Source organism: Nicotiana tabacum, chromosome 17 (genome assembly GCF_000715075.1).
Source record: "Nicotiana tabacum cultivar K326 chromosome 17, ASM71507v2, whole genome shotgun sequence".
Classification (NCBI taxonomy): Eukaryota; Viridiplantae; Streptophyta; class Magnoliopsida; order Solanales; family Solanaceae; genus Nicotiana; species Nicotiana tabacum.
The window spans coordinates 101649780-101721868 of NC_134096.1; the positions used below are offsets into that span (position 1 = coordinate 101649780).

General features: G+C 38.0%; 5 protein-coding genes across 5 annotated transcripts; 3 read left to right on the forward strand and 2 right to left on the reverse strand.

The window, feature by feature from the left end:
- Window positions 1–19906: 19906 nt before the first annotated feature.
- On the reverse strand, window positions 19907–22902 carry LOC107788272 (protein trichome birefringence-like 19). Its single transcript, XM_016609947.2, has 2 exons — window positions 21901–22902; window positions 19907–20869 (listed from the first exon to the last, which is right to left on the reverse strand). Exons 1-2 carry the CDS (start codon window positions 22837–22839, stop codon window positions 20105–20107), a joined length of 1704 nt encoding a protein of 567 aa, XP_016465433.2. The 5' UTR covers window positions 22840–22902; the 3' UTR covers window positions 19907–20104.
- An 11746-nt stretch (window positions 22903–34648) lies between these two features.
- LOC142172008 (uncharacterized) lies at window positions 34649–35236 on the reverse strand. Its single transcript, XM_075235757.1, has one exon. It carries the CDS (start codon window positions 35234–35236, stop codon window positions 34649–34651), a length of 588 nt encoding a protein of 195 aa, XP_075091858.1.
- Window positions 35237–36530: 1294 nt separating this feature from the next.
- LOC107788274 (protein trichome birefringence-like 19) lies at window positions 36531–39924 on the forward strand. The gene is made up of 2 exons (XM_016609948.2): window positions 36531–37712; window positions 38928–39924. The coding sequence occupies exons 1-2, from the start codon at window positions 37227–37229 to the stop codon at window positions 39720–39722; spliced, it is 1281 nt and encodes a 426-aa protein (XP_016465434.1). The 5' UTR covers window positions 36531–37226; the 3' UTR covers window positions 39723–39924.
- Window positions 39925–39954: 30 nt separating this feature from the next.
- Window positions 39955–44819, forward strand: LOC107788275 (protein trichome birefringence-like 19). The gene is made up of 2 exons (XM_016609949.2): window positions 39955–41058; window positions 43951–44819. Exons 1-2 carry the CDS (start codon window positions 40573–40575, stop codon window positions 44737–44739), a joined length of 1275 nt encoding a protein of 424 aa, XP_016465435.1. The 5' UTR covers window positions 39955–40572; the 3' UTR covers window positions 44740–44819.
- Window positions 44820–46495: 1676 nt separating this feature from the next.
- LOC107788276 (protein trichome birefringence-like 19) lies at window positions 46496–48959 on the forward strand. Its single transcript, XM_016609950.2, has 3 exons — window positions 46496–46705; window positions 46952–47509; window positions 48033–48959. The coding sequence occupies exons 2-3, from the start codon at window positions 46952–46954 to the stop codon at window positions 48798–48800; spliced, it is 1326 nt and encodes a 441-aa protein (XP_016465436.1). The 5' UTR covers window positions 46496–46705; the 3' UTR covers window positions 48801–48959.
- Window positions 48960–72089: the final 23130 nt, after the last annotated feature.

Here is a 72089-nt window from a genome sequence, read left to right on the forward strand (position 1 = left end):
TGACGACTCCTGATCCTGTCGACCCGCTAATGTATAAATGCGGTTCTGAGGACTGCTCGAGCTAAATGCTCCACTTCTGCCTCTACCACGACCGGCTGGTGCCTGTGATCCTTGCCTAGGGGGCGTACTGATGATGACGAACCAGTTATAGATCCCGCTGGCTGAACTATACCTGCACTACCTCTCGTCAGATAATTTCGCATAACGTGGCCTAGATAACCCCAAGTATAACAAACACCCAACCCCATGAGACACTGCCCGACATGATGCTTACCACGCCGAGCACATCATGGCAAGGGTGGCCTCATCTGACTTGACTCACCCCTATACTGAGAACGAGAGGCCTTGGAACTCTGACTGGGCCCTGAATATGTGGAACGATCAAATCTCTTACCGGAAAACTAAGGGGGTGCACTAGCTGACGGCTGAACTGGATACCTCGGGTACTGTTGTCTCTGACAACCTCAAAACTCACCAGAGGGACCTGAAGATCTCTCTCTCTTACTCTGGCCCCTATCATGCTCACGATCGGCCCTCTGCTTCTGCTTACGCTCCTCTACACCCTGAGTGTATGCCTGAATACGAAAAATATTAATGCCTGGATGAAGTGAGACCGACATACAGTCATTGAGCAGGTGCGGCTCCAACCCCATCACGAACCGGTGAACTCGATCATCCATCTTAGATACAATTGTGGGAGCATACCTAGCCAAAGAATCAAACTGAAGGTTGTACTCTCGAACACTTATATTACCCTGTCGAAGGGTCAAGAACCTATCAACTCTGGCCCGGCTAAGCTCTGGTGGCAAATAATGATGAAGAAAAGCCTCTGTAAAATCCTACCATACTGCTGGAAGGGCATCCTCACCTCTGGACAACTTCCAAGACTCGTACCAATTAATTGCAATATCCCGAAGTCTATAGCAAGCTAGCTCAACTGACTCAGTCGTAGTGGCCTTCATTACCCTCAAAGTCCTCTGTATCCTATCGATAAATACCTGAGGGTCCTCATTTGGATCTGCTCCAGTGAATATCGGAGGGTCCAAATTAATGAAATCACAAACCCTTGCACTAATGGCCCTATCTGCATGACCAATACCAACCTCCTGACGCTGAGCTTGTGCGGCCACTAACCGAGTCAATAAGTGAATAGCATCTCTCATCTCCTGACCCGGTGCATCTGGATGAGGAGCTGGGGGTATTGGAGCGAGTGCTGGAGCTGGTGCCCCTCGGATCTCCTCTGGAAAGGGCAGGGTATGTGAAGTCTGAGATGGAGTCTCACTATGCGACTCTCCCCGAGACCTGGTAACTCGTGGCGCTCTACTTGTAGTCTCATCATCCACGGACTTTCCCTTCTGGGAGGCTGTAGCCTTCTTGGGCATCGCTAAAAACATAACATGTTGTTAGGAAAATGAATTCTTATATCGTATGATCTAAGATAAGAAAGAAAAGTAACCATCCTAAATATCTTGTAGCCTCCTGTCTATAAGTGTGATGTACAACACACCCATAAACAAGTCTCTACTAGACATGGTCTGTAGACAATTCTAGGACAGAACTACTCTGATACCACTTTCGTCACGGCCCATCGATTTGGGTCGTGACAACTTTTTCCCCAAATTTCTATTAGTGAGGTAAAAAATCTATAATGGCATCAAAGTGTCATATTTCTATCATTCTTTCTTTACCAGATGTCACGTGTTATTGAAGGGAAGTATGGAACATGTGAAGATTGCTATGTATGGTCCAAATCCATATGGTTTTGGTAGGCAGGGAGTCGGGCTTGCTCGCAGCACCATCATTCATTTCATTCATATGCTTTATTGATCCTAGTGGTGTTTGACCAAAAAATATAGATCTAGGTCCAATCAATTAGATTTATGCAAAGAAGAGTTAATCTTAGTTAATAATAATATCCTAAAGACAAAATTATTGTTGTTGTGATAAATAGCTTGTATGTTTGTTCATATGGCAATAAATGTAAACAATAACAACAGTATTCAATGATCCAAAAAGATAGGGGCATTAAATAGTAATAAATAGCAATAGATGGCATTCAAGTAAATAAAACATGTAAGACACCTGAAAAGGAATGAGATCAATGGATATTCTTTTTGACAATGATGAATGATTGATAAGTCTTTGAATACTTAGGTTGCTCTTGGATCCAGTGGAAATGCTAGACAATCAAGAAACTATTCAGAAAGAATTAATTGGCCCAATGTTGTGATCCTTGATTAGTTCTACTGTTTCGATCTTCGTGCTAATCATGGCTTGCCGTTTCGATTCTGGTGCCCCCAAGTCTTATAAATAGGGGTGGTTTGCTGATTTTGAAACTTTTCCAAACTCTTTCTACTTCATAAGCATAGCTTCTTCTTCATCTTCTTCGTAGAACCCTTGCACTTCTCTGTTGTTTTCTTTGCTTCCCTATTTGTTTTCACAACAATATCTGACCTACCATCAGATGTCCATGTAGAAGACCACTCTATTCCTCTAGACGTAATTTTTCCCGACCAAGGGGGAAGATGGCGGAACTGCCGCCAAGGAGGAAAACCTACCTACTGTAGAGGAAATCGTACCTTTGTGTCCCGATGCTAAACCTAACTTCCAAAAAGCGCCGGAAGTGGTGACGGAGAGGTTTAAATCCATGATGATGGTTGAGCGATTAACCGAACTCAAGGCTAGACTCGACCTACCTGGTCACGTAGACTTGATCCCTACATGCGACAATGAGGTTAGGGTTCACCGTCCTAGCTTCTACGCCCTTTACGCATATATGTTCTTAATAGGATATTCGTTTCCTTAGTCGCCATTGATAGAAGAGTTATGCCTCTACTATAATGTATGCCCAGCACAGCTCACCCCTTATATTTTTAAGGTTGTTATGATGTTGACGAAGTTCGCTGAATTGGCCGATGTCGACATAACAGTACGCCACCTTATCCATCTCTTCGCCCCTCATTTCTATCGAGGGACTTTACTGAATCTTTGCCACCTCGGGGGAAATATTTGGTGGTGAGGATGGATGACAAGGCTAGTCATCATTTCTGGATTGACTATTTCTTTGTCAGGACTGAAGACGTAGTGTCCGCTGCCGCCGACTTCCATGAGGCTTGGAACCCTACTCGTAAGTGCTCGTATTAGTTTACATACCTTTTTGTTTCCAATGTTTTCCTTACTGCGGGTCGATTAATCGGCTTTCTCCTTTTTTAATCTACAGCTCGACCTCTCTAGATGGTGGCCCATATTGCCGATTCGGTTAGATATATTCTTCCTCATATGGGGGAATACGCGATTGGTCAAGCTTTTCCCAGAGATTTAGGTCGTCTCTTCCCTCGGTAGGTAACTTGCTCCCTACCGTTAACGTCGTGATTTCTTCGCCCATGTCTGTTACCTGATTTTTTTCTTTCCTATTTTTCTTTAGCTTTGGCCTAGAGGTCTACGAAGAGGTCGAGAGCTCCATGCCCTCATTTCGGAAGAGGAAGGCCACTATACCTTCGGTCTCCGTCCCTGCTTCGACTACGGTCAATCCTGTCTCTGTTCCCATTCTACCCGTTGCCGCTTTCGCCTTCGCATCCGCTTCTGCCATTGAGATTTTTGCTCCTCCCCTATACTCTCTCATCGATGAGGACGATGAGCCATCGCCCAGTGAAGGAGATCTCCAACCTCGAAAAATGAGGTATGTGGATGCGGGTGGCGGAGTTGCCCGAACCGCTAGTGCGGCGGAAGGGGATTTTTTCGCTGCATGAGACGACGATGATTTTTATGGGAGATGATGTTGAACCGAGTCTCAAGGCTTCGAGGCGGTGGAAGCTGATGTATACTTATCTCTTCATTCCGAGGGGATGTAGACTGAAGGTGACTACCGACGTTCTTGACCCTTCTTGGCGAGAGAAGGCTTCGACCTCTCGGACAGTTGCTGATACCTCTTTACTTGCTGATGGAAGGGGCAAAAGCATCGCTGAAGAGGGCGATGAATCAGGTTCCGATGTCGATGCGGATGACCTAATTATTATTGAAGAGAGTCTTACTCAGCTCGAGGTAAGGTTGGAGGGGTCTACAAGGACTATCCCGATCCCTAAGGATCGTGACTTATTAGTGAACACCGAGGAAGTAGTCTCTGCCCTTGGTCCTCTCTTTTCCGAAGTTGAGGGTAAGACCCTTAAGGAAATAGATGACAGTGCCTTGTCGAGGAGCATTGTTACCCTTGCTTTTAAGGTGAGTATTTGTGATTCGAACTTTTTTCTCTTTTTTAGGGCGTTTTTTGTTCTGACTATTTTCTTCTCAATTTTTTTTGGTTTGCAGACAGTGATTTTAGAGATTGAGAGCGCCCGGAGGGATAAGAGGCGTAAAGAGATCTTCATGAAACTGAAAGATAAATACCTTGAGTATCGCGGCAAGTATCGGGATCTCTGTAGTCGGTTTCGCGAGGGCGGCGAAATGCAGGCCCTGAGGGATGATCTGAAGAAGAGGGACAATTAGTTGGTGTAGGCCATCGAGAAGTGTAACGTCCTCGAGGGGACATTGAGGAGTAGGGAAGAGGAGCTTGAGGTTGGCAGGGGCATAGAGGACCAATGCAGTGATCTTCAAGCTCAAGTGGTTGAATTGCAAGGGCAACTACAAGAGTGCCGGTTTTAGTTGGAAGCCCTCAACGGTGAGATCGCTGAGAAACAAGAGGAACTTGAGAAGGCAGAGTCTTCTTGTTTGGACGCTCGAAGGAAGGCAGAGATATTTGAGTTCGCGAATAAGACTCTTCGAGCCAAGTGGGAAAATGATCAATCAATGGCGAGAGCTAAGGAAGACCGACTCGATTAGAGGATCAGGGAGCTAGAGAAAGACAACTCCATCCTTCATGATCGAGTGACCGCTTTAGAGGCCGAAAAGGCTCAACTACTTGCACGGCTGTCCTCTTCCAACACTTCTGATTTTCCCAATGTACCTCGGGAGTTATATGAAGAATGGATCCATGTCGAGGTCCAGTTAGATATGTTTCCGGACTTACATACTGTGAGGTCCGTTCCTGAGGCTGCCCTTGAGGATGCTCGGGTTAAGGCTCGTGAAGCTCGAGTCGCTTGTTGATATGATCCCGCTACGCCTCAGGCTGACGAGGAGGATGGGGAAGAGGGTGTGGATCGGCTCGAGGAGGGCGCCTGGTATGATACTTCTTATCCTCAGGGCAAAGGTGGCAAGGGTGACGGGGGCCGAGGTGGTGAGGTTTTAGAGGACCGTGATGGCTAGGGCCAGTAGTCTTTCCCTTAGACTTTTTTGTGTATTTTGTCTTCCTCTTTAAGAGCCCCTGTAATGAATTCCACAGATTTTTGTATGTGGATTCTTAAGTTTTTTTCTGCTCCTTCTTCCATGCTTGTTACTTGCTTCTGCACTCATGTACTTTGCTTTTGTTGTTTGCTTGTTTACGATTTCTGCTCTTTCTATTGTCATTGTCTTCTAGTTGGTCGTAGCCTTGTTGACTCCTATTTATGGGCCGTATCTGCCCTTTGTTTATATAGTTCAGGTGTGCCTCTTTATTTAGATAAGGCTAATAGGTATTGTTTGAACTTGGTTGATTTTGGTCTTTTGCCAAGTCGTGGGCGAGGGTCGAAAGGTATTGTTCGAACATGGTCGAACTTAACCTTTAATTAAATCGTGCTCGAGGGCCGATAGGTATTGTTCGAACATGGTCGAACTTATCCTTTTATAAAATCGTGGCCGAGGGCCGATAGGTATTGTTCAAGCGTGGTCGAACTTATCTTTTTATTAAATTGCGGCCGAGGGCCGATAGGTGTTGTTCTTGTGTGGTAGAACTTAACCTTTTATTAAATCGCGGTAAGGGGCCGATAGGTGTTGTTCGCACTCGCTCGAACTTTAACCTTTTATTAAATTATGACCGAGGGCCAATAGGTATTTTTTGCGCGTAGTCGAACTTAACCTTTTATTAAATCGTGGTCAAGGGCCGATAGGTGTTGTTCGCACTCGGTCGAACTTAACCTTAACACAAAAAGGTGTCCTGATAAATGTAAGTTTCTTATTGCTTTGATGTTGTTTCTCTGGTTATATGATTGGAGAGAGTTACAAATTTTGGGCGTTGGCTGGCGTTCCAGTCCCTGTCTACCTAGTCCCTTCATTGTTTGACTTGGAGAGTATTGAGGAGTCGGGCAATGAAAGAGAAAATAGTCCTTCCTTTGTGTACTTCAACTCGAAGTGTTCCCTTAGTTTCCTTATTAAAAACATCCTTGAGAAAACCCTAATGGGACAAAACTCAAGTGAGGGAAAAAGAGTACGACTTGGGGATACTTCTTCTCCTAGAAGTTAAAGTATTTGAGGTGGCTGATGTTTCAGTTGTTCGATAGTTGCTTTCCTTCCATTGTCTCTAATTGGAACGAACCTTTGTTTGCGTTGACTGTGATTTTGTATGGGCCATCCCAGTTGGTTCCCAGCTTGCCTTCCCGTGGATCTTTGCTCGCTTGAGTTTTGGCTTTAAGCACGTAGTCCCCAACTTTGAGCGGCCGGATCTTTTCTTTCTTGTTGTAATAGCATTCTGCTTGTTGTTTTTGGGTGACCATCCTTATGTACACCATATCTCTTCGTTCATCGATTTCATCAAGTTCCTTCCTTCTACTCTTATCATTACTAGTACCGCTTTCGTGGGAGTACCTTAGGCTGGGTTCTCCAACTTCGACTGATATGACTGCCTCGGTCCAATAGACCAAAGAATAGGGCGTCTCTCTTGTGCTCGTCTTCAGAGTAGTTCTATATGCTCATAATACTTCTGGCAGTATCTCCGGCCACAGTCCCTTGGCATCTTCGAGTTTTTTCTTCATGATGTTTAATATAGATTTGTTGGAGGATTCTGTCTGACCGTTACCCGTTGGGTGATACAGGGTTGAAAATCCTCTTAATATGCCATTTCTTGAAGAATTCAGCTATTTTCTTCTCCGTGAACTGGGGTCTGTTATCACAGCTGATCTCTTTGGATAGGCCGATCGATAGATGATGTTTCTCCATATAAAGGTGATTACCTCTTGTTCGCGTATTTGGGCGAACGCTCCTGCTTCCACCCATTTAGAGAAATAGTTAGTTAAAACTTAAAAAATCGTACGTTACCTCGCCCTGCTGGAAGGGGGACTACGATGTCCATTCCCCAGTTGATGAATGGACATGGAGAGGTGATTGAGTGGAGATGCTCGCCTGCTTGGTGAATAACTGTGGCATACTTCTGACATTGCTCGCATTTCTTCACGAGCTCTGAGGCATCCTTTTTCATGGTGAGCCAATAGTATCCTGCCCGTAAGAGACATCTAACGAGTGCTCGGTTTCCGGAGTGGGCACCACAATGGCCTTAATAGACCTCTTCGAGGACGCGCTGGGTTTGGTTTGGGCCCAAATATTTCGCCAGAGGGCCGCCATACGTCCTCTTGTACAGATTGTTGTGGAAGAGACTATATCCGGTTGCTTGCATTCTCAGCTTCTTGTCTTTCTTTTTGTCGTTTGGGAGTGTGTTGTCCTGCAAATAGGAGATTATAAGATTGCGTCAATCCCAAGTTAAACTTATAGCTCTTACCTCGATTTGGTCTAGCGATGAGTTGAGGAGGTGGACTACACTTTTATCCCCGGTCGTGAAGCTTTTGGTAGCTGCGGCCAAATTGGCGAGGTTGTCCGCTTAGGCATTCTGCGCACGCGGGATCTGATCGAGCTGGCATTCGTCGAAGTCGGGCAGCAGCTTACAGATATCGGTCTAATATTTTTGCAATCTTTGATTTGGAAAATCCCTGTGACTTGGTTGACTACGAGCTGAGAATCACAGCGGAGTTTCAACCGCTTCGCCCCACACTTGAGTGCTAGCCTTAATCCTCTAATTACAACCTCATACCGGCCTCGTTGTTAGTCATATTCGGGCATCTTATGGACTGGCGAATTACTTCGCATGTAAGGACCTCGTTGTTAGGTCTTGTGTTTGGAGGGAAGCTTGAACGACTTCCTTATCGACTTCAGGCATTATCTTTGTACTGAAGTCTGCGATGAAGTCAGCTAGCACTTACTACTTTATCGTCGTTCGCAGTTAATAAGTGATATCATGCTCGCTTAGCTCGATGTCCCACTTGGCCAGCCTCCCCGAACGCTCGGGTTTATGCAAAATGCCTCTTAGGGGAAAGGTGGTAACGACCAGGATAGGGTGGCACTGGAAAAAGGGTCTAAGCTTTCGTGAAGCTATGATCAGTTCCAGGGCCAGTTTCTCGAGGTACGGGTACCTCATCTCAGAGCTCTGAGTATTCCTTCGATAACTTTGATTTAGCCTGGGTTGACCTCGATCCCCCGTTGTGATAATAAGAAGCCCAAGAACTTCCCAGAGGCTACACCAAACACGTATTTTTCCAGGTTTAGTTTTATTCCACACTGTCTTAATATGTCGAAAGCTTCCTTCAAATGATCGATATCGTCCTCTGCCTTTACGGACTTGACCAGCATGTCGTCGATATATACTTCCATGGTCTTGCCGAGATAATCTTGAACATCCTCGTGACCAGTCTTTGATATGTAGCCCCCGCGTTCTTCAGCCCAAATGGCATGACCCTATAACAATATGTTCCTTGGTAGGTGATGAACGTGGTTTTCTCTTGGTTCTCTTCTTCCATAAGTATCTAGTTATAGCCTTAGTACGTGTCCTCGAAACTCAACAACTCGTGCTTGGCCGTTGCATCGATGAGTTGGTCGATGTGTGGTAACATGAACGAATCTTTCGGGCATGCTTTGTTCAAGTCTGTGAAATCCACGCACATTCGCCATTTCCTATTTTTCTTTTTGACCATCACTACGTCGGCAATCTATTTGGGGTACTTCGACTCCCTCATGGAGCCATTTTCTAATAGTTTCTCCACCTCTTCGTGAACAGCATCTTTGATGGCGAGATTGAATTTATGTCTGATCTGCCCTACTAGGGGTAGAACGGGTCGACGTTTAATTTGTGTGTGGTGATCTCTTTGGGGATGCCCGGTATATCTGCATGGCTGAAGGCAAACAAGCCTGCATTAGTTATTAAGAATTGATTAAATTTACCTGGTTCTCAGAGTTTGCAACCGATGTAGGCCTTTGTGCTGCAGTTTTTAGGATCTAATTGAACGGGGTCGAGGTCCTCCACACTCGAGTCCACGGCTTCAACTATTTCAGGATCCAGATGACGTCCCTGGTCTCTTTTTGTGTCGACCTCGACCCTATTGATTGCTATGCCTCTTTTTCCTTGTCTTTTTTTGTTGAGTTGTCGTTCCATCTAAGGCAATGCGGTAGCACTCGTGGGACGTGCGTTGTTCTCCGTGTATGCTGAATATCCCCCAAGGTGTTGGGAATTCGATTACTTGGTATAAGCTGGAGGGGGATGGCTCTCATAGGATGTATCCATGGTCATCATACTATGGCATTTTATGCGGTGGCCTAGTCCATGATATGGAATGTCGTCTCCAGCCTTACACCGCCGGCCAAGATAGGGAGTGTAATTTCTCTCGATGTCCGCACAACTGCATTATTAAAATCGGGCAGTGTGATATAGTGCCACACTATCTTGTCCTCGAGTCTCATCTGGGTGAGGACTCGGGGATGGATAATGCACGCTCCACTTCCATCATCCACCATGATACGTTTGACATCAGTATTTAAAATGCACAAAGTAATTACGAGAGCATCATTATGAGGTCAAACCGCCAGCATCTGACTCGTCGAAGATGATACTTTCTTCGAGTCTGTCGTACCGTTAGCAGGTGATAGATCGTTTGAGTTTGCGAGTGGTGGTGAATTTAACATCATTGATGGAGGCGTCATCGCTTCCGTCAATGATCATGTTGATAGTATGGGCTGGTGATGGCGGCTTTGGCAGGCCTTGGTGTTCACGTCCTCTGGCGAAGTTATTTCTTCCCTTCTCACTCAGCAGCTCTTTGAGATGTCCCTGCCGCAACATGTTTGCAACCTCTTGCCTGAGGGCAATGCAATCTTCTGTTTTGTATTCGTGCTCCTGGTGAAACTCACAGAGGGCGTCAGATTTTCTGGAGTTCGGATCGGACCTTATCTTTGGCGGCCACTTCACCTTCGTTCTGAGTTTCTCCAAAGCATAGACTATTTATTATGTGATACACAAAAATTGTGAGCAGATAATAAGGGGGCATACCTCTCTCCTTCCGGTTAGTCCCTGTTCTCGGCCTGGATGGGCCTTCTTCATAGCAGAGAGAAGGTGGGACTGGGGGCCTGACGTATGGCTGGTGTCATTCCATGATGGGTCGTGAGACCGGGTGATCCCTCCTGATGTTGTCTCTTTGTTCTTTTTTGGACTCGGCTTGTACCTAGATGAGCCGATGGGTTGGTCCATTGAGGTCGTCCCCATCTGCTTGGACTTCGGCACAATTAGAATTATAGATCTTGTCCCAAGTGGTTGGAGGATATTTTATCAATCGGCTCAGCATTTTTCTAGTTTCCCTCGAACTGTCTCTACTTAACCCATTCTAAAAAATCGCGACCGCCATCACCTCAAACACGTTCGGTAGGGTCATACTTACCCTGTTGAATTGGGCGAGGAAGTCCCTCTCCCAAGGACTGCTTGATGGTTAATATGTCGTTTACTCTTGCTTCGGCCTTCTTGGCTCCGACATGCGTCGTTACGAACTTGTCGGCCATTTCCTCGAAGGTTTCTATGCAGCGGGCTGGTAGCTGTGAGTACCATATTAATGCTCCTTCCATAAGGATTTCACCAAACTTCTTCAGTAAAATGGAGAACACTTGTTCCTTGGTGAGGTTGTTGACTTTCACGGCGGTGACATAATGAGTCATATGATCTTCGGGATCGGTCGTTCCATCCTAAATCCTTAGGTAGGGTGGCAGTTTAAAGGTCCCATGTATGGCATACGGGGCTGCTTCTTCGCTGTACGGCTTCTCTACGAACCTGCCGGCATTCATTTTTGGCAATAGTTTAGGAGCTCCCGGTATCTTGTCGACTCGTTCTTTGTTTTCTTTCATTTGATCCCTGAGTGCTTTGTTTTCATTCTCTATTTCTTCCATTCTCCTTAGAACATTGGCGAGGGCGTTGTCACCTGCATTGTTAGTAACATTGTGAGTTATACCTGGTGTTGGAGCGTCTGGTCGGTCACCCTATTCGTCTGCTCGTCTTACCGTGTAGGTTCTTGTAGTCTCTGTAGTTGTGCATGGAGTGGGCTTGTTGAATATGCTCACTAGCGTATCAGTTAGCCATGTTTCGAAGTTTTTTCACCGCTAATGGCGCCCCTTTTTCTGTGGACGTGGAGGCCCCTTTTCCGTTTGGTTTTCTTATGCTACAATGGGGGGAGGTGACCTCTCGTGCCTGGGGGAGGCAGTGGTCATCACGTCCTCGCCAAACGTCTCACAGCTCTCATTAATAACATTCGTGCGTTTGCTAGGGAAGTCACCGGCTGCTTTAGTCCTCTCTCCTTGGTTACCTGCCATGTAGGTTTTCACGTGCAAAGAAAGAGAAATATCTTGGGGTTTGTGAGGTTAGTGGCTCGCATTAGCTGTAGATCTAAAAGAAACTAAAAAATTAACTAAGAAGTCCCCACATGCGGCTCCAAACTATTTGACCAAAATATATAGATCTAGGTCCAACCAATTAGATTTAAGCAAAGAAGAGTTAATCTTAGTTAATAATAATATCCTAAAGACAAATCTGTGTGGCTGTGATAAATAACTTGTATGTTTTTTCGGATGGTAATAAATGTAAACAATAACAACAGTATTCAATGATCCAAAAAGATAAAATATAGCATAAATAGTAATAAATAACTATAGGTGGCATTCAAGTAAATAAAACATGTGAGTCACTTGAAAGGGATGAGATCAGTAGATATTCTTTCTGACAATGATAAATGATTGATGAGTCTTTGAATACTTCGGTTGCTCTTGGATCCAGTGGAAATGCTAGACAAGAATCTTGGTGAAAAAGGTTCATTTTATATCCTCGTGATAGAATCAGATCCTCTCTATAAAGTCAAAGTGTATTTTACAAATGAATGTCTCATGTCCCCCTATCATCGTATCTCTTTCTATTTATAGGGAACATATTCCTATAAACCCTAATAGAAAACTTATTTATAGGAAACATGTTAAAATATTATTTTCTATAGCTACCTTTTTTTTTATAGCAAAATAGGTATTTATGGTATACTCTACCGTTAAGGCATTAAATGCACTATTTATATTTTTCTCTCTCATTCTTTCAGTTATTCTCTCTCAAAATCTCAGCAAAATACTTCTTCTTTCTCCCTTCACGATCTCTCTCTCGCAGCAGGATTGTGCTGATTGTTAAAGCATGATTCTCTCACAACATGATTTTCTCTCACTTTCAACGTTTTTGCTCCAAAAATTCGTTGTAAGTGTTAAAGTTTTTGGGTTTTTGGCCGGTTCACGTTTCTTCTTCTTCTTTTTACTTTCTTTTTTAATTTTCACCATTGTTAAAATAAATCTCGAATGAAACTACCCTTTCTTAGCAAAATAGAGCTTTTCCCGGACAGGACATGTGCGACCGCGCACCTGGTCGCGCACTTTGCACGCCATTTTGCCCCAAGTGCGCGCCCAGTGCGCGATCGCGCACTTGGTCGTGCACCTGGGTTGTATAAGTTAGGAATTTGGGAACGTGTAAAACATGAAAGTTATATCCCTTTTAAATAGATTTCCAACGATTTATTGTGGAGCCCAAACGGAGTTCCGAGCGAAAAGTTATGTGCATTTTACTGGACACTGCGTAATATGCCTGCTCGATTCTTCGTTTCGTTCCACTATCATCCGTTGATCCCCGAATCGATACCGACTTAATCCTTGGGCTTTTATTCAGACTTCAAAACTCAAAAACAGCATGAATTCATGCCACAACATCTACATAGCTCGGAATCACTCCGACGGGGCATTAAAATATACAATAAGTGCAAAACACGCCTAATTAAAGCTCAACATAAGTAAAGTGAAGTGAATTAGAGTGCAATAAGCGACTAAAATACGGAATTATAGCCTACCATCAACACCCCATACTTAAACCATTGCTAGTCCTCGGGCAATCAAACTACACTTTATAATGACACAACCTTTTTAAACAACTCCTCATAACTCATCATACCAAGAATATTTAAAATAAACTAAGCACAATAGTGTAATATCCTAACCTCAAGAATTGACTCAAAAGTATCACGCATTATTTATAACCCGCTCACTTACTCTAACATAGAGGTCAAACATTACCTTTCCTTCATGAATTAAGTGCCCTCACACAACAAAAGAGAGTAGTTCCACACACAATAGAAATTAAGAACAATTAGGAACTCAAGTTAGAAAGAATTCACTCACTCTCAGAAATTACATTCAAATGCCACAAAAGATGCACCATAGGCTTGCCCGTAGTGTACTACTCTACAAATCGAGCTTGTTCAATAAAGGATCAGGTAAAACTTTAGTTTGTTGTAATGTAGGTTGCGGGACGAGTAGGATACATTTAGATATAAGAGTAAATACACCTTCCTAAGCACTTTTAACACATATACTTAGCCTTTAAACCCCATACTTATGTCAAACCATAATTCCACCTTCACATCCGTATATGTCAACTCCCAAATTCTTTAAGCATAAATACATCAAGAGTTACCACTATCAATGAATATAAACTATTTTTTTCTTCATCTTCTTTTTCGATTTAAGTGGCTCATACTTTTTCACAGCAATGTACCTTTCTCCTTATTTCAATAATTCTACTCAAAAGCCAAACCAACCACCCCATACTTCAATATTTACAAAGTTCATACCAATTTCAAGTGCTCACGAGAGGTAAATGGTTCAAATAGATAAGGCTTGTAATATGGTTACCAAAGAAATAGGATTACAGACTTAACGGGGTTAACTATGATACATAACAATTTGGTGGGTAACATATATAGCTGGCTCAACAAAGAAACGCATATATTACTTCCAAGACTGAACAAATCTACTATTTCGCTTTTCAAATACACGGGGCAAGTTCTAGACATCAATTGCACTGCGCAGAATACACAAAGCCTCATACACACATGGCACAAAACTCACTCAGGATCTGACTCATCAAGACACTCTAATCAAAGTAGTTAAGCAAAGTTAAGAAGATACAATTTAAGATGTTTATACAAGAATCAAAGACTGAGCCTAAGTATCACAACTAAAACACATATTATTTTGGCATAATGAAGTCAAGAGATATTGCTTTCATTTAAAATCATGGCACAAGGTTTCCTACTCCTAAAAAAAAACTAACTATATCCGGTTCAAACAAAACCCTTGAAAAAGAACCGCGGCACAAAGAAAAACCAAGGAAAAATTATTGTACTACCTAAAGAAAATAATATTTTTTTTCGACTTTAAAAATTTCATTTAAAAGAAATGAAAACGCACACAAGAAACACAAACAAACAGTTATTTACATATTTACATCCACACCCCACACTTTAAATTGTGGCATGTCCCCATGACACATAAATAAAAAGTAAAAGGTAGAGAAAACTTCCCTTGACTTTTTTCGTTTCCGAGAACTTTTGAACTCCACCCCTAATTCTGAATGCATTTTTCGATTTCGCTCCTCTGGATTCTTTATGGAGCTCATCAGGCCAAAGTCCTTTCGGGATTTTTCAAAGACCCGCTCTTTTCTTTCTTTCTTGGCCTTATTTTGAGCGGAAGATTATTCTTGTAGGATTATCCTTAACTTGTTTCTGTATTTATTTACAAGATCAATCCCTGCATATTCCTGTAAATACCCAAAAATAAAATTCATATGATCAAGGTTACAATAAGAAAAATGAAGAAGAAAGGTCATCTGAGTATTCTTCTGGTATGTCTAAGATCATTTGTTCCTCATTCTCTTCTATTAAAAATTATAAATGTGGATTGGAGGAAGGGTATTTGAACTCTTCTTTTATTGATGCACAATCAACCAAAGCCTCATCTTCAATCATCTCAGTTGAGTCAGAGTCCTCTTGCAGAGTGAAAAACTCTCTCTGTAGATATTCATCATTTTGGGTAGGCTCATTCTCATAGGGTATCTCCTCCATGTATTCACCATCACAATGTAATGACCTTTCTGAAAGTGTACTTATTAGTTGATCCACTTGCATTGTCAGGTTGTTAGAGGCTTCAACATCATGTGTGAACCTCTTTTCCTTTAACCTCCCATCCACCTTATTAATGAACTTATACATAAGCTCTTTTAACCTAGCATTCTCCTCTAGAAGTGGGTGTCTCACTTCGCTTGCATTCCAGTCATAATAAGGGTTTTCATCCCAACCACAGTTTAGAATTGTACCCATATGAATCCTCATACCTGTACGGAATAGAGACAAAGTGAGAGTGTTCAAAAGATGAACCATAGGAAGAATACCTACCTTCTTGACAATCAACCCATATATAATTTCCACCGCATTTAAAACACGTAGCACACCGCTAATAATATTCAGCTGCTAACTCTTCAACTGTTTTCTCAGGCTGGTTGTACTCCATCTTCACATCATTTAGAGTTCAATCTCAAGAATATGCTCTTCAAGGTTTCTTCAATAAAAGAAATCTTGAAGAGAGGTTAACCAAACAAAACTAAAAATAAAAGAAAAAATTAGAAGCTAATTCCTGAATTAGCACTACAAACTACTTCAAACACAACTGATTGCCGATTCCCGGCAACGATGCCAAAATTTGACGAGCGCACAACACACACTTAAATTATGCTCACTAATCAAAGATAGTATAGTATAATTATCGTCTCCACAAGGATTGGATTTAAACAGTATTCTCGTAGTTCGTAGCTCGATTACTATCAAGGAGGATCAATAATGGAGATTTATACAATTAAGAATTGAAACTACATAAGAACCTAAACTATTGACTAATGACAATCTCAACAAAGTTAAGCAAGAAAGTAATCAATTGGAGAAAATATGGGTTGATAAGATAGGTTCAAAATAATTATTCGGGATCTAACTCTAGATAATTCACTTCTAATGTTCAAGTGAGTCTCTCGAATTCACTTAATTATCAGTACAAATATTTAGTAGAAACTCCTCTCTTGATTAAGTTTCAACCTCACAATATGCACCAATTTAAGCTCGGTGAAGATATGCAAGAATTCGTAATGGATTGGTCTTTAGGAGAACCTCTTTCGATTATCCTCCTAACTAGGTTTAGTCAAGGATTCAACTAGCCTCTTTCGATTACTTAGAAGAATCTATGAACTCAACCAACAACATAGTGTAAATATATCACATGTCATGCCTCTTTCGATTACAAGAACAAGTGAACATAGATAAAACAAGTAAATCTTCCAAAAACGATTCAAATATATAAAATTAGAGTTATAATCCACAAACAACCATCAATACACCAAATCCATCAAAACCCAAAAGGTTCTACTCCATAGACATGGAGAAGTTCTTCATAGATGAAATAAAAATAGAGAAAAATATAAATACAATCCAAACCCGAATTTGAGTAAGGGAGGAAGGATGAAATCCTTGTGCTCTTACTTCTCCTTATTCTCCTAAGCATCCCTAGATCTAAGGTATGTCAAAAGTATGTCAAAAATGGTGTTTTGAGGTATTTAATCTGCCCCCAAAATAAATCCCGGAAGAAACTACCCTTTCTTAGCGAAATAGGGCTTTTCCCAGACAGGACATGCGCGATCGCGCACTTGGTCGCGCACTTTGCACACCATTCTTCCCCAAGTGCGCGCCCAGTGCGCGATCGCGCACTTGGTTGCGCACCTGGGTTGTATAATTTGGGAATTTGGGAAAGTGTAAAACATGAAAATTGTAGTCCTTTTAAATAGCTTTCCAATGATATATTGAAACTGAGTTCCGAACGAAAAGTTATGTGCATTTTATTGGACACTGCGTAATATGCTGCTTGATTTTTCGTTTCGTTCCACTATCATTCGTTGATCCCCGACTCGATCCCGACTTAATCCTTGGACTTTTACTCAGACTTCAAAACTCAAAAATAGCACGAATTCATGTCACAATATCTACATAGTTCGGAATCACTCCTACAGGGCATTAAAACATACAATAAGTGTAAAACACACCTAATTAAAACTCAAAATAAGTAAAGTGCAGTGAATTAGAGTGAAATAAGCGACTGAAACATGGGATTATAACCTACCATCACCACTCGCGTATCCCCACAATGTTAGGAAGGAGCCGACCTACCCAGTCGAAAATATCGTCGACCAAAGGGGGAGGAGAATGTGTAGTTGCACAAGAAGGGACATGAAATTTGAACCATGGCTTGTATACCTACAAACAAAGAAATGTATACTTACGAGTACAATTTCAAGCCTCAAGGAAACCATCGGCGTTGTCCACCACATCCTCAGTTCTAACAAAGAAAAAGTTGAGCCAGAATTGGCGGCTGGCTTTGTCGTCCATCTTCACCACTAAGCATTTACCTCCTCGGTGGCAAAGATTCAACATCGTCACTTTATAAAAGCTGGGGGCGAACAGGTGCGTCAAATGTGAAATGTGAGCTCGACCCTAGCCAGCTCCAAAAATTGGTGAGCATCCTTATGTGTTTGTAAGCATACATCGCGAGATGAGCCGGACAAACGCCATAGAAGCGACAAAACTCATCCGCCAGGGGAAGGAGATGAAGACTACAGCCGACGTTAAAGGGGTAGGCATAGAAGGCGCAGTACCTAGGACGGTGGACCTGCACCGCACACCATTCGACAGGGATTAATTCAATGTTATTAGGAAGGCTATAGTTAGCCTTAAGCTCTACCAAATCGGCCTCCTTCATTGACGATCTAAAGGTTCTGGGCTCGGTTTCAGACAATTTTTAGAAATCAGACCTATTATCGTGGTTACGAGGAATTATCTCCTCCACCGTTGGGAAGCTTCTGTCCTCGATGACAGCGGGAACATTCTTCGCATGAGGGGGAAACACCATCTCAAGAGGAACCGCATCACTTCCCTCGCTAGACTCAGAAGGTACGTTAGACTTATTTCAACGAAAGAGAGAGAGGTACCAAACAATGGGGGATTAAAAACGGCGAGAATCACTGGAACAGAGGGGAAAGATGCACAACAATGGAAGAGGAGGAAGAGGATATAGGGTTTCGATACAGGAAATCTGTAAACTTTGAAATTACAACCTCACATCCCTATTTATAAGGATTCAAGCATCAAAACCAAAAAATCAGCTCATTATTACCTGGCATAGGAAGAGAAGCGGCAGGTCCAATCAGGAGTCCCACGCAAAACGAAACAACACATCGGGAATACACGTCATGATGACGCATGACGTCATGACGCCATCTTGATTTATGGAAAGCACAACTCCAACAAACCAATCGTGAGACGGCGCATCCAAAATTCACGGCTCACGAAGGGCCACGTTGCCAGTTCGCCTCAATCATCACAACCCGCCCATCTCGCCCAATCGTTTCGACCGCAATGAACAGAATTCGCTCATCAAGCCCGCCTGAGGCCGACCTCAATAAGCGGAGGGACTAACTGTATGGGTCAAAATTCGCCCTTAGAATATTCAGGGCGAGATAGCATTACCGGAAGAATTCTCAAGTTGTCACTTATTAAGATGGTCCGATAAGCCGCACGACCCGCAGTCGAAGAGTCGTTTAAAGTCATAGTCAAGGTGTCAACAAGGATTGAGGTCGAGGTCTAGTACATTCAATAGAGCTGTAACGGCTAGTTTTCAAGATAAGATATCAAAGAGAATATTCCTTTGAATATTCTCTACACATGTACTTTTAATATTTCTTAGAAGTATGTCCCATGTAAATAGAATAAGAAACAATGATAGGGGGGCATTCATTTGTGAGAAAAGCACTTTGACAAAAAGATTCGGTCTTCACTCGATACAAAGATCTACTTTTCACTGAAATTCGTATCTACATTTTACCATCAGATCTGAGAAAGCCTCGATTATTCAAGAATTTGTCTTTCAATCATTGTTAGGCGAAAGATTTATACCACTTTTTATTGATTGAATCATTCCCCTTATTTACTTAAATGCCATTTATTATTGCCTATCGAATATTATATGCTACACCACTGTTCTTGATTTTTCAGAGCATTTATCACGTGGTGCCTTTACTATCCGCATGAACACCTATTAATTTTTTTTAATATTAAGATCTAAGGATATTATTATTAACTAAGATTAACCTTTGTTTATATAAATTTAATTATTTGAACTAAGATTTATATTTTTGGTCAAACATTGAAGTGAATGTGAAAATATATATATATATATATATATATATATATATATATATATATATATATATATATAAAATGTCTTTACAGAGGCCAACAAAAATAGCCTCAACCCTATTTGTTACATAGAAAAGAAATTAAGTGCAGTTTTATTCAACACTCATTGGCTTAGAATTTTTGGATTCACATATTATAGCAAGCAGAGGCGGATCCAGAATTTTAAGCATATGAGTTCCTATAACAAGTTCAAGTTAATTCACATGATAATTGGACCAACGAACTGGGTTCCAAGCTAAATATTCTTATACTTTTAATGAATTTTTTAGTACAAATACCGGGTCTATGTAAAAGTTACTGGATTCAAGGGAACCCATAATGTTTGCTCTAGATCCGCCCCTGATAGCAAGCGCTTGGTTAGTGAGTACTGAGTACTAGTGTTTTAAAAGGCGTGGGCGTAAGGCGAGATGTTTTACATATGCCTCAGCGAGCCGTAAGCCCCGAGGCACTGGGCGTAAGCCCCATAGATACGCCCGGGCACACGCCTCTTTAAACATTCGCCCCACATCATCGTCCCGGGGCATTTTTGATACGCCTCGCCCCGAAAACGCCTTTTAAAACAAAAACTATAATACTAAAATCTGAATCCTTAAAACAACTATAAGTCACGTTGTTATAGATATATTGCCTTGAATAAAACTAATAGTTCCAAGAAAATCAACAAGAGTTGCATTTGCAAATTTACATTCTATATCCTTTTCTTTTTCCGTGGAACAATTTTCCCCTTCTAACCCAAAAAGAAAATGCTAAGTAAAAAATCACAAGGAAAAAAAACTGTGTTTCAGAAAAGAAAAAAAAATTCACATAAATGATCAATTTCCCACCTCCCTTTTCAGCAACTCTACTAAGAAATCATTCCAAGTATCAATGGGTCCGGGCAAACACCAATGAACACAATCATTAGGCACCGTAACGTTAGGATTAGGCCATCGACCATATTTACTAGGATGGCCATCTGGTCTCAACAACATAGGTTGCGTCGCATCAAACAGCCTAAATCTCAACCCTGTTCTTCTCCCTGCTCTTTGAGCAATTTTTAGCTCATCTAATTGAACCTTATAAAACTCCAAATTATAATCGTCCAATACTTTCTCATTCCTTTTCAATGGCTTAGTCCTTACACAATCTCCACCTTTATCCCAATACCCATTCTCAAAATGAGATGGTGCAAATGTCCTCAAAAACGTTACCCCTTTATAATTTTCATTACTATTAATGGCCCGAAATGCTGTCCGAAAAGCTCGCCGGTAGCTGAAATACGATGTTACATGGCTAACGTTGGCTTGTGGACAGTAGAGACAACCGACAAGTCGGCGATTTAAGTAAAACATTGTTGGTCGGAAAAACCAGTGGCCAGCAGAAATTATCACATAATCGAAACTTTGGATTCCGGTTGTCCAGAATTCATCGAATTCGTCAAGATATAAGTTGAAGGGCTTTGTAACATCATTTAGATCAGTTTTTTCAGTTTTTACCAAATAGGGTGCCCAAAACATGGAAATGTTGAAGTCGTAGTCTTTGTATATCCAACGTCTGTTTTCATCTTGTGTTTCTGAAATATCTTCCGGGTATACAACCTAAAATAAAACCAAAGAGAAAATGAGAAAAAATGGAAAAAAGTTTCAACATATGAAATACTCTGTTACTCCTGTAGTTTGTCCAACAATATTGATAAGGTTTTGGACTATAATATGATAGCAATATAAGGGAAAAAGGACACATATTGTCATTGATAAATGCTCAAGGTTTAATAAAAGGCAGTCCGGTACATTAAGCTCTCGCTATGCACTGGTCCGGGGAAGGGCCGGACCACAAGGGTCTATTGTACGCAACCTTACCCTATATTTCTACAAAAGGTTGTTTCCACGGCTCGATCCCGTGGCCTCGTGGTCACATGCCAGCAACTTTACCAGTTACGCGAACGTTAACTTTCTGAAAATGCTCAAGCTTTAATCATCCAGAAAATTGTTTTTCTTGGATCCTGTCTTTATCTTTGGAGCTTCCTTTAGATCTTATGCAAGTTATGTCTGCTTATTTCTGTTCCATGTAACGATCATAGCTATTTCATTGTGTTCCCTTACTCTGTTCTAAAACCAGCCGGAACGAAACTAATATAGTATTACGAGGATTAAGTTGTAAAGTGGCTATGCTGCCTTTGTTTGTAGGAAAATTATACTGTTTAACTAAGAAATTTATTTTTTTAAGTATATACTCCAATATAATGTTGATTCTATGTGTTTACTTCTTTATATTTTAACTTTGTTAAGTGAAAATTCTGGTTTCCGCTAATATTTAACAATTCCCAATTGCGGACTGACGGAAAAAAGCTATAGCTTTGTACATAATCATGCAGAATACAAGGCTAAGTTAGTGTTTGACTTATTCTGTTCGTCATACATCAGACCTTAAACTTGTGGGGTACTTGTGTTGAAATTTAAGTCAGCACAAGGTCAATGGAATTTCAAACCACAATGAGTTTATATGCATATGCATCCAAAATAAGAAACAAGTTGGCAAGAATGGGATGTAGTAAATCCAAGTTGAAAGGACAAAATGAATTAGAATTAGGATTATTTAATGAAAACGAATGGTGATAAGAAGAACCTACTCTGGACAATAGACATATCAATGACTGCATATGATTCCTTGCGACAGAATCTCCAACAAATGCAAGAGACTTGCCTTTAACAAGTTCCAGGAATTGAATAGGGTCAAATATAGGCAACTCACAACCATCTGGTTGCCACCTCCATTTCAAGTACCCATTATCAGGCCTCCCAAATTTCATGCAATTTTGATGTTGTTGAATTGCATAACATGTCTCATTTGTATAATAAGGCCCCTCTGGATTTTCTACCCATTCCCCTGAAAATAAGTTGCAGTATTCACTATCTGATACTTCTGACGTCAAACTTCTAACATCACCATCACCGTCACTAGGTGGTTTCTTCTCAACTTTTTCGGCGACTTTAGGAACCGTGAAATCACGTTGACGATGGCTGGATTTTTTTCTAGCACGTTGATCATGCCTTTCAAGTTTTTTCCTGGGTTCAGGTACTTTTTTATCCTTTGTATCACTTTTTGTTTCAAATTTTATACTTATCTCATCTTGTGATTTCATGGGTTTTTCTTTTTCTTTTTCTTCTTCTCTTATGGGCACGTCCTCCACGGGACATGGCTGGTTGACTTGCAAATCATTTTCCAAATGATCAATGGGCTGAATTGATTCTTCGGAATTAGAAGAAATAGCTTCTGAGATTTTCTTTTGAGAAGAATAACGTATAGAAGGATAGTAAATAGGAATAATGGTGAAAAGTATGGTAATGGCAACAAGAGGAGCAATTTTTGGAGCGCTACTCTTTCTTCGTGTTTGTGGTTTCCCTACTGGAAGTTCAGAGGATTGGAACTTCATGGAGATAGGTTTGTGTGGACATAAGCAGATAATTAACGAGAAAGTAATTAGACAAAGGGAAGAAGAAGAAGAAAGAAAGAAAGAAAGAGAGGTAACCAGTGATGAAATATTATAGAGTTTATGAAATATACGCATGTTGCGCTATGTTCATTAATAAAGTGATGGTCATCTCTTTACCAAACTTAGTAACACCATTAGCGCCAAATAAATAAATTAGTGTTGATATGATATATGATGCTATTGAATTTAGTACACATTTTAATTTATGGGAAGCTTGTGCGAGTTTCATATTTGAAAAGAAAAGGATAATGACTTGTGAAATGAAGAAGAATTAACCAATATAGTTGTCCATTCAACCGCTTAAACTAAAAATAGTCGGCCGATGCATAATATATATATTTTTCATGTATAATATAGTACAATTATGTATAGTTAGTGTATAATCTATGAATATCGACTGAAAAAAGTAAAAAATAAATCTGTCCGATTATTTGTATAAAGATCCGCATGTCTGCAAGTAAGTTGTATTTCCAAAATTTTTGCCTAATTTGACCGACTTATTTGACACTTCTAATTTGGCAGGGTTAATAAGAAAAGAGTTAAGAGTATTGAGTATTTTAGATATTTGTTAAGAAATACTACCGAGGTTTTTCAAAAATAAAATTAGAGGGCAGATTGCTGTGCGAAGAGGAAAAATGGTTCTTGTAAAACTGTTTATTGCAGTTAGAAGGTATATAACTTTGCTTAACATTTTCCGGCAATCTAATTTGGGTAAAGATATTTTTAGTTCGTGACCGAAATTATTTATATTCGATAAAAGTATATAAAAATTATATATATATATATTTTTATTTATAATATATATTAGATATTATTTTGAGAAGTGTCATTTGCCATCTAATTTTGTATAGATGGATAAAACTTTCTGCCCGTTTTATTGAATAGGTCAGCAACACGCAAGGAAAACATTGGGCCATAAGAGAAATATTAAGAAAGAATTAATTGGACTCACTGTTAGGTGACAATCATGAGGAATTTTCAGAAAACACTATTATTTAGTAGTTATTAACTTTATATAAATAACATATACATAATTACTTTATATAGCTATTATTCAGTTATTACGGTAGTATATTCGCTATATTCGCACTACTCTATTCATGAATACAGTAGCAAAAATCGCCTAAAATATGGGAGTCCAGTTGTACGCGATTGTATTCAGATGTATTCGCGCCATGTATTCATGAATACAGTAACGATAATCACCTTAAAAATAGGTCTGTCCAGCTGTCTAATAACAGAAATATGATCAATTAACGTGATATACTCCTAATACAACTCAACAAAATCAATTCTAACACGCCTCATTATCAACCCAATTAATTAGAATGATTTTTCAAACGCTAAACATAAAAAATAGAGCATTGTCAATTCAGCTTCAACATAACACAATATGCAGAGCTTCAGTCAATTTTTTTTCTGGTATAGTTCGATGTTTTGATTTGACCGTCATTGATAGGAATTTTTTCTGCCTGGCATTCATTGATACAAGTATTTACAGAATATTTATTAATTCGATTTACTATATGGCAAGCTTAACAATGATAATTCCTCATTCTAGAAAGTGAAAAATAAAAATTATTATGTCGATTATTCGATTGAGGTGATATTGAAAGCATGTAGTAAATCGAATATTCCCTATTTATCGAAAGCATGTATTCAATCGGTATAATGTATATGTTATTTTAAATTATGGTGTAATGTATAAGAAAGTTACAATGTGATACCTTAATACATGTATGAATATAGCCTGTAATATGAATATTTATTGAAAGTATGTATTCATGCATAAGGTATGTTATCAACCTACTGTCTGTATTTAGTTGTATTTAACTATTGTATTCAACGTGTTTCAATATTTATTTTTTTACTGTTGCATTCATTATATTCAATGTTTGTATTCACTGTATTCACTAGTTTGTACTCAGCATATTCAATTGTATTTGTATTAACAATATTTTAGTTATTCCAAATACATGTTATTACTGTTGTATTCGGTATATTTCATTGGTTATATTTACTGTATTTCTATTTCTATTCAGTGTATTTTACTGTATTCATTATATTTCAGAATTAAATGTATTCAATGTTTATATTCTGTTTATTTCAGTATTTGTATTTAGTGTATTTCAATATTTATATCTTGTATTCATGCATACTGTATGTACTCCATGTATTCATGGACAAATACATATTTTGTAGATATGTCCAAAATTTATGTTTCTCCATTTAGTGTAGGTTGTACCATCGACTGAACACTTGCAGATGGTGAATGATGAAAGAAGGCATTACACCGTTTGCCTCCGAAAGAAAAATTACAGTTGTGGGAGGTTCCAAGTGGACAAGCTACCATGCCCACAAGCTTGGGCTATCTTGAAAAGCAAGTGTCTAATGCCGGATGATTATTGCTCGATCTATTACAAACCAAGGTGTGTTGTAATGACATACGAGGTCCCCGTATATCCTCTCCCTGACCGAACTAAATGAAATATACCAACACATATATCAAAGGAAGTTATTTTACCACCCAAATGGAAATGACCTCCTGGAAGGCCAAAAAAGAAGCGCGATAAGCCATTAAGTGAATTGCTTCAAAAGAAGAGTCAACATTCGTGTAGTATATGTGGGCAGGGTGGACATAATAAGCGTACTTGTAGAAATACCCCACGTAGGAATTAGTTGATGTTCTGATTTTAATTCTTTCAATCACTGTTTTTGGATTTGTTCAAGATTTTCTATTACTTATTGGTTTCTAGATGTATTCGATTGTTCCTGGATGAATTTTTTAAAGGTAGATGACTAAATACATTACTGTTAAGTTTAATGATATGTATAAAAAATGATGTATGTACACTGAATGTGGTTAAATACATTATTATTTACAATTCAAATACATTTGAATATAGAATACAACTATGTACATGACTAAATACATTACTGTTAAGTTTTTTGATACCTGTGTGTGTGTGTGTGTGTGTGTGTGTGTGTGTGTGTGTGTGTGTGTGTATATATATATATATATATATATATATATATATATATATATATATATATATATATATATACATTGTTATAATTTAATTCAAAATACATTTGAATACAGAAAACAACTATGTATATATGAATACACACAAAAAAATAGAAATACAGCAGAATACATACATGAAACGTGTATATACTGTAAGTGATATATTTAGTGTATTTAATCAAAATTTTATTAGGCTTCAAAAATAGATAAATACAACTAAATATGAATACATTGATTACAAAAAGATCTAAAAAAATTCATGTATTAAGCATAACTAAAATACTGTTAATACAATTACATTTTATTACATTATTTTCAGCACTTTTAAAAAAATAGTAACGTTAAAATGGATTCTTGAATCGTGAGGATTTGAATACAAAAGTATATATAAAAAAAAATGTATTCATAATAACAATTGTATTAATACAAAAAACACATTCATGTATTCTAAACAAAAAGGTTACATAAAACCATGATCAATTCAGTAATAAGCTGAAAATACAATCTGTAAAATAAAAAACTATTCTGTAACTATCTTCACAGAAGTATCTGATACTGTGATTTGCCTAACAATCTTTACCGGTGCTTCATTGTCACTTATTGCATCGGTGCCTAACTTTCGCATAGCATAGTCCTAAAGGAATGCACTATATCTTAGCCGGAGTAAATTAAAATTGAGTCAATAGAACTTCCTTCAAGCTCTAGAACCATGAAGCACATGGACAACTGATGTTGAACCTCACAATGCTTCATACCGAGGAATATACCAAAAAAGGTAGTACCAAATAGTTTGTATTGCTCTGGACTAAGTTTTTTCTTTGAGGCTAGAGATTATGTCGGTGTTAGTGTAGGAACTGATATGCGGCGATGAAGTAGGCGAGTGTCTAACAAAAAATTTTATTTCTTGTATACAAACACAACAATAAAGATAACTACATGCTTGAAAATACATATGAATACAGTTAGGTTGGCACATTACTTTAATTATTTTTAATGTAGGTTGTTTATGAGTTCAAATATATATAAATACATATATATGTGAAATACATTATTTTCAGTGTATACAAAATACAGCACATACAAAACAGTGAATACATGAATACAGAACTTAGACATGAATACATCAAAAATACTGATTATGACAAAAAAAAAATAACTTTGAGTTAAGGCAATAATGATAGAAGTGTTGGTGTATTTAAAATTATTGTTTTATGAACTCAAATACATATAAATACATCTAAATACAAAAAACAAAAAATCACTGTTCAAACTAAAACCAGTGTATGCGGACTCAAATACATATAAATACATCTAAGAATACCTTGTCCCTCCGTGTTTCCGAGCTACTTCCTTTAACGACCTCTTTTCCCTTGCTCCCAGAAGCAACAACAATAAGTTTTCTTCCTTTTTTCATATTTAAGTTTTGTACAGAAACTTGAGGAACATCAGGAAGTGTTGATTTTTTCGAAGATTTATTATCTTAACCTTGTTTCTAGGGTCATTGCGTATTTTTGTTCTCCTTTCGGCTTCCATGGTTGCTGATGAACTTGCAAATACAGCTTCCTCTTGAGTGATTTACAAAGTGTAACCCTCTTCGGAGTTGTTGAATCAGCCATTGAAGAGAAAATTGAAATCCTCACTCAAAACCGGGTTTGAATTGTATTTATGTTTTCCTCTATTTTTATTTTATTTGTGAAGAACTTCTCCATGTCAATGGAGTAGAACCTTTTGGGTTTTGATAGATTTGGTGTATTGATGGTTGTTTGTGGATTATAACTCTAATTTTATGTATTTGAATCGTTTTTGGAAGATTTAATTGTTGTATCTATGTTTACTTGTTCTTGTAATCGAAAGAGGCATGTCTTGTGATATATTTACACTATGTTGTTGATTGAGTTCATAGATTCTTCTAAGTAATCGAAAGAGGCTAGTTGAATCCTTGATTAAACCTAGTTAGGGGGATAATCGAAAGAGGTTCTCCTAAAGACCAATCCATTACGAATTCTTGCATATCTTCACCGAGCTTAAATTGGTTCATATAGTGAGGTTGATACTTAATCGAGAGAGGAGTTTTTACTAAATATTTATACTGATAATTAAGTGAATTCGAGAGACTCACTTGAACATTAGAAGTGAATTATCTAGAGTTAGATCCCGGACAATTATCTTGAACCTATCCTATCAATCCATATTTTCTCCCATTGATAACTTCCTTGCTTACCTTTGTTGAGACTGTCATTAGTCAATAGCTTAGGTTCTTATGTAGTTTTAATTCTTAATTGTATAAATAATTATTGTTGATCCTCTTAGATAGTAATCGAGCTAAGAACTACGAGAATACTTTTTAAATCCAATCCCTGTGGAGACAATAATTATACTATCCTATCTTTGACTAGCGAGTATAATTTAAGTGTGTGTTTTGTGCTCGTCAAGTAGTCGGTCTTCTTCAAAAGGTTTGGGCCCCATCTCTTATCGACTGGTAAGTTGTTCTTATCTTCGGCCTCTTAGTTATTTCTCTTTTTTAGTTTACTTTGGCTGACTTTCTTTTCCCTTTGTACTTCCCTTAACTTCAGCTAGGGGGTCTTCGAAGAGGTCGAGAGCTCCCGTATCTATGTTTTGAAAGAGAATGAATGCTAAGTCCTCGGCTTCCGCCCCCTCCTAGACTGTGTCCACCTCGGCTCGTGTCCCAATTTCTTCTTCGACTGTAGCTGCCTCTGCTCGCGCCCCTGTTAGTGCGTCTTGTCCTGCTCCTTCCTCGGATATGGGAACCTAGGCCTCTTTATCATACCGTATTATAGAGGAAGATGAGGAGGAGTATGTACCCGGTGAGGAAGATTTGATGCCTCGCAAGAGTAGGTCTGTAGATACTAGTGATGCGGCCTCCCGGGCCGTTGACTTAATGAAGGGTGATTTTACGCTGCACGAGACGGCGACGTCGGGCCGGTGTCTGAGATTATGAGATTGGTAGAGGCCGACATAGGTACGTCTCTTCCTTCTATGATGACGGTGGTTGAAGGGCTAGCCACAGGAGTTTTCGACACTTCGCAGCAAGAGGAGTCATCGACTTCGCGGCCAGTTGGTGATACTTCTTTGCCGGCCAATGAGAGAGGCAGAGGCGTTGCTGAAGAAGTCTATGAGATAAGTTCAGACGTTGACACTAGCGACCTGAAGATGATGGAGGAGGGGTTTACCCAACTTGAGGTAAGGTTGGAGAGGTCTACGAGGACCATTGTGATCCCTATGGATCGTGATATGCTGAAGAATGAGGGTAATACCCTTAAAGAGTTGGATGATGATACTCTAGCGAGGAGCATTGTTGGTCTTTCCCTTAGAGTGACTGTTTAATGTTTTGTTCTTCTCTTCTTTATTCCTTTGTTTTTCGGTGCGTTTTCATTTCTGACTCCCTTCTTTTCTTTTTTTGATCGTAGACGATGATTTTGGAGATCAAGAGGGCCCGAAGGGAGGAGAGGCGTATGGAAATTTATTAAGGTTTAAAAATAAGTACTTTGAGTATCGACGCAAGTACCAGGAATTTTGACGGCGACTTGATGAGGGTAGCAACATGCAGGCCCTTCGGGACTAGTTGAAGGAGAAAGATGATGAGCTCATAAAGGCCATTGAGAAGTGCAGCATCCCTGAGGGGGAGTTGAGGAGTCGTGAAGAGGAGCATGAGGTTAGCAGGAGCATGGAGTCCCAATGCAGTGATCTTCAAGCACAAGTGGTCGAATTGTGCAGGCAATTAGAAGAAAGTTGGCTTCAGCTGGAGGGCCTCAATGGTGAAGTTGCTGAGAAGCAGAGTGAGCTTGAGAAGGCAGAATCTTTCCGTTTGGACGCTCAGAGGAAGTTGGAGATGCTTGAGCTAAAGAACAACACTCTCTAGGCCGAGGGGGAGAATGACCAGTCCACGACGAAAGCTAAGGAGGATCGACTAGTGGGGAGGGTCGCAGAGCTGGAGAAGGATAACGCCCTCCTTCATGATCGGGTGGTCGCATAGGAAGCTGAGAAGGCTCAACTTCTCGCGTAACCCTCTTCTTCTCATACTTCATAATTTCCCAGCATTCCTCAGGAATTGTATGAGGAACGGATTCACGCCGAGGCTCAGTTGGATGTGTATCGAGATTTGCATAAAGCGGGGTACGTTTCTAAGGTTGCCCTCGAGGATGTTCGTGTTAAGGTTCGGGAAGCTCGAGTTACTTGTGGGTATGATTTCGCCACACCTGAGGGCAATGATGAAGGCGTAGATCGACTCGAAGAGGATGCTTGGTACGATATTGCTTATCCTGTGGGCGAGGAAAGGAGGTGGGGGTGATCGAGGTGGCGAGGGTATTGATGGCCAAGGCGGTAAAGGCGCAGAAGATCATGATGGTGGTGATCAATAGTTTTTCTTCCTCTCTTTTTTTGTAAACTTTTGTGTATTTTTGGCGGCGTCTCCACGAGCCTTTGTAAAAAATGGTTTAAGTATGAAAAGCCAAAGTGGTTCTTTGCATCTGCTTCTTTTCCTGTGGTTTATTTTCTATATGTTTTTTGCTTCTGTTGTTCTGCTGCCTTTGCTATTTGTTTGTACGTTGAAACATAACCGAGATCATCGACTTGTTTGGTCGTGACCTTTCGTTAAATTGTGATCGAGGACCGATTGGTGTTTGTTCGAATGAGGTCGAACATAATATTGTGGTTGAGGGCCGGTAGGTATTGGTTCGAGCAAGGTCGACCATAACCTGAATTTAATTATGGTTGAGGGCTGGTAGGTGTTAGTTCGAGCAAGGTCGAATCGTAACCTAAATTTAGTTATGGCCGAGGGCTAGTAGGTGTTAGTTCGAGCAAGGTCGAACATAACCTGAATTTTATTATGGCGGAGGGCCGGTAGGTGTTAGTTCGAACAAGGTCGACCATAACCTGAATTTAATTGTGGTCGAGGGCCGGTAGGTGTTAGTTCGATCAAGGTCAAACATAACCTGATTATAATTATGGCCGAGGGCCGGTAGATATTAGTTCGAGAAGGTCGAACATAACCTAAATGCGAGAAAAATATGTTGATAAGTGTAAAGTTTATTGCATTGACATTGTTGTGTTTGTTACATACTTGGAAAAATTTACAGATGTTTGGGTGTTGGCTGGCATTCCAGTCCTAGCCCCGGTCTATCTAGTCCCTTCACTGGTTAATCTAGAGAATAGTGAGAGGTCGAGCAATGAAATAGTAACCACTGTCTTGCCTTCGCATACTTTGACTTGGAGTGTTCCCTTCTTCGCCTCGTTAAAAACCTCCTTGAGAAAACCCAACTGGGAAAAAACTCAAGTGAGGGAAAAAAGAGTACGACTTGGGGGACGCTTTTTCTCTTAGAAGTTAAAGTATTTTAGATGGCTGATATTCTAGTTGTTCGGTAGTAGCTTTCCTTCCATTGTTTCTAGTTGGAATAATCATTTATTTGCTTTTGCTGTGATTTTGTACGGACCGTCCCAATTTGTTCCCAACTTGCCTTCCCTAGGATCTTTGCTCGCTTGAGTTCTAGCTTTCAGTACGTAGTCCCCGACTTTGAGCGGCCTGACCTTTGCTTTCTTGTTATAATAGCGTTCTGTTTTTGGGCGATCATTCTTTTATAGGCCATATCTCTTCGTTCGTCGACTTCGTCGAGTTCTTGCCTTCTGCTCTTGTCGTTGCTTGGGCTGCTCTCATGGGAGTACTTTAGGCTGGGTTGTCCGACCTCGACTGGTATTACTGCCTCGGTCCCGTAGACCAAAGAGTAGGGCGTCTCTTCTGTGCTCATTTACGGAGTTGTTCGGTATGCGCACAATACTTCTGGTAGTGCTTCCGGCCACAGTTCATTGGCGTCCTCAAGCTTCTTCTTCATGATATTTACTATCTATTTGTTGAAGGACTCTGCTTGCCCGTTGCCCGTGGGGTGGTACGGGATTGAGAGTATTCTTTTGATATGCCATTTCTCTAAAAATTCGGCGATTTTCTTTTCCGTGAACTGGGATCCGTTGCCGCAGCTGATTTCTTTAGGGAGGCCGAACCGGCATATGATATTTCTCCATATAAAGGTGATTACCTCCTGCTCCCATATTTATGCGAAAGCTCCTGCTTCCACCCACTTAAATAAATAGTTAGTTAAAATCAAAAGAAATCGTACATTACCTTGCCTTGCTGGGGGGGGGATGATGTCCATTCCCTATTTGATGAATGGCCAAGGTGAGGTGACCGAGTGGAGATGTTCGCCTGCTTGGTGAATTATTGGGGCGTACTTTTGGCACTGTTCGTATCTTTTTACGAAGCCTGCAACCTCATTTTTCATGGTGGGCCAGTAATATCCTGCCCGTATGAGGCATCTGACCAATGTACGATTGCCGAAATAAGCCCCATAATGGCCTTCGTGGACTTCTTCAAAGACGCGCCAAGTTTTCTTTGGGCTTAGACACTTCGCTAAAGGGCCACCGTAAGTTCTCTTATACAGGTCGTTATGGAGGATACTGTATCTGGCCGCTTGCATTCTCAGTTTTTTTGCCTTTTTTTAATCACCCGGGAGCCTGTCATTCTGCAAGTATACGATAACGCGATTGGGCCAGTCCCAAGTTAAGTTTATGGTTCTTACCTCGACTTGTTCTAGTGATGCGTTGAGGCGGTGAACCACGTTTTTGTCTCCGGTTGTGATGTTTTTGGTGGTTGTGGCTAGTTTAGCGAGGCCATCTGCCTCGGCATTATGTGCTCGTGGGATTTGGTCGAACTGGCATTCGTCGAACTCGGGCAGCAGTTTGCATATTTCGGTCTGGAATTTTTGCAATCTTTGTTCCTTGATTTGGAAAGTCCCTATGACTTGGTTGACTACGAGCTGGGAATCACAATGTAGTTTCATTCGTTTAGCTCCGTAAGTGAGTGTTAGTCTTAACCCTGTAATTACGGCCTCATACTCGGCCTCGTTGTTAGTCATATCTGGGCACCTTATGGACTGGCGAATTACTTCACCTGTGGGGACTTCGAGTACGTATCCCAGTCCGGACCCCAAAGCGTTGGATGCGCCATCGATGTATAGGACCCAAAGGTCTTGTATTTGAAGGGAAGTTTGGACGGCTTCCCGTTCGACTTCAAGAATTATTTTTGCGCTGAAGTTGGCAACCAAGTCAGCGAGCGCTTTTGACTTTATCACTGTTCGTGGCTGGTACGTGATATCGTGCTCGCTTAGCTCGATGGCCCATTTGGCTAGCCTTCCCGATAGCTCGGGTTTATGCAAAATGCTTCTTAAGGGGAAATATAGTCTAAGCTTTCGTAAAGCTACGACTATGGACAAAGCCAATTTTTCGAGGTGTGGGTACCTCGTCTCGGCGTCGGCGAGTGTTTTGCTAATGTAATAGATATGAGATTGAGTATATTTGTTTTTTCGAATTAAGACTGCGCTTACGGCTACCTCAGATATAGCAAGATAGATGAGGAGACGTTTCCCCGATTTGGGCTTTGAAAGTAGAGATGGCAATGACATGTATGCTTTTAGTTCTCGCAGAGCTTGGACGCACTCGGAAGTCCATTCGAGGCCGTTGTCTTTCTTAAGTAAGCAAAAGAATTTTTGGCATCTATCCGATGACCGCGAGATGAACCTTGATAGTGCGGTGATGTGACCAGTCAACCTTTGGACCTGTTTTTTGGTTGTCAAGAGTTCTGGTATCCCCTCAATGGCTTTGATTTGGTCTTGGTTGACCTCGATCCCTCGTTGTGATACTAGAAAACCTAGGAACTTTCCCGAGGCTACATCGAACGCGCATTTCTCTAGGTCTAGCCTCATTCCATACCGTCTGAGTATGTCGAAAGTTTCTTTCAGATGATCGATACGGTCTTCTCCCCTTTTTGACTTGACCAGCATGTCGTCTATATATACTTTCATTATTTTACCGAGCTGATCTTTGAACACCTTGTTACCAACCTTTGATAAGTAGCCACTACGTTCTTTAGTCCAAAAGGCATGACCCTGTAGCAATACATTCCTTGGTGGGTGATGAAAGTAGTTTTTTCATGATCTTTCTATTCCATGAGGATTTGATTATAGCCTGAGTAGGCGTCCATGAAACTTAGTAGTTCATGCCCGGCTGTTGCATCAATTATTTCATCGATATGAGGCAACGGGAACGAGTTCTTCGGACATGCTTTGTTCAAGTCTGTAAAATCCATGCACATCTGCCATTTCCCATTCTTCTTTTTAACCATTACTATGTTGGCGACCCACTTCGGGTACTTCGATTCTCTGACGGAACTATTTTCTAATAGTTTTTCCACCTCCCTGCGCACTACATCATTAATTGAGGGGTTGAATTTACGCATGATCTGTCTCACTAGGGGGGAGTGGAATGGGTCGGCGTTTAATTTGTGCGTGGCGATTTCCTTCGGTATGCCTGGCATATCTGCATGGCTAAAAGCAAGTAAGCCTGCGTTAGGTTCTAAGAAATGACTGAATTTACTTGACTCCTGAAGTTTGTAACCGATATAGGCCTTCTTGCTATGGTCGTTTGGGTCTAATTGAACGGGGTCGAGGTCCTCTATGGTCGATCTTGCAGCTTCAACCGTGTCGGGGTCTTTGATGTCGTCCCCGGTCATATCATGCTCCAATCTCGACCCTACCGATTGCTACACCTCTTTTTCTTTGTCCTTTCTTTGTTGGTTGGCTGTGCTGTCTAAGGTAATTCGGTAGCATTCCCAGGATGCACGTTGTTCCCCTCATATACTGAATATTTCCCACAGAGTTGGGAATTTGAAGACTTGGTACAAGCTGGAGGAGACGACTTTCATTGGGTGTATCCACGGTCGTCCTACTATGGTGTTGTACGCGGTATCCTGGTCCATGATGTGGAATATTATTTCCAGAGTTACGCCACCGGCTAGAACAGAGAGTGTAATTTCCCTGATCTCCGTTCAACTGCATTGTGAAAATCTGTTAGAGTGATGTTGCGCGGTACTATCTTATCCTCGAGTTTTATTTGGGTAAGTACTCGGGGATGGATAATGCACGTTCCGTTCCTGTCATCTATCATAATGCGTTTAACATCAGTATCTAAAATTTGCATAGTAATAATGAGTGCGTCATTATGAGGAAAAGCCAAACCGTCGGCGTCTGATTTGTCGAAGATGATACTTTCTTCGGGTTCGTCGTACCATTTGCGGGTGATAGACCACTTGAGTTTGTGGGTAGTGGTAAACTTCACGTTATTGATAGAGGCGTCGTCGCCGCCGCCGATGATCATGTTGATGGTACGCGCTGGTGAGGGTGGCTTAGGCGGCCCTTGATGTTCGCGTCCTCTGGCAAAATTGGTTCTTCCCCTATTGCTTAGTAGCTCTTTAAGGTGTCCTTGTCGTAACATGTTAACAACTTCTTGCCTTAGGGCGATGCAATCTTCAGTTTTGTGCCCTCGTTCCTGGTGGAACTCATAGAGGGCGTCAGATTTTATGGTATTAGGGTCAGATCTCATCTTTGGCGGCCACTTCACTTTTGGCCCGAGCTTCCCCAGGGCGTAGACTATATCTGTTGGTGACACACAAAATTGTGAGCAGATAATAGGGGGCATACCTTTATCATTCCGATGAGTTCCCGCCCTTGGTCCGGATGGACCTTCTTCGTAGCGGGGGGAGGGCGCGGCGACTGTCCTGATATATGGTTGATGCCGTCCTAATATATGCTTTCATTGATGGCGTTCATGAGGTTGGTTGAGAGGTCACTTGTTATTCTCGTCCTTTCTTCTCGGTTACCTTCCATGTAGGGTTTTGTATATACTAAGAAAGGAGATCTTGGGTTTTGTACATTAGTGACTCGTGTTAGTTGTGGATCTAGCGGAAACTAAACATTTAACTAAGAAATCCCCATAGACGACGTAAAATTGTTTGACTAAAAATATAAATCTTGGTTCAAATAATTAAATTTATATAAACAAAGGTTAATCCTAGTTAATAATAATATCCTTAGATCTTAATATTAAAAAAAGAAGAAGCAATTGATAGGTGTTCAAGCGGATAGTAAAGGAACCACGTGATAAATGCCCTGAAAAATCAAGAACAGTGGTGTAACATATAATATTTGATGTGCAATAATAAATGCCATTTAAGTAGATAAGGGGAATGATTCAATCAATAAAAAGTGGAATAAATGAACCTTCCGCTTGACAATGATTGAAAGACAAATCCTTGAATAATCGAGAATTTCTCGGATCTAATGGTAAAGTGTAGATAAGAATTTCAGTGAAAAGTAGATCTTTGTATCGAGTGAAGACCGAATCCTTTTGTCAAAGTGCTTTTCTCACAAATGAATGTCCCCCTATCATTGTTTCTTATTCTATTTATATGTGACATACTTCCAAGAAACCTCTAAAAGTACAAGTGCAGAGAATACCAAAAGGAATATTTTCTTTGATATCCTATCTTGAAAACTAGCAGTTACAGTTCTATTGAACGTACTCGACCTCGACTTCGACATCAATCCTTGATTCCTTGTTGACATCTTGACTACGACTTTCATCAACTCTTCGATCGCGGGCCTTATGGCTTCTCGGACCATCTTAATAAGTGACAGTTTGAGGATTCTTCGTGTGATGCTACATCGCCCTGAATATTCTAAGGGCGGATTTTGACCCATGCACTATACATAAAAATTAAATCCATTATAATATTGTCTAGTATTTTTCTTTTTCTTTTTTGTATGTGATGGGACAAAAAAATGTATTATACAAACGTGTCCTCAATTACCCATCTACTGGCGACAACTAATCAGCCACCACTCATTATTCCAAATTGATTTAGAACACTAGTGGCACATATGAGCCACCTAAACTCACCGACAAGATTCCACTCCTTATTCTAGTACCAACGCCATTGCATATTGTACCACCACATTTCTCCTTCCTCCCATTCTCCGTCTAGTTTTTTTTTCCCTCTAATGTCTCTGCCTAGGTTTCACATATCAGCAGAAGCTTCGTGACAGAGAGCTAAAAGTCATTTGTAACATATGAGTAGTTTTAGGATGTAAGAATTTTTTACTATTTTAAACTTTTAGATCAGTACATTTAATTATTTAACGAAGGTTATGAATAACTAATTTTACGAATATCAGAATAAATTTGAGTCTTTTCCTTAAAAGAATGTCCTCTATAGTCTAGAGACAGTGAATTATACACATATATACGTGTGCTATAATTAAATTGTACTTATTGGTTTTTAAATCATGGATCTGCAGTGATTAAGATCCAAAACATGGCTGTTAAGTGTTAACTAAGGTGGAATTAGTACTTAATACCAAGAAAAATTAAGCTTATAATATAGGACTAGCGCGTTTGCAGAGTCAACATACATGTGCCAACTGGTCCCCCTTTAATTACATCCACTACGTATTTTAAACATCTTATACTTTTCTGCTCCTTTCTCCCATCTATACTTTCCTTTTAAACCCTCCATTGAAGAAAGCTCCCACAAATGGAGCTTCCCTTTGGGAAATACTCCACTTCAACTCAAAGAACCCCAAGAATATTCATACTTTTAGTTTTAGCAGTTATAGTTCTGGGTCTTATCCCTCTTTACCACCCATTGAATTGGTACCCAGCAGATTTAGTAACCCAATATCCATCTGAAATATCACCCACATACCATGCTGAAGAGCAGAAAATAAAGATTAAAGAGCCAGAAACATGCGATATTTTCAGTGGAGAATGGGTTTGGAATCCGGATGCTCCATATTATACGAATATGACTTGTTTTGCGATCCATGAGCACCAAAATTGTATGAAGTATGGAAGACCGGATTCTGATTACTTGAAGTGGAGGTGGAAGCCTAATGGATGTGAGCTCCCCATTTTCAACCCTTTTCAGTTTTTAGATATGGTTAGAAACAAGTCTTTGGCACTTGTTGGTGATTCAGTTGGAAGAAATCAAATGCAGTCCTTGATTTGCCTCTTGGGCCGGGTACCATTTTCTTCTCTGCAATTCATCTTAATTTTGGTTAAAGTTTTTCTTAATTTTACTTCCATTTGCATAGATAGTGCTTGCCGATCTGCGATGAATTACTGCTTCTAGCTTGGATGAGTAACTAGGATGTACTTAGCTTGTTGAGTTCATAATTTAGGATTAATTGAGGATTTGTCTATCTAAGGCTAGAAATTTTCAAGATTTAGGTGTAAATTTCGCGGAAGACGCCATTGATGGGTCAACGCGCGTATTATTTTCCAGAATGAAGTTGTAAAAGGTAGTAAAATGGAGTATAGGATTAATGGGGAAAATGATTATTAAAAGTAAAATGGAGGACTGGAAATGTAAAGTTTTGTACTCATTGATAAATTTTGGAAGGGAAAGGAGCATAGGGGGGCTATGGAGTATGGAGTAATCACAATCTCGTGAGTATAAAATGTGATAGATAGGGCACGTTACGACGTCGGTTAATCACATCTAAATGTTCAAAGTGGATGCCAATCTAGTCATAATCCATATCATCAAATTAGAATATATTAACCATTTAACTAGTACAAATTATTGAAACTATGCTTTTGAATTTTTCTACCCTTTTTTTTTGTGTGGTAAAAACGAAATTTTTAAGAATATAGTCATTCTCTTTTTGAAAGTTGGTTCCTCTAGTCTAATAAAGTTTCTTTCTCATTCTTTAATTCATTCTCCATCGAAAGATAAAAAAGGTTACAAGAAAAGAAGAGCAGAGACTGAGAAGAACATTGAGTGACAGCGTGAAATTTGACATATTGAATTTTAATCCTCCGAAGGTCGCTTTTGTCCCCAATATTATAGTACGACTATTTAGCTAGATCCAAAGAGCTTTTCCCATTAAAGTATATCTTAAGAAAATGTATGGTGACAAATTATTAGAGAATCCAAGCCGGGTAAAGCGGGATCATAACTTGCTTCTTAGAAATGTCAAGACATAAAAAGATAATTGTGCCCTTCTAGAGATTTGTTTGACTATATCATTAACAACTATGACCATGCCTCTTATATTTTATTACTACTCCTTATAGCAAACCCGAGAATATTTTAGGAACAACTTGATTCTTGTTAAACACCTCACATGCTACTGTAAGTACCATAATTAGTGTTAAACTAATCTAAAAACAAATCAAAGTGAGAATGATCAACGAAGTAATACAAATTTTGATCTTCTTTTCTTTCTTTTAGGTGGAATATCCTGAGGATATATCTGATAATCCAGATCAAGCTTTCAAAAAGTTAAGATACAAAACTTACAACTTTACATTATCAACATATTGGTCACCATTTTTGGTGTCAACTAAAGAAGCAGATGCAGATGGTCCAAGCCATACTGGAGTCTTCAACCTTTACCTTGATGAAGCAGACGAAAAATGGACCAACGAAATTGAAGGATACGACTATGTCATCTTAAACGCTGGCCACTGGTTTGCCCGGATTAGCGTCTACTACGAGAACAAACAACGAGTTGGCTGCAGGTACTGTGGACTGCCAAATGTCACTGCACTCCCACTTAACTATGCGTACCAAAGGGCATTCCGAACTGCTCTTAAAGCCATCAACGACTTAGAAAATTTTAAGGGTGTGGCGATTCTTAGGACTTTTGCACCTTCTCATTTTGAAGGTGGGGACTGGAATAGTGGAGGGGATTGTGTAAGGACAAGGCCGTTCAGAAGTAATGAGACCGCATTGGAAGGTCAAAGCTTGGAGCAATACCAGATCCAAGTTGAAGAGTTTAAGGCTGCAGAGAAAGAAGGGAAGACGAAGGGGAAGAGATTCAGATTGATGGACACAACACAAGCAATGTTAATGAGACCAGATGGTCATCCAAGTAAATATGGGCATTGGCCAAATGCGAATGTGGTATTGTACAATGACTGTGTTCATTGGTGCTTGCCTGGTCCTATTGATTCTTGGGCTGATTTCTTGTTTCATATGTTCAAGATGGAGGGCACCAGATCCCTAGAGGAAAAGCTTCAATGAGGAGCTAAACAATACAATGTACTCTGATTTTTTATTTGTTCAATTTATTCTAGGATTGTTGTTGTGATTTAAAGAGGAACTCTGTTTCTTGGATAGTTATGGTTGATGTGAAGATGTAACCATAGCACTGCTAGAAAAGTGAAAAAAAGAAAAGCCTTGTTGCATTTTATAGAGCTAATGATATTTCTCCCCATTGACCAAAGAGTATATATGGTTGCTTGCTGCAGCTATTGATCAAGACTGCACTATGATTCCAGTTTGACCAATTTTGTATTTTGCCCATCAAATTTCAGCGTTTGGTTCACCTTAATCTCAAACTTTCTACTTTCTACCGGAGACAACTAATCAGTCACCACACGTTATGCCAAATAAGTGTTTTACAACACTAGTGGTATTTATGAGACACCCAACCCACCGACAATTTTCCTCCCTCTATTTCTAGTACCACCACCATTGCATATTGTACCACCACATTTTCTCCTTCAACCCATTCGCTGCCTAGAATTTCACAAATCCGCAGAAGCGTGACAGAGAGCTAAAAGTCATTTATAACAAATGAGTAGTTCTAGGCTGTGGGGACTTTTTATAGTATTTTAAACTTTTGGATTAATATGCTTAAATGTTTTACGGAAGGTACAAATGACTAATTTTGTAAGATTTAGAGATAACTTTGAACTTTTTCTGACCAAGGTTGAATTAGGGGGAATTGTACTTATAATGGGATTAGCACATTCACCGAGTCAACATAGATGTAAAACTACATGCACTATGTATTTTTAACAGTTTACCTTTGCTCCTTTCTCCCATCTCTAATTTCCTTTTCAACTCTCCATTGAAGCAGTTCACAGAAATGGAGCTTCCCTTTGGGAAATACTCCACTTCAGCTCAAAGAACTCCAAGAATATTTCTACTTATAGTTTTAGCAGTTACAGTTCTGGGTCTTATCCCTCTTTACCACCCCTTTAATTGGTACCCAGCAGATTTAGTAACCCAATATCCATCTGAAATTTCACCCACATACCATGCTGAGGAGCGAAAGATAAAGATTAAAGAACCCAAGACTTGCGATATTTTCAGTGGAGAATGGGTTAGGAATCCGGATGCTCCATATTATACGAATATGACCTGCTCTGAAATCCATGAGCACCAAAATTGTATGAAGTATGGTAGACCTGATAGTGATTACTTGAAGTGGAGGTGGAAGCCTAGTGGATGTGAGCTCCCCATTTTTAACCCGTTTCAGTTTTTGGATATGGTCAGAAACAAGTCTTTGGCAATTGTCGGTGACTCAGTTGGAAGAAACCACATGCAGTCCTTGATTTGCCTCCTGGGCCGGGTACCATTCTCTCCTCTGCAATTTTTATTAATTTTGTTTAAGCTTTTTATTTTCTTCCATTTGCATAGACTGTACTTGCTGGCAGGGCGAATGTAGTTACTAGGTTTTAATTGAATTCAAAACTTTTGACGCGGAGTAAAAATTTAAATGTAAAAATTCATAATAGATATGAATTTATAATTTTAAAAATATAATAAGTTTAATACTAAAAATTTTGTAAGTTAAACCCATTAGATTTAAATTCTGAATCCGCATCTAGTTGTCGGTGTGTGGTAAATTATTTGCTTCTACTATATTCTTTTATAGTTTATCTTAGTTTGGTGAAAACTCTAGTTTGGATTAGCTAGTTGGATGCACTTTGCTTAGCTTGTTGATGCATAATGGTTAATAGAAGATTTGGTCTACCTAAGGGCTAAGGCTAGAGCTTTCCAAGATTTTGGTGAAATTTTAGTGTTTTAATTTCCAGAATAAAGTTGTGACTTCTGAGATATAGTAAAATGTACTCCCTCTCCTCTAATAATGTGAGTATGTGACAACGTTTAATTGGAGACAACCTTAAAAAGAGTAAATAAAAATTTAGAATTCGTGATTTAAAACGAAACATATTATTTATATGATAAAACTAAAAAGTTAAAATTAAATTATTTTAAATAAGAAAATATGTGTTTTTTAAAAATAATTAAAAGAATATGACATATAAATTGAGACAAAAAAGTATAGGATTAACGGCAAATATGGCCATTAACAGTAAGATGGAGGACTGGAAATGTAAAGTTCTGCACTCACTGATGATTTTTCGATGGAAAGGGTGCACAGAGGGCTTTGGAGTAAGCACAACCTCGTGAGTCGTGAGTATAAAATGTGATGTGAAAGAGTACGACGTCGTAGCACATCCAACTGCTCAACGGAGATGCCAGTCTAGTCACAAACCACTGTCAAATTAAAATATAGTATATAATAATAAAGTCATTGTCATTTGGAAATGATTTCATCTAGTCCAAAAAAGTTTGTTCTCATTTCATTATTAATCATCCCTCAAAATATTAAAATAACAAAGTACTATACAAGAGAAAAGAAACGCAGACAATAGGAGGAACATCGGGGGCCAGCGTGAAATTTGTCATATTGCTTGTTAATCCTCAGAAAGTGTCTTGTGTTCCCAATAATATTATAATACGACTATTTAGCTAGATCCATGGAGCTTTTCCCCTTAAAATAATGTATCATGAAAAATTGTTAGAGAATGGGGTCATAACTTGCTCCTTAGAAATGTAAGACATAAAAAAGATAATTATGCCCCTCTTGAGATTTGTTTGACTAAATCATTAACAACCATGATTATGGTTCTTATACGAATAATTAACCCAAATAGTCGTCCACTCAACTGATTAAACTAAAAATAGTCGGTGAAGGTTATAATATATTCACAATTTATGTATTATATATGTATGTATAATTGTGTACAATGAATGTATAATCTATATATATGACTTGAAAAAGTAAACAATGAATATGGTTGGTACCAAAATAATCTTATTTTTTTGGTTTTGATACAACTCTTTATAGTAAGTCCGGAATTGCTCCGGACAATGCGATGCTTTGCTAAACACCGCTCTAATTCATGTGCTATAGTTAGCGCTAAACTAATCTAAAGACAAAATTGATGGAGTCCATCTCATTCAAAAGCCAAAATAATAGGCATGTGCCTAAGGAAAATACTTGCCTGAGAATTTCTTTGGTTTGGCGGCCGACGTTGAATTTCTTTGGTTTGGCAGCCAACATTGTTGAATTGTTAACATTGAAGAAAAAGAAATATGTGCAAATTGTCAAATATAGTAGGCTTCACAGAGTGAGGCTTCGGCTATAAAAGGAGAGTTTCGGCTCTCATTTCTACACACCAACAAAGAGAGAAAGAAAGAGTGAAGCTTCACAGACAGGATATAAGAAAATAGTCTGTGAGAAAAATAGAGAGAGTAAACGATATTGTAGTGAGGTGAGAATATCAAAGGAGGGTTATTTCTTTTGAGTGTTGTAGTGGTCTTTGGAGTATTTTACTCGGACTTACAAAGTGAAAAATTTCTTGCTATAGTGATATCAGTTGCTCATCCCGAGGCCGTGATTTTTCCCTTATTCAAAAGTTTTTTCTCATTTCATTATTAATCATCCCTCAAAAAATTAAAATAACAAAGTAGGAGTGCTATACAAGAAAAGAAAAGCAGACAATAGGAGGAATTCTTAATCGTCAGAAAGTCTCTTGTGTTCCCAATAATAGTATAATAGAGGAATTTTCATAAATCACTCTAGTTTAGAGTCTAGTAACTATAGTTTGCCTAATTACTATTTGTAGCTACTATTCAATTGTTACTAATTTGTATCACTTGTATTCAAACGTGCAACGAATACAACTAGTGTCAACTGTATTCGTTCACACGAATAAAACGTGTATCAACTGTGTTCGTTCGTGCAATTGTATTTATTCGTGCAACGAACACAATATGTATCAACCGTAAACAAGGCGAAATATAAGTGTGTATACAAAGGATACAACTTATATCGACTGTATACATGTATAAAAGGTACAACATGTATCGATTGTATTTGTTCGCGCAACGAATACAACTAAGGCGAAATACAGAAATACATAAAATGTTTTTGTTGAGATTAGCTTGACTAAATCATTAACAACCATGACCATTGTTCTTGTATTAATCTTATTTTTTGGTTTAGATAAAACTCTTTATAGTAAGCCCGGAATTGCTCCGGACAATCGGATGCTTTGCTAAACACCGCTCTACTTCATGTCCCATAGTTAGCACTAGACTAATCTAAAAACAAAATCAAGAAGTAATAAAAAAACTGATATGCTTTTTTTACTTCTTTTTGTGTTTTTAGGTGGAATATCCTGTTGATATCTCTGACAATCCAGATCAATCTTTCAAAAAGTACAAATACACAACTTACAACTTCACCCTAGCAATAAATTGGTCACCATTTTTGGTTTCAACGAAAGAAGCAGATGCAGATGGTCCATGCCATACTGGACTCTACAACCTTTACCTAGATGAAGCAGATGAGAAGTGGACCACCCTAATTGGGGGATATGACTACATCATCTTAAACGCCGGCCACTGGTTTGCCCGGTGCAGTGTCTACTACGAAAACAACCAACTAGTCGGCTGCAGGTATTGTGGACTGCCAAATGTTACTGAACTCCCACATAACTATGCCTACCAAAGGGCATTCAGAACTGCTCTTAAAGCTATCAACGACGTAGAAAATTTTAAGGGTGTAGCGATTCTTAGAACTTTTGCACCTTCTCATTATGAAGGCGGGGACTGGAATAAGGGAGGAGATTGCATAAAGACAAGGCCATTCAGAAGTAATGAGACTGCGTCGGAAGGTCAAAGCTTGGAGCAATATAGGATCCAAGTTGAAGAGTTTAAGGTTGCAGAGAAGGAAGGAAAGATGAAGGGGAAGAGATTCAGATTGATGGATACAACACAAGCAATGTTGTTGAGACCAGATGGTCACCCAAGTAAATATGGGCATTGGCCTAATGAAAATGTGGTAAATGATTGTGTTCATTGGTGCTTGCCTGGTCCTATTGATTCTTGGGCTGATTTCTTGTTTCATATGTTCAAGATGGAAGGCACCAGATTCCTAGTTGAAAAGCTTCAGTGAGAGAGCTAAACTATACATTATTGTACTTTGATTTTTTATGTATTTTTGTTTCTAATGATCATTTATTCTTTTGAGGACTCTATAGTCGATAGGTTGGTTCCGAATTCAGGGAAGTAGAAGACAAATCTTTCAATTCGTTCAAAACGCAATTAAAATATGATCATTAGAGAAATGAATCTAAAACTTGATAAATGACAAGTTACATTATATGCAATCTGTTGGGATTTTTCTAACGAGTGTGAATGGAAAGAGGCACATTTTGGATTGCTCTTCTTTATTTCACCCTTCCTTTGTCTATCAATTTAGATGCTTGGTCTCATTTTTCATACACAGAAAAATCTGAAAACTTCTCTCTTTTCTGCATTTGTTGTATTATTTTCTAAATAAACATAAGTATCAAGTGTGATTTGCTCCGTTTGTTGAGTTCACTGAAATTCTGTGATTTGTAGTGCCGCTATCAGAGCATAGTTATTCCATTCTATCATGGCAAGAATTAATCCAAAACCTTGAGTAACAGCGAGGGCATTAAATTACTTAAGGACACAAGGCTCGAAATTATTTTACGTTTTGTTGATTAAACTAATGTTTTTTTGCTTCTCTGATTTTATGGTTTCGAACACCGATTTTACTAACACAACCAACATGTACTCATGATCCATTACAAGTTTAGGTAGGAGATCTAGATTAGCTTGGAAATTTTAGCCTGCAAAATGCCACAATTTAGTGTCAATTTAATTAATTTAATGTCATCTTGATATAGAAGCAGGCCCCTGCAACGAAAGGCAAGTCGCCATGAGGCTAAAACTCGAATTGCAGCGTTACAAATTCAAATCTAGAGTTTTATTTTATTTTATTTTTAAAAGCTGTTACCTAATTGAGTTTTCTCTTTTTAGATTAAATATGTGAAATAGTCATATTTGGGGAAAATGAATTATTAGTTTGATCTATCATCTCTGTGTCTTTTCATACAATTTGTCTTTAAACTCACGGACAAGAAAAAGAAATTCATCTTCTATCTCATGATTCATGAACTATACTATTTCCAGAGATTGCTAAATCCACTCAATTGGTATTTTTGTCCACTCTGCAAGAGAATATCAAGGTTGTTCATAAATCATAATCAAAACTATTTGAATTTAAAAAACACAAATTTCCAACTCTTACTTATTCTTTTAAGTTAGTTTCTAAAATTTCGACTTTTGTTTGTTACTGTGCTTTCATCTGTTAGAAAATAAAGACGGACAAGTTAGACTAAAACACATTTTTTCAATCCAAATTGCCGAAGTATACTTCAACTGAGTTGGGCCATGACGTGTTCACTGATTCAATCAATTTAACTCGAGTATAATAATTTTGCTTGATTTTTATTTGTATGTGCTTTTCAAGTGGTTGGTCAATGTATGCGAAGAGTAAATAAAAGTTTGAAATTCAAGGAAACTATTTTTATCAAAGGCGGATCACACGTGAAACTTTGTACTAAAAAGGCAAAAATGGTGCATAGATAAGAAGGAAATAAAAGCAATGCAAAGTCCTCATCATTCAGCTAATTGCCACCAAGCTACGCCATGTTTTAAGTCTCCAACAAACTCTTTCACCTTTTTCCTCTGAAAGTTATTGAAAACGGACAACATAATCATTGTCCAATTAATTAAAAGTGAGTAACTCTAACTATCCAACAGAGTAAATTAAGTTTTTGAATCACTTTTATTAATGATAGTAAGAGCTCTCATGTGAACCTAGGACGATCGATTGCTTAGTAACCATGTTTACATAAGATATGGAATGTACTGTGTATCTATGGCAGTATTTAAAACATTTATATAAATCTTAGTGGCAAAAATATCTGTCTAGCTTGAAGTGTTGGTTTGCGATATATATATACTATTCTTTAATCTTTGAGAATATTTTACTCTTCAACTTTCAAGGGATTTAGTAATAATTTTCGTTGTTTGTTGAACCATATAAGGTAACGTTTATTTTCCTTTTTATCATAAGCGACTTTGCTTCATGTATGATATGCTGCTTATTAGATTTAAAAACCAGAATATTAGTCAAGTTTGAAAGAATTCACCAAGATAATAATCATTTAGCCCATAATACCAAACTCCAAACATATACAGTAACAGTAGTTTTTTCTATGATTGATTTTCCTAGTACTAGCTAGTATATAAATTGCTCACAAAATTTTGATCTTCGAAAACGTCACTTGCAGATGAAGGGTGGTGGTGGAGCAGAGCTTCCCCGTTGGAAGTACATTTATATGCTGTTGGAAAGCTTTAGAAAAGTTGTTCTACCAATCTTAACATTAGTACTCCTAGTCAAAATCACCTTCTCCTCATATAATACTACCACTGATTCTTTGCTGCAAAATCTTGAAACAACCCTCAATAAATCAGTCCCTTTTGATCAGCAAAAACATGAGGCAATCACCCAACTGCAGTCTGTTGGAATTACTAGCATTAATCATTCAGAAAAAGTAGGGAAAAAGCAAAAAACATGCAACATCTTTGTGGGAAAATGGATATCATATCCAAATGGACCATACTATACAAATGAGACAAACTGCGCAATCGATGATCGACAAAATTGCATGAAATTTGGAAGACCGGATCGTGATTTTATACACTGGAGATGGAAGCCAGATGATTGTGAGCTGCCACTTTTTGATGCTATGCAATTCTTGGAACTTGTACGTGATAAGACTTTGGCTTTTGTTGGAGACTCACTAGCAAGAAACCAGATGCAGTCACTGGTGTGCCTGCTAGCTAGTGTAAGTCTTGTTCTTAACAGTAGGACCCTTTGTGCTTCCATTACTCTGTTTTCACCTAATCCTAAATTTAATTCCTCATTTACTGACTTTATATTTTCATTAAACTTTATTCAATATACTCTTTTACTGGTGTAGCCACGTTGAATCGACAATTTATAAATGATTTAACTTATATGCACTAACAATGTAACGAACGTATCCTTCCCTATTCCAGGTTACCAAATTAGACCTGCTATAAATAATCACTTGTTCTTATTGGTCGCATTAATATGATGGTTTCGTTTATGCAAGTCAAATGGCATGAGGGAAGTTTTCTGGCTGGTTCAGGGAATAACAGGAATTAGGGTGGAAAAAACCCTGTGACTTTAGTCGACTATGCTAATGAAAGAACAAAGTTAGTCCAATAATGATATGAGAATTGGCAAAATCAAAGTTTATTCACAAAAGCTCAGCAGTTTTTTTATTTTTATTTTTTTATATTTCTACATTCTTTCTGATCAAAATATCTTGCGCCATATTTCAGGCGGCCATTCCTGTAGACGTATCAGAGACTAAGGACGCGAGATTCAGGCGTTGGTTGTATAAAGATTACAACTTCGCAATCATAGCCCTATGGTCTCCACAGTTGATTAAATCCTATGAATCTGATCCTAATGGCTATTCATACAACAGTCTCATGGATCTGTATCTAGACGAGGCCGATGATGTCTGGGCAAGTCAAGTTCACAAAGCTGATACTGTCATAATCTCCGGAGGACAATGGTTCTTTAGGCCATTTTTGTACTACGAAAATGGTCAGCTCATCGGATGTCACAAATGCAATGAAAAGAACACCACAAAACTAAGCCATTATTATGGATACAGAATGGCGTTTCGTACAGCTTTCAAGACACTTCTAAATCTCAAGAGATTAAAAAGTCGATTGGTAATACTAAGACCATTCTCCCCTCAACATTTTGAGAATGGGGAATGGAATAAAGGAGGGAATTGCAATAGAACAAGACCCTTCACGAATCAAGATATTAAGTTGGATGGATATACATTACAAATGTATTTGACTCAATTGGAGGAATTTAAGGCAGCAAAAAGGGAAGGCAACAAAAGGGGTGTCAAGTTTCGATTGTTAGATACAAGTGAAGCCATGTTACTGAGGCCAGATGGGCATCCAAATCATTATGGACATTGGCCAAATGAGAAGAAATTAGCTGATTGTGTGCATTGGTGTATGCCAGGTCCTGTTGATACATGGAATGAGCTTTTGCTATCCATTTTGAAGATGGAAGCAGAATGAGTTGAAGCTTGGAATAGCACCACTCATTCTTCAGGACAGTAATAATTTATATACATCTTTAGAATTTGGTAACAACCGTATAATAACTTTTTAAATGTTTATGTAATATTTTTATATTTCAACATAATCTCTATAAGGACATCTATAGAAAAATATTTGTCACCGGCGCAACTTTTAACCAATATGCTAATGCTATTTATTATGAGTATGTCAATACTGCTTAAGCGGAAATTGACATCATAATATATGGTCTAAATTTTCTTGCCCAAACAATAGGGTAAAAATAGCATGGGCTAGCCAGTTTTCGGACTGGTAATTGAAAAATAGCCAACGTTTGCAAACTCATTAAAAAATAGCCACTATTTTGCTGAAACACAGAAAGTTCCAACATAGTATGCTGGATTATGGAGCTTTTGTGTATAAACTTTCATCATATTATGTTGGAACTCCAGTATACGGAAAGTTCCAGCATAATATGATGGACATTGGAGCTTCTGTATATAAGCTTCCAGCATATTATGTTGGAACTCCAGCACATTATGCTGGAATCTCATATGTAAAAAATTCAAACTCCAGCATATTATGCTGGAATTTTTCCGGATTTTTAAGGGTGTTTTTGTTCAGATTTTATCTTTATATGAAAAAGTGACTAAATTTCGATTACTTTTGAAACTGTGGCTATTTTTCAATTAACAATTGTAAATTTGACTATTTCTGATTTTTTTTTTTCCAACAATAGGTTGACAATTTGGTCCATTTGTTATGGGCCAAGTTTTCAGCCGAACCAAGCCTGTCTTTAATCAAAGTCCAAGAAGCGCAATCAACCAGAATGTATTCACACTCTGAAAAAGAGAAGCTCCGAAAATCCGTAAAACATCTGAAGTACAAACTAGAATTTTATTGCAGACGACAAAATTAGTACTAATACATATCATTGTGATTAATAAAGTGACTATAGAATCTATACTTTCGAATCCAGTAGGTGATTTAAAATTACCTCATGATATTTTACGTTGTTCCATTTCACAAAGATTTTAAGTGGTGTCATAATTACTTTTATAGCTATTGTTAAAGAAATAGACAACTCCATCAATGTCAACTCCTTCTCCTAGCTTTTGTGGTCTAATATTATAAGGTATGCTTTTGAGCTCTCTCCATGATTCACCTGGCGTTTCTAAAGTGAAAATCCAATTTCTTGACGGCTTATTTGGATCATCATAAAGTAGTGTCATCAATATTTTATGCCTTGTTTTATCTGTGTGGAAACCCAATGTACAACAATAACACCACTTAAAATCTTTGTGAAATGGAACAAACTTTAGATCTTCTTGATCAGCAACACTACTTAGGCAAGGAAGAAATCTGGTTTCTCTTGTACTAGGATTTACAATAATAGCCGGCTGAATGAAATTGAATGGATCCCATAAACATAATAAACCTTTAGCATACGCAGATAAATAGTATTTATGGTCCAATTTCTTAACATGGAAAACGGAGGCTTTGGAGGTTTGCAATCTCTATGGTTAAAATTTGTCTTGACAGATATTTGAAAGTGCAAGGAAATTGGTGGTTTCATGATCATGAGGATATATATACAGAAGAGTGGCTTTGATGTATGTCTAACTTTGATGTAAATTCATGATCATACTAACTTTATTTTAATTTTTTTTAGGATGTTTTAAAAGTACACTGGCTCTTCTATCAAAGAAAATAAAATCGTCCAAGTATGTACCACATTTTCTTTTCCCATATATATTTGGTTAGGGTTCAGCAATTAGAAGTCATTTTAAGGAAAAAAACTATTTGTCTTATGTTCTGCCAAGACAAGGACTTCTGATACAAGCAACCGTAAGTGCCTTGGAAGAGTTTTTATTTTTAATAGCTCTTTTGAAATATAGTGTGAGAATCCTTCCTAAAAATTGTCTAGCCTTATAATTAGCATATCATACAATGACGTAAATTCAGTAAATCAAACTAACGATACATCAACCTTCTATTCCACTATGCAATGCTTAGTAAACATACAGCTCTCTTTCTCTCAAGTAGAAATATTTGAACCGGATAGATATTAAGCTAAATGATCAAAGAGATTTGCCTCTATTTTTACTTTACTTGAGTTGTCTTCTAACGCTAACTTCCAGTATGAATTTCTCCTCATCAATCAGCTTAAATTGGCAAACATCTCCTTCACGCAAAGCATTACCGGCTATAAATTCTCCGAACCCAGTCTGCAGTAGAAGTCTATCCGAAATGTGAACTGAAACCGGCCAACTACCTCTATCAGTTTGAAAAGTAGCCTCAAAGTTTTGCCCTTGCCCCCTGTTCAAGTATCTATTGCCAAAAGTAGCTGGTACATTCTGCACAAGTATGTGTGGTCACACACATGCTCAAACACAATACACATTTAATAATCAAGTGATCGATATCAAATGCAATGAATTAAAAACACTACAACAAGCAGTAAGACAACTTCCATCACCATTCGAAGTATATTCAACTACTTAAAAGAATACCAATTGACCAATAATATTCACACAACTGATGTTATTGTGACGACATGCAAAGTTACAACTATATAATCATAAAATACCGAGTTATCATCTTCTGCGAATTATATGCATCTGAAGTAAGTTTTAATGTTTTAGGAGGTAAAATATTTTCTCTTCATCAAATATTAAGGTCAAAGAAACACAAAGAATCAAAGAGGATGTCTTTCAGAGGATCTCAAATATTACATTCCCATAAACTCGGAAGCACAAGGTAGTTAAAATCGCACAACATTTTAGAAGGGAATTTCAAGAGGAATGAAGTAGTCAAATGTAGGACGAGATGCATTACTTATGAAAGGGAAGCTGGTGGAAATTTTAAAGTAAGGGAAGGATACAAAGCTCTTACTAGAAGTGGTAATGAAGATTCATTCTGCAGCGGTTTGTGAAAAGCAAAAGTTCCTACCAGAGTGGCAATGTTTTGGCTGGATAGCATTGCGTGAAGCATGCCTTGCACAAGATAATCTAGCCAAAAGAGGTTTTATCTTATGCAGTAGATGTTCTTTGTGTGAAAAAAGATAAAGCACCAGTCAATCACTTATTTATATATTGTACGATAGCTAGGGAGTTGTGTAAACTATTCTTAAATCCAATCAATATCAAATGGGTCTTTACAGGGAACACAAAACAGGTTCTTTGCAGCTGGAGAAGAAGGATTCATAAGCCGATTATTAGAATATGGAACTGTATCCCTCTAACTATATTTTGGGCGCTATTGAATGAGCAAGAACATAACATGCTTTCATGGAGATAAAACAAAAGTGCATCAACTAAAATACAATTACTTATACGTTTTGTCAGTTTGGTCTAATTTTAAGGTGTAAATGATATAAATCATCTGATTGATTTTGACAGTTCCTTAGGAAGCTAATGGAGAACTAATCACTTCTCTTTTCATGAAACATTTACCTTTTGCTCAATAACAAATTGCACAACATTTCACACAATTCTATCTTCCAAAAAAGGTCAACAATTTCAACTAATTAGCTCACAAGAATATATCGAAGCTTCTATTTTCTTTAAAAGTTTCTTTTGTTGGGAAATTATTGGACATAAATGTCAATCCTAGAAACATGAATTTTCGATACTGTTTTGCATCTTTGATACTAAAGCAATTGTATTTAATCATTTTCGAAAATTAGTTTTAAGGATTTATGAATACATGCAAATTAGCAAATAATAACTTACCAAGCACTTTTTTTTGGATACAGGATGGCTTAATGACAATGTTGAATGAAGGGACATAGACAACCAAGTCTCCTGATCCATTACGCATGAAGACAGATGTGTTGCACCAAACTAGCTACAAACTGAAGATCTTCAAAGAAACTTACCATGCACAATTTCTTCGTCCAATGGATGTATCTCAGGTTCTTTGATGGCAGTTACGTCCCGCTTTAAGCTGCCATATATTTTAACGTAAAACTTCAAATTTCCAGCATAGGAAAAGGTTAAAAATTCTCCAAATTCCAATTATTGTCCCGCACAAAGTCTGGCCAACCTCCTATGAAAAAGAAATCATTGTCATTCTTTTTCACAACAACCTTCCAAGATCTCCCTGCAAGATCTTGAAGCATAGAGCTCGCAGGAATATCTCCATTGAAAAACTTGAGAAAGGCCGGTGGAATTCTCTAAGCAAAGGAGAGATAAAACGGAACATAACTTCGCTTTGATTTCCGGTGGAAGAAAAATGTGCAATATAAACAATAGAACAAGATAGAATTGCTATAACAAAAATTGAAGTACACTCCTAGCTGGGTCTTAATCCAGTGCTAATTTCTTGAGTATATTGTCTGATAATGTCCACTCTAGTCTTCTATATCTAGGACCATAACCACCAGGTAAATCTTTTATTATGTCATCATTCACTCTTCAGTCAATAATGAAGTGTATTAAATTGGCATTCCTTTCACATATACATCTTTAGCCCTTCTTTAAATATTTACAAACCATCTCTAATCCTAGTTTCTCTGCAATTATAAGAGTATAGATTGCTTATTAGGATAATAAACACCCATCTTACCAGATTATAAGGAGTAGTAGTAGGAAATAAATATTTGCAAGTTTGAGTATTATTTTCATCAACATCTAAAAGGACCCATATGAACCGTGAACATTCAGACAAGAACCAAAAACCATAAGAGAACATACCTACATGAAATGACCTCTGTTTTTAAATTGATTAAGAACAGCAAAAAGGTTGGAATAAGTTAAAAGTTCAACTAGCGGATCTTAATGCGACGTTTTATTACCAGTTAAGGAGAAATAACAAACAATTATAACAGCAAATATTACCAGTTGGGGGTTGCATATTTGAGGGTGATAAATCTTAAAGAACTCAGGGAGATGATCGGGGAGTCACTTGCTCAATTGATGTCACCATTTTATCTTTCACCTTCTTTCTGCTCATTTTGTCTATTGGAAAGAGGCTCTCCAAACCCTCCCAAAAACGTAGTACATGAGATTATAGTGGGTATGTTATTGTTATTATTATTGTGCATGTTGTTGTTGTTATTATTGTCTATTGGAAAGAAGGCTCAACTATAAAACAACAGAGACAGAGAGAGGGGAAAATCAGTACTTAAAACAAGAAAATCGTATAAACACACAATATAAATAAAATAAAGATGAAAATGGAGAATATGAATGAGCAGTAAAGATAAAATAAATAATATCTCTGTATTTTTGAAAATGGTCTAATAATATCCCTCATTATATTATTAGGTTATCTATACCCTTGCAGTCATACTTTGGATTCAAATATATCCCTCATTTAAACGGAGAGACACGTGTCATCGTCCTATTGACCAATTCTAAATATCTCCTAATTAATTAAAAATACCCATTATCCATACCCGAAAAATAATTTTATAAAGTAATTTTTTTTTTGTAAAAACTGAAAAAAACTGATTTTTTTTTACTAAAAACTGAAAAAACGAAAATAATTTTTTTTCAGTTTTTACAAAAACACTGCTTTAAAAAAAATTGAAAAATACTTTCTAAAATAATATTTTTGTAAAAACTGAAAAAAAATTGAAAAACAATTTTCTAAAGCAATTAAAACGGGAAAAAATTGATTTTTTTTACTAAAAACTGAAAAAATCGAAAATATTTTTTTTCCAGTTTTTAGAAAAATATTGCTTTAAAAAACTGAAAAATAATTTCTAAAGCAATTGTTTTTGTAAAAACTGAAAAAACAAATATTTTTATTTTTTTTCAGTTTTTAGTTAAAAATAATTCAGTTTTTTTTGCAGTTTTTAATTGCTTCAGAAAATTGTTTTTTAGTTTTTACAAAAATATTATTTTAAAAAATATTTTTTATTTTTTTTGAAGAAGATTTTTTTGTAAAAAATGGAAAAAAAATTTTTCATTTTTTTTCAGTTTTTAGTAAAAACAATTCAGTTTTTTTCAGGTTTTACAAAAAAATAAATTGCTTTATAAAATTGCTTTTCGGGTATGGATAATGAGTATTTTTAATTAATTATGAGATATTTAGAATTGGCCAATAGGACGATGACACGTGTCCCTCCGTTTAAATGAGGGGTATATTTGAACCCAAAGTATGACTGCAGGGGTATAGATAACCCAATAGTATAACGAGAGGTATTCTTAGACTATTTTTAAAAATACAAGGGTATATTTGGACCTTCTCCGTAAAATGAAACCTACATCTTTCACTACTTGACTTTTGGGTTTTTGGTTCTCATTTTTGCTGGTATTTATAGAGGGGAGATGGAGATGAGGAATTGGGCCGACCCATTTGGGACCCGAATTACCTCTCTCTCTCTCTCTCCTTCCTAATCTACCTCTTCCCGAGGTGTCCGAGGTATGAAGCACTGGGAATCTGATGATTTTGGCGTGGGAAGATGATTCCAAGAGTTTCACAAAAATGACTCCGGAACCAAAATATGATCTTTTTTAGACTCAAACGACCGAAATACGTGAAAAAAAACTTAGTGACCGAAATACATATAGCGTCCTTTAAAAGGGCGCTATATGTATAACACCTTTTATAAATGTGCTATGGTACAAGACTGCCAGGTATAGCCCACCAATAAAATAACTCTTCTGCGCTCCCTTTTAAAGGGCGCTATACCTCAAATAATTCGACCCCCGGATTGGGCATTGCCTTATTTAAAGGCGTTAAGGATTTTGCAAAAATCCATTCAGAAATATTCTCAACTCCTGTTAAATTTTTCTTCTTGTTAAATTCTCAAGCATTTTGTCATAATGTCTGAAGAGCGAAAAGTAAGGGTTTCGAAAAGTAAGGGTTTCATTAAATTGGGGTGGGGGTGAGGTTGTGGTGGCAAATAACTCTGTGAGTTATAGTTTATCTCCACAATGTCATATTAAGTTGCCACTTACAATGGAGTACGATAGACTGGTATCGTTGTTGTGTAACAAAATGAGTGTGAGCAAACGTTCGGTGAACCTTAAAGTAACCGGAAGATATCTGCATTCTGTCACTCTGCAAGGGGTTGCTAACAATGTTGAGTTTAACATCGAGGATGATGAAATTTTGAGTGATTTTTTGAGGACTCCGGATGAATACCGGGAATTTCTTTTGATAAAAATATTGGAAATGTATGTGAAGGTTGAAGACGTTCGCAATAATGAGGTTGTGCAAAGCAGGGATAACCCTCAGTCATCGGGTGGTTATTCTGGAGCAGTTTTTGCCAAACAGGTTCCGGCTGAAAGAGTTTGGCCTGATTTAAACTTATCTCCACGGGCGAATGAGGAGCGAGAAAATAATTTCTCTCCTACTTTACATAATCCACAAGATGAGTAGTAAACTTTAATTTTCCTTTGTGTTACGATATTTATTTTTGTTGTATTTGAATTTGTATTAACACTCATATATTCCACAGGGGGTACCGGCCAGATATGAATTTAATAAGTTATGAACCCACACCAGTTGAAATATACGTAGTTCTGGTGTGTTGGATCACGGTGGTCCATCCGGGAGTCATCACCAACAGGATAATGTCCATCATGGGATGTCAACACATTACGACTTGTAAGTGAAGTGATATAGCTATATGTAAAGTATTTATCAATTTGAGTAGCTCATTATTTTGTTGTTTGTGCAGTGAAAACGAGCAAGTTGAACCTCCTATCCTGACTTAATTGCTCGAAGACAACATATTTAATCGGGATCTGGAAGATGGACAGAGTCAGGAAGAGAACAATGATTATGACAACAATGCCGATAAGTCCGGAGATGATACACCCTTTCCTGATGAGGGTGGTGATGAGGAGGAAGAGAATGATGGACCTGATTTGACGAGGGAGCATGATCCACCCCCCGTTAGACCAAGAGTGTACGAGTCCCACATGCCGTTTCATTCAAGGAAGATTTCCTACCTTGATCATTTGTCAAGTATGCCGGATGTGGATGCCCTCACAAGGGATACTGACGAAATTCGGATAGCAATGTGGGATGAGTCTAAACCAACGGTGATGGCAAAGGGCATGCTTTTTTCTGATAAAACACGCCTAAGCAGGGCGGCGAAAATGTACAACGTAAAAGAGTATCGTGAAATGACGGTATGGGAGTTAACATCGGATGTATATAAGGTTGTTTGCCATAGATGATTTACGGGTTGTCATTGGATGCTGCGTGCAAGCAAGAAGAAAACATGTATGTGGAAAGTGGGTAAATACACTGGCACCCACACTTGTGAAATGGACACATTCAGTGGGAATCACTTCAACCTGGATGTTGACTTGATTTCTCTTGTCCTGATTCCACACATTGAAGCGTCTATAAGGTACAATATCAAAGAGTGCATTACATCCGCCCGCCAGGAATATGGCTGTACCATTACCAAAAGAAAGGTATTTCTAGGGCGCAAACATGCGTTTTAAATTGTTTATGGTAACTGGGATAAGTCATTTACAGTTTTACCCAAGTACATGGACGCATTGCAACACTTTAACCCCGGGACCATTATTGAATGAAAACTTGAGCGGAGTCCGGGAATACCAGTTCATCAAGCTACTCCACTATCCATTAGTCAATTGCAGTAGTACATGTTTCATTAAGCAAAGTCTAACCATCGGGCCCAATCATCTTTTTTTTTTAAAGTCCAAACCTCATTTTTCAATTTCAACTAGCAGACATGAATTTTATCCCCAAAGTTCAAACATTCACTATGTACTCAAAAATTATGTTTTCATCAATCTTCATATTAATCAAACAAGAAAGTAACAAAATTTAACAAAGCTAATGAGACCTAACAATTAATATAGAAAAAATATTTCAATCTTCATGAAGCTAAATAAGATCAAATTATATATTCAAGCATAATATCTTAACAAAATAATGGTGGGAGAAATGGACCTTTACAAGACTGTTTTGAAGCTCGGATAATGGACAAGGATGCAAATGGAGCCTCGACCAAAATCGACAAACGGAGCTTGAGCTCGACGACTCAACTTTGGAGCTGTTGTTTTCTGTACAAAAAGTGACTGTTTCGCTGGGTTTTCGGCTCGTTTTTGTCATGCTTTTTAATTTGGTTTCCAGTTGGTTCGGGGTTGGAGTTAGGTGATGGATTGCTGGATTTTTCGAAAGAAAGCCGAAGAAAGAATGACACGAATAGAAATTCCCTTAGTGTAGAATAAGCAAAAATATTTCTCTCAATTTTCTCCTCCCTTCTTTTCTCTCCCCACATTTCTTTTCTATTTATAGAAAAAATTTTGAAATTTTTTCAGATTTAATTAATTTTTTTATTATTTTTTTAATTAAAAAGAATTTCCACTTCTTATTTTTTTAAAAAAAATAAAAAATAATTCCCCACTTTCCTTTACTTTTATTTTTTAATTTCTTACTTTTTTTTACTTTTATTATATTTAAATTTTCACTTTTATACTTTTTTTTATTCCCCACTTATTTTACTTTTCTTTTTTTTTTAATTTTCACTTAATTTTACTTTTTTTAAAAAAATTTCAGCTACCCTTTTATTTTTTAATTCCAACTTTCTTTTACTTTTCATTTTTAAATTTTCACATTCTTTTACTTTTATAATTTTTAATTTTTTACTTTCTTTTACTTTTACTTTTTAATTTTATATTTCTACTTTTCCTATTTTTTAATTTCCATCCGAAATTTGTTTAAAAATGATATAATTTTTTTATTTAATTTATTTTAAAATAAAAATAAAAATAAAAATAAAAATAATACTAATAGTAATAATTGACCTTTTAAATTATTATTAATTTTTACCCTATATATAAAAAAGTGTAACAAAGCTAAAAAATATATATTAAATTTCTGAAAATATTTACATAGTAGAAGGTGATAAAAATTCAAATATAGTCAAAAATTAGGGCTCACAGCTGCCCCTCTTTGCTTGGAAACCTGAAGAGTTTTCACGCAAAGACTAGGTGAGCCATGTGACTAATTTTTGACCAAACCATTATTCAAAAGGAAAAAAATAAAAGATACGGTGCAACCGAGTCCTGGTTTTGGACAGCCTACATATCCCGGGTTATAGGAGAATCAGGTCGCGTGTAGTTCAAGGAGAATGGTGGAATGATGAGTTGAGGAGTCGAGTGATGTTCCGTCGAGGCTTCGGTCCACGGTCCTGCTATTATATCAAAATAAAAAAGAAACTAAACAAACCTATCAGTTGTGAGTTACAGGTTTCCTATCTATGAGTCTTCAGAAACTTGATCTTGAGTCTTGACTGATTTTTCATGCATTACATCCGTCCGCCAGGAATATGGCTGTACCATTACCAAAAGAAAGGCATTTCTAGGGCGCAAACATGCATTTTAAATTGTTTATGGTAACTGGGATAAGTCATTTACAGTTTTACCCAAGTACATGGCCGCATTGCAATACTTTAACCCCGGGACTGTTATTGAATGAAAACTTGAGCGGAGTCTGGGAATACCAGAATATATATATTCAAATACGTGTTCTGGGAATTTAACCAGCAGTTGATGGTTTTCTGCATTGCCGACCGGTAATATCTATAGACGGCACTCATGTCTATGGAAAGTATGATATTAAGTTGTTGATCGCCGTTGCAGTAGATGCTAATGGAAGTATATTTCCTTTAGCTTTTGATATTTGTGCCAAAGAAAGCCAAGAGACGTGGACACTATTTTTGAACCACTTGAAAGAGCACGTTGTCAAACAACGTTCAGGTATTTGTCTAATATCTGATTGGCATGGTGGTATTATAAGTTCTGTAGAGAATTTACCTGCATGGCAAGAACCGTATGCCTACCATTGTTATTGTGTGAGGCACTTGAAGGCCAATTTCAAGAAGGCACATCCCAACAAGGATTTGCATGATTTAATGTGGATGGCTACAACAGATCACCAAGAGCATAAATTTCGGAGGCACATGGAATCTATCAGGCAGGAAGACGAGGCAGCCTATCGTTGGTTGATGCGACATAAGCCTGAAAAGTGGACTTTGCATGCATATGGTGGCAGAAGATGGGGAATTCTGACTACAAATGTGTCAGAGTCTTTCAACGGGTTATTGGAGTCTGCATGAGGATTGCCTGTCACTGCCATGGTGCGAATGTCATTCAAGCAGATGGCGGAGAGGTTTGTTGAAAGGGCTGCAGCTGCAACGTCATTAATGGAAAAAAGGTGTTGAATTTATGCCACAACTAATGAAAAGATTTGAGAAATACAGGCGGCGAGCATATTGGCATTCATTTTTACAGTATGATCACGACCGAAATATTTTTGAAGTTCGCACCACTATCCATCAAAATCGGGGGAATAGTGTACACACCATAAATGAATCTAGAAGGTTATGCTCTTATGGAAAATGGTCCATCTACCACATGTCGTGCTCATATGCCATCAAGTACTTTCAACATACAGGTTTAGGGCCAACCAACTACATTGATAAATAATATAGTATTGCTGCATGCTTAAACACCTATAGTGGGCAGTTGCAGCCAGTGGGTGCTGAGCATTATTGGCCACCGAAACCATTTAAAATGGTGTGTAACATGGAGTTTTTGCTTCAGCGACAGGTACAAAAAAGAACGTGTATACGGAACCAAATGGATGTTGGTGATACCGTTTATGTGCGCAAATGTGGTATATGCTCGTAAACAGGACACAACCGTCGAAAATGTCCTTCAACTGATTTGGGTGGTGGTAGTAATCCAGCTCTTGGTAGAATTTCATCTAATGTGTCCAACTATCAAGGATACACGTAGTGTTTTGTTTTCGTAATGTGGTTGTAATAAGTGTATGTACTTGTTTATGTTGCAAAATGTATCGAATAAAATTATGTTTCCATTGTTGTTAAATATTATTGATATTTAATATTATCAGTGGAGTAAATTAATGAATTTCTCCCTCCCGTTCATGTTATCAAAAATAGTTTTAGATTAAAAAATCAAACTTATTACGATGAGTTTCGAATTTCAATCTAAAATTATTAGAAAACTACACTGTCGGAGAAGGAAGATGTTTGATAATTATGTGAATATATATATATATATATATATAAAACTAGTCCTAGTCATTAATCCTGTAGCACCTAATTTTTGATCATATTTTTAGATTTTCACCACTTTTAGTATTTAAATAATTTTAGGTTTAATCTTGATATTTTAGCTTTTGTTTCACCTTAAAGTTTCTAAAAATATGTCTTTCTTTAGTTTAATATAGTTTAGATCTTAAGTTAGTAATTTCAAAAATATTTTTTAGTTTATTAGAAATTTTGTTAGAATAGTATTTTGTTTGGGTATTTATTATCTTTTAAAAGAAAACAAAAAGAAAAGAGAAAAAGAGAAAAGGACGAAAAAATAGCAAAAAGGATCTTGACATTTAGTATTTAAGAAAAAAGAAAAATTGATTTATAAGAAAAATCTTTTCCACTCTTTATGTGTGGACCCCTCACAAAAAAATAAAATGTGATAAAACTCTTTTGCACAATCTGACAATTCACTCACATGCACCTCATTTTAATTCCCACTCACATTTTTTTTAAGCCACCCCCCCACGATGTTTCTCGGAAATTCTCTTTCTTTCCAAGCAAATGAATATATACACAAAGAGGAAAAGGGGAAAAGGGATAGCAGCAACGAGGAGCTTCTCGGCACAAAAATAAGAGAGGGAAAATAGAGAGGGGACCTTTTCTGGATCCCTTTTCTTTCCCTTTTTCTTTCTCACCCCACACTCCAAAATCAGCCATAAAAACCTCTTGAAATCCAGCTTCAAAGCACCTGAAAAGGCCAACTAAACCTGACTGAAAATCATCCAAAAAATACCTCCTAGACCCAGTTGAAAGTGCTGCTCAAACTAATCTCAAAAAACGCAATAAAACCAGCCCCGTACCACCAAAAACTACCCCAAATCAGTGTGAAAATTAGCCCAAAATCATCGTCCAACTTAGACGGTTTGAATCCTTCGAGGTTATTGATTCCGGCTCGAGTTTCTAGGTCCCTAGCTCGATTGAAGTTCGTTGTTTGTGGTATTTCCTTTCCTCTGTAATCGTTGGCAATTTTGAGCAATAAAGGTCTTTCTCTATCCTGTTCACTTCATCTGAATGTTTGGATTTTAACTTTACTACTTTAGAATTTTAGAGGGTATTTGTTATCGGTTTGTTGTTGGATATTACTTATTCCCTGTTTTTATTTTTATGTGGTGAATTGTTCTTAGTTTGAGATTTTTGTGATGTATAATGATTTTATGTTTCTTTTTGTTAGCTTTATAATTACAATTTAGCTTTATAAGTTTAATTTGTCAGGCCTTACTAATTTTAGTCAATAGATTAATAGTTAGCCCACTCTTCCATAATAGATAATTATCTCATAATTTCAAGGATAGAATAGTAATTTATAAATATCTCTAAATGTGGATAACTTCTCAATACCTTAAATTGCCAAAATATTTCTTGACTTCCAAAATAACTCCTTCCATAATTCTCATGCCCTACAATAATCTCGAACTTAGGGAGAAATGATTCATACACGTGCTAGTTGCTTTAGGCGCGATTAATAAATCATCGTGACTATGAATACGGTTCCCGTGGCATGGTCACGATACGTAAATCCCAACTCAAGTGCGCATTTCACGCGACTTGATTTCAACTTTGAATAATAATAAAAATAAACATGTTGTAAATTGCGGGTGCGTTTCACGTGACGCGATTCACAATATGTACGAAAACAAATGAGTGCGACAGCACGACTTGTTCAAATAAGTTCCATAAATAATTAAAAATGGTTAAAAGTAAAAAATGCACAATAGGTTTTTAAGCATGTAATAAATCTGATAATTAGGCTAATTATTAATAGTTGAGCGACCTTGCTAAAATTACGGAACTCGGGAGTGCCTCACACCTTCTCCCGGGTTAACAAAATTCCTTACCCGATCTTCTGTGTTCGCGAACCAAAAATTGAGTCAAATTTTCTCGATTTGAGATTTAAAATAAATCGGTGACTTGGGACACCATAACTTATTCCAAGTGGCGACTCTGAAATTAAATAAATAATCTCATTTCGATTAATGTCACTTTAATTGAAAAAAACCCCTATCCCTCGGAAAAAAGGAGGTGTGACAGCTTTGGCGACTCCGGTGGGGAACCGAACCCAGAATCTCTAATTCAGTGTTCACAATTCGAGCTTAGAATAACTGTTATACTTGGCTCTTATTTCTTATATGATTTTTACGTGTTTGAGCCTAATGTGCTAAATGTCATTTTTTACCGCTTTGATATTACCGTGAACTGTATATAAAATTGTTACGATACCCTTCTTCTCTCTGAGTCTTCTAAATCTTTTGGGAAGCGTGCGCTTCGCGTCGCTTCTTTTCTGTTAGAGTCATACCCCTAATTTTAGAATGAGGATCAGACAAGTTGCAAAGCCGGTGAATCTTCTATATTCCCGGTACGCTTCCCCTCCTCCCCCCCCCCGACTCGAGTTGTCCGCTCGGATAAGCCAAGTCTAGAACAATACACCCAAGATTCAAACTTAGAATGACATAACCTCATGCCGGATCCCTAGTAGGTACGTTTGGTTGCATCACGTACATTTGGCTTTGGGGACTCAACACAGGGGTTGGGTCCGTCTAGGACAGGTGTACCCAAAAATTAAAAGATCATCCCGATGCATTTTACGTGCTGCTTGTGCATTTATTTGCTTCGGATTGTATGTTGAACAGTTTCTAGAATAGGGAAAGAAAATCAAGAAAAATCAAGAGTGAGGTAGGAAAGAAAAACGCCCGATTCTGAAAATTCCGGTATTCAAAATATCCCGAAATTATGCCAATTTTTTGAAAAAAAAAATTATTTCAAAATAAGTCATATTTTTCTGTGCGTCAAAACTTACCGAACTACGCAAGATCTGATTCATGCAGCGTCATGATACGTAGGCAATCCCCAGCAGAGTCGCCAGAGCTGTCACACCTCCTTTTTCCCGAGAGATAGGGAGTTTTTTCAATCTAAGTGATATTATTCGAAATTGGATTATTTATTTAATTAGAGTCGCCACTTGGAATAATTTATGGTGTCCCAAGTCACCGATTTATTTTAAAATCCCAAATCGAGAAAATTGACTCTATTTATGGTCTGCGAATACAGAAGACCAGGTAAGGAATTTTGTTAACCCCAGAGAAAGTGTGAGGCACTCCCGAGTTCCGTGGTTTTAGCACGGTTACTTTACAATTACACTTGGCTTAATTTCCTGATTATTACATGTTTAAAACCTTTTATGCTTTACTGTTCTATACCAATTTTATTTATTTTTAACCCTTTTAATATTTATGGAATTTTTTTGAACAAGTCGCGATGTCGCGCACTCGCTTGTTTTTGTACATATTACAAATCGCGTAACGTGAAACACACCCGCGATTCATAACATATTTTATTTTAATTATTTGAAGTTGGGGTCAAGTCACGTGAAACGTGCACTTGAGTTGGGATTTACGTATCGTGACCGTGCCACGGGAACCGTACCCATAGTCACGATAATTTATTACTAATCGCGCCTAAAACAAGCTACGATGTTCATACTTTTCTCAACTCCTAAGTTTGAGATTATTGTGAGGCCATGAATTATGAAATCAATTGTGGAAAAGGATCAGCTTTTGCTCTTAATTATTCTGGCCCAGATAACTTAAAATTGATCATAGCACAATTGGCTTTTTAAAGCAATTAATGAGTATGCCCAATTACTAGTTCATCAAGCTACTCCACTATCCATTAGTCAATTGCAGTAGTACATGTTTCATTAAGCAAAGTCTAACCACCGGGCCCAATCATCTTTTTTTTTAAAGTCCAAACCTCATTTTTCAATTTCAACTAGCAGACATGGATTTTATCCCCAAAGTTCAAACATTCACTATGTACCCAAAAATCATGTTTTCATCAATCTTCATATTAATCAAACAAGAAAGTAACAAAATTTAACAAAGCTAATGAGACCTAACAATTAATATAGAAAAAAATATTTCAATCTTCATGAAGCTAAATAAGATCAAATTATATATTCAAGCATAATATCTTAACAAAATAATGATGGGAGAAATGGACCTTTACAAGACTGTTTTGAAGCTCGGATAATGGACAAGGATGCAAATGGAGCATTGACCAAAATCGACAAACGGAGCTCGAGCTCGACGACTCAACTTTGGAGCTGTTGTTTTCTGTACAAAAAGTGACTGTTTCACTGGATTTTCGGCTCGTTTTTGTCATGCTTTTTAATTTGGTTTCCAGTTGGTTCGGGGTTGGAGTTAGGTGATGGATTGCTTAATTTTTCGAAAGAAAGCCGAAGAAAGAATGACACGAATAGAAACTCCCTTAGCATAGAATAAGCAAAATATTTCTCTCAATTCTCTCCTCCCTTCTTTTCTCTCCCCACATTTCTTTTCTATTTATAGAAAAAATTTCGAAATTTTTTCAGATTAAATTAATTTATTTTTTATTATTTTTTTAATTAAAAAGAATTCACACTTCTCATTTTTTTAAAAAAATAAAAACTAATTCCCCACTTTCCTTTACTTTTATTTATTAATTTCTTACTTTTTTTTACTTTTATTATATTTAAATTTTCACTTTTATACTTTTCTTTTTTTAGTTCCCACTTATTTTTTTTTAATTTTCACTTAATTTTACTTTTTTAAAAAAAATTTCAGCTACCCTTACTTTTATTTTTTAATTCCAACTTTCTTTTATTTTTTATTTTTTAAATTTCCACATTCTTTTACTTTTATTTTTTTTTAATTTTTCACTTTCTTTTGCTTTTACTTTTTAATTTTATATTTCTACTTTTCCTATTTTTTAATTCCCATCCAAAATTTGTTTAAAAAAATATAATTAAATTTTATTTATTTTCGGTTTTAAAAATAAAAATAAAAATAAAAATAATACTAATAGTAATAATTGACCTTTTAAATTATTATTAATTTTTATCCTATATATAAAAAAAGTGTAACAAAGCTAAAAAATATATATATTAAATTTCTGAAAATATTTACATAGTAGAAGGTGATAAAAATTCAAATATAGTCAAAAATTAGGTGCTCACAGCTGCCCCTCTTTGCTTGGAAACATGAAGAGTTTTCAGGCAAAGACTAGGTGAGCCATGTGACTAATTTTTGACCAAACCATTATTCAAAAGGAAAAGAAATAAAAGATAGGGTGTAACCGAGTCCTGATTTTGGACAGCCTACATATCCCGGGTTATAGGAGAATCAGGTCGCATGTAGTTCAAGGAGAATGGTGGAATGATGAGTTGAGGAGTCGAGTGAGGTTCCATCGAGGCTCCGGTCCACGGTCCTGCTATTATATCAAAATAAAAAAGAAACTAAACAAGCCTATCAGTTATGAGTTATAGGATTCCTATCTATGAGTCTTCAGAAACTTGATCTTGAGTCTTGACTGATTCTTCATGCAGACTCTGATCAAAACCTTGATGCTCGCTAGCTGTAGGTTCTAGTTCATTGTTCTATAGCTTCTTCAAATTAAAACGGGACTCCAATGCTCGTAACTTCAGTCATGTATTGAGCATTTCACATCTTTTCAATTGCTTTTGCATTTTGGATTCACTTATTTTTTCTTTTCTTTTAATCTGAATTGAGACTTCTTCTTTTGGTCATCTCAAACCCTGTGCCTCGAGGTAAAACCTACTCAGACACCAAAACAAACAAACGAACGAAATTGTTCTGCTCCAGTTTACACTAGAAAAATTTTGTGAGTTATTGTAACAAAATTCTAAACTACTTCTTTATTGAAAGCAATAAAAGGTTAGGAGTAGTGTACCCTGAAAAAGTCATGTTTTGTTTTTTTGGATGGTGTTCTTTTATTGTCAAAAGAATATTTCAACTAAGGATTGGTGTACCTTATGTTGGAAAAATGTGGCTAGGGAATGGGATACCCTATATTGGCAAAAATATCGGGGAGTGGTGTGCCCTGCATTTAAGATCAAATCAACTAGGGAGTGGAGACCCTATGTTGAAAAAACAGACTAGGGAGTGGAGACCCTATGTCTAAAAACATCATCTAGGGAGTGGAGACCTTATGTTGAAAAAGCGACTAGGGAGTGGAGATCCTATGTCTAAAATAATCATCAACTAGGGAGTGAAGACCCTATGTTGGAAAAACAGACTAGGGAATGGAGACCCTATGTCTAAAAACATCAACTAGGGAGTGGATATCCTATGTTGGAAAAGAGACTAGGGAGTGGAGACCCTATGTTGGAAAAGGCGACTAGGGAGTGGAGACCCTATGTCTAAAATAAAATCAACTAGGGAGTGGAGACCCTATGTTGGAAAAGTGACTAGGGAGTGGAGACCCTATGTCTAAAAAAATAAAAATCAACTAGGGAGTGGAGACCCTATGTTGGAAAGGAGACTAGGGAGTGGAGACCCTATGTCTTTAATAAAATCAACTAGGGAGTGAAGACCCTATATTGGAAAAGAGACTAGGGAGCGGAGACTCTATGTCTAAAAATAAAATCAACTAGGGAGTGAAGCCCTATGTTGTAAAGGAGACTAGGGAGTGGAGACCCTATGTCTAAAATAAAATCAACTAGGGAGTGGAGACCTTATGTTGGAAAAGAAACTAGGGAGTGGAGACCCTATGCCTAAAATAAAATCAACTAGGGAGTGGAGACCCTATGTTGGAAAGGGTGACTAGGAATGAAGACCCTATATCTAAAATAAAATCAACTAGGGAGTGAAGACCCTATGTTGGAAAAGAGACTAGGGAGTGGAGACCCTATGTCTAAAATAAAATCAACTGAGGAATGGAGACCCTATGTTGGAAAAGAGACAAAGGAGTGGAGACCCTATGTCTAAAATAAAATCAACTATGGAGTGGAGACCCTATGTCCAAAATAACTTCAACTAGGGAGTGGAGACCCTATGTTGGAAAAGAGACTAGGGAGTGGAGATCCTATGTCCAAAATAACTTCAACTAGGGAGTGGAGACCCTATGTTGGAAAAGAGACTAGGGAGTGGAGACCCTATGTCCAAAATAACTTCAACTAGGGAGTGGAGACCCTATGTTGGGAAAGAGACTAGGGAGTGGAGACCCTATGTCCAAAATAACTTCAACTAGGGAGTGGAGACCCTATGTTGGAAAAGAGACTAGGGAGTGGAGACCCTATGTCCAAAATAACTTCAACTAAGGAGTGGAGACCCTATGTTGGAAAAGAGACTAGGGAGTGGAGACCCTATATCCAAAATAACTTCAACTAGGGAGTGGAGACCCTATGTTGGAAAAGCGACTAGGGAGTAGAGACCCTATGTCTAAAATAAAATCAACTAGGGAGTAGAGACCCTATGTTGAAAAAAATGACTAGAGAGTGGAGACCCTATATCTAAAATAATCTCAACTAGGGAGTGGAAACCCTATGTTGAAAATCGCAGCTAGGGATTGGAGGCCCTATACTACCATGATTTGGTTTTTTTTCTTTTCTTTCTTTTTAATTTCATATTTGTTTTTTAAGATAATGAGTAAAATATGGGAAAGAGTTTGGAGAAGACTTCCCTTTTGGAGTTGTCGCTGTTGCAAAGCTGTTTCTAGCTCCTGCGCTGTTTCTTCTTTCTTTCTTTTTTATTTTTTAGTTGCACCTGCTTCTTGCAAGGCTGCTTTTGGATTGCACATGTTTCCTGTGGTTCAAACAAAAAATAATTTGTCAGTTTGAAACGGTGGTTGGTTTTGCGGCCTTGAGTGTTTCAGTCACTTGATCTTGGCCCGTCTTCTTTGATGGTACTTTTAGCTGCAACTGGTTATTCCCTGAACACCGATTTCATTTCTGGCCGTGGAAAACCCTTGGCTTTTCCAAAACTTTACCATGACGGTTGGTCGCGTGAGACTTAACCCTTTTCAGCTTTATTTTGCCTTTGTGGGCTTTTCACTTCTTTCTTCTAAATTTAACTTCAGAGCATTGGGGAACCTTTGGCTTTTCAAACTTTTCCAAGACGGTTAGCCACGTGGGACTTAACCTTTTCAACTTCATTTTGCCTTTGTAGGCACTTCAATTTGAGTTCCTCCTTCTAAGAGCTTTTGATTTTGGAGGATCGGTTGCCATGGCCAGTCGGGGTTGACTTGATGCCCCTGTCAAGGCTGTGGGTGCCTTTTTATTTTTTATTTTTTTTTATATTAGCTTGTATCAAACGAGAGCCCTATAAATCAGTTTTACCATTCTTTCTTTGTCTTAATTTGGGAATAGAGTTAGACCGAAAAGGATTCAAAGAAAAACAAACAGTAGAATAGAGAATGAATTTAGACAAGAAGTGGCCCTTTGGGAGAAAGGAAAGAAGGACTTATCTGGAGTACATGCGGACTTCAATGAATATGACATGCATTTTAGACTGGATGCATGATCTCTGTAAACTGTCCGACTCTCAGAAATTCAACACAACTTTTGCCTTGAAACCGAGAAACCTTGCCTAGGACTATGTCAATGCCAATGGCTGTGAAGATCCTCTTTTCGATCAGTGGCGCACTTTGCATTTTTTCACCAAATGACCTCTCTCATTTCTCTTTTCACCATCACCTTATAGTGCTCTTTATGAGTTTTCACTAACAAGACTCTCATTCTAATTTCTTTACTTCCCATCGCCTTACAGTGCCCGTGAGGGCTTTCACCAATAAGACTCTCTTATTTCATTTCTCTCATTTTGGTTGCATCAGATCCTGTGACTGTATCCTCCAATTCTTGAACATTCTCATTGATTGATCAGAAGGACTTTGAAAAAGGTTTGGGTAAAGGAGTTGGACTGACTTACAACTTTGGAACCCTTCGGGCGAAACCATCGCCGAACAATTATAAATTCTACCCCAGTTTCAACTTTTGGGGAATGTGGATTTTTATTTTAGTGTGACTGAACCCCAGAGAGAGGCTGCCTATGTATCCTTTCGGAATCAAGTCAAACGTAGTTCAAGGAACTTTGTTTCTGATTTTCTTTTGTTTTGGTTTTGTTTTCTGTTTTGGTTTCTTCTCTTTCTTTTTCCTTTCCTTTTTCCTCATTTTTCATTTCATTTTTTTTTTGCAATAACGCTTTCAGGTTCCAAAGAGGGTAATCAAAGAAAAGGTAACCGACTTAAAGGGTTTGCAAAGGGTTTATAGTGTTTGGGTATCAAGAATGAATGCCTTCGTCATCCCAATCAGAGAGCATTAAAGTTGCGTAAAAGGGTCAAACATAATACCTTTTGACCGCGTCTGCATTGACAGTTTTCTCGGGGTCATTCCTTCAATTCTTCCCAAGTACACTAATCCCTTTTGCAATACTCTCGTTATAATGTATGGACCTTTCTAATTTGGAGCCAATTTTCCTTTAACTTCTTCATGATGTGGGAGGATACGTCTTAGAATGAGTTATCCTTTTTCAAATTTCTTGGGCCGTACTTTCTTGTTATAGACACGAGCCATTCTTTGTTGGTACAACTGCCCGTGGCAAACAGCGACCAATCATTTTTCATCAATCAATGTCAATTGTTCAAATCGTTTCTTGACCCAATCTTTATCCTCAACCTCAGCTTCAACAATGATCCGAAGAGAGGGAATCTCAACTTCGTTCCAATTTTCTATTTATTTTCTTATAAGCCTTGTCTTCAAAACATTCTGCTTCTTGATTCATTATTTCGAGGTCTGACAGCGTTTTAGGATCTGGGCATGAAGTCCACAAGCATGTCATGTTATTAAAATCTGCATTAACAGAACTGAAAAGAGAATAAGGAAGGTGACAAGATTAAGAAAACAGACATTTGTGGACAATGAAATATTAATTTTATTTGGTTTGATTTTTTTTAATTTTTAATGATAGAAGGGTTTACATCAGAAAGTAAGACAATAAAGTAAAATATCCGGATCACACCCTGAGATAACCCGAAAGCAAAAAGAATAGCAAGACTGGCTACCGAGACTCCCGCCTGATGGGGAACTTTCAGGCTTGGCAACCTTTTTTGCCTTTTCTTTTGTCTCGGCAATGGCTGCAAGGGCGGTTTTGGAAACTCAAGTCCCGTCCGAGTTTTGCCCCGTGCGGCAGTCAAGCCCAGCCTTAACATCAGCCTTTCCAACAGTTAGATTATTTCAGGGATGTTTTAGACTTGGAAGATGAATTTAGGCAGCAAGGAAATTAAAGGCACACATGATGTTTACAGGAATTCTGATACAACTAGTATCAGAGTGAAGCAGAAGTGCTCTGATAAAATGATATCAGAGCTTAGCAGAACTGCTTTGATAGATGAGTATCAGAGCAGATCAAGATTCATGGCAGTGGTAAGACGATCAGTAGCAGACGAAATGTTGTTGTTTGAGAACGTGGCTTATGGCAAAAATGATGAACTGCGCCAAGGGTGGAACAGTTCGTGAGAGCAAGAAGTGTCAAAGCCCGGGAAACTCTCTTGTGGAATGGAGCAACAAGGGTGTTGTCTGTCAATAACTCCTTGGGGCAGATCCATTAAGTCGGCTCGATGAGGACGCTGATTTCAAAGGGGGCGGGTGATTTGTTAGGTCCTGATTCTTTGACAATCGGACGTGGGGCAGCTGTGGCAAGGATTGGGACGTGATGGCCTTACCATTGGCCTATGCGGGAGCAAAATGATCATGCGGGACAATGGACGAGAAACATTCTCATGTGAACAAGTATTGGCCAAGGTCTTGGGACAGGCAAGACGGGCTTGGCAAAGGCTTGATGAGGCAGTGTGGGCAAGTTTGGGCGGCATGAAGCGGCATGCGCGCCAAAGACAAAGGTACGGGTAGTTCAAGTTGTGGGAGCACCAAGTACAAGCTAAGCTAAATCAGGAAGGCACAGAATGATGGCAAAGGGTTTCAATATCTAAGGCAAAGCTATATGAGACAAAAGACAAGCAATGGCATGGGTGAAACAAGTGTTGACAAAGACAAGGCACAAATGCTGCTAAGGCAATGTGCGGGCGACAGACGTCGGGCATGTGCAGTAAAATCATGGACATCAGGTTGCGTACAAGACATTTGTGTGGAGTAATGTCAGAATCAGCCAAGGCTGGGCGCAATGCCAGCCTTGGGGCGTGCAATAGCTGACCAAGAAAAAGGGCACATGAAGAGTACATGCCAAAGTAGTGGGCCGTTGTATTTTTGTAATGACTTGTATCCATGTCTGTTTAGTGCTTGTAGCTAATATCATTTTATGTAAGATAATGACTTATGTAGTTGGGGGATGTCAACTACAAGATATGATTAGATTTAGCAATGCTGTGTATAAGGCTTGGTTCAGTGGGAGATGGGACTAGTGCTCCACCAGAAGAGTTGAGTGCTCCACCATGAAGGC

Coding starts and splice junctions, on each gene's coding strand:
- LOC107788272 (XM_016609947.2), bottom strand. CDS start 22,839: ATGCGTATATTTCATAAACTCTATAATATTTCATCACTGGTTACCTCT. Junction 20,870..21,900: donor TGATATGTCTATTGTCCAGA/GTAGGTTCTTCT, acceptor GTTTTATTTTAG/GTTGTATACCCGGAAGATAT.
- LOC107788276 (XM_016609950.2), top strand. CDS start 46,952: ATGAAGGGTGGTGGTGGAGCAGAGCTTCCCCGTTGGAAGTACATTTAT. Junction 47,510..48,032: donor TGGTGTGCCTGCTAGCTAGT/GTAAGTCTTGTT, acceptor GCCATATTTCAG/GCGGCCATTCCTGTAGACGT.
- LOC107788275 (XM_016609949.2), top strand. CDS start 40,573: ATGGAGCTTCCCTTTGGGAAATACTCCACTTCAGCTCAAAGAACTCCA. Junction 41,059..43,950: donor TGATTTGCCTCCTGGGCCGG/GTACCATTCTCT, acceptor TTGTGTTTTTAG/GTGGAATATCCTGTTGATAT.
- LOC142172008 (XM_075235757.1), bottom strand. CDS start 35,236: ATGAGATCTGACCCTAATACCATAAAATCTGACGCCCTCTATGAGTTC.
- LOC107788274 (XM_016609948.2), top strand. CDS start 37,227: ATGGAGCTTCCCTTTGGGAAATACTCCACTTCAACTCAAAGAACCCCA. Junction 37,713..38,927: donor TGATTTGCCTCTTGGGCCGG/GTACCATTTTCT, acceptor TCTTTCTTTTAG/GTGGAATATCCTGAGGATAT.